The following is a 72,089-nucleotide window of genomic DNA, read 5'->3' as shown; positions in this document are numbered from 1 at the left end:
GACTAGTTAGAAGTGGATATACAATTTTCACGTAAAATCCAACCTTTGAATCTTTTGAATCCAATTAAAAATGATCTTAGAACTCGCAGTAAATTCATGAACTTATCGCTAAAGGAAATAAAGCTATACTAACCTTAAAGGAGGTTTTCTGCATAAGAGGAGTTTTATGCAGCAGAAAACCTCGCTCAGTTTTCTGCGTAGAATACTCGAGTTTTCTGCGCATACAACTCTGCGCATAAAACATGAGGTATTATGCGTACACAACCTTGATTGTGACATAACCAAAACGTCATGAACCAAGCTTAGTCATATGGTAAACAAACCGCTTTGGCACATTAGTGATTTTGTCATATACTTTTGGTTGTGTGAAAATGTCTGATTTTGTGCCAAATAATCGTCATTTGCGGAAAGTGTTGCTTTTCTTTTTTCATTCGAAGAAAACGGCGGCTGAAGCGCATCGAAAACTCCAAAAAGTTTACGGAGATGCTGCTCTAAGTGAAACAACGTGCCGTGATTGGTTCCGTCGCTTCAAAGACGGTGATTTCGATGTTGACGACCGTTCGCGTGAAGGAAGGCCAAAAACCTTCGAAGACGCTGAATTGGAGGCATTGCTCGATGAGGATCCGTGCCAAACGCAAAAAGAGCTTGCTTCAGCATTAGGAGTTACCCGCCAAGCCATTTCCAAGCGATTGCATGCGTTGGAAATGATTCAAAAACAAGGAACTTGGGTTCCTTATGATTTGAAGCCAAGAGACGTTGAGCGTCGTTTTTTCGCCTGTGAACAACTGCTCCAGCGGCAAAAAAGGAAGGGTTTTCTTCATCGCATCGTTACAGGTGATGAAAAATGGATTCATTACAACCCAAAGAGAACAAAATCATAGGGACTGCCCGGTCATGCTTCTACGTCGTCGGCTCGGCCGAATATTCACGCTGCGAAGGTTTTGCGTGTATTTGGTGGGACCAGGGCGGTGTTATTTATTATGAGCTGTTGAAACCGAACGAAACCATCACTGGGGAACGGTATCGAACTCAATTGATGCGATTGAGCCGAGCACTGCGCGAAAAGCGGCCACAATACGAGCAGAGGCACGAAAAAGTGATTCTACAGCATGACAACGCTCGGCCTCACGTTGCCAAACCCGTTAAAACCTACTTAGAAATGCTCAAATGGGAAGTCCTACCCCACCCGCCATATTCCCCAGATATTGCGCCGTCCGATTATTACTTGTTCCGTTCGATGGCACATGGTCTGGCTAATCAGCAGTTCCGCTCATATGAAGACATCTCAAAATGGCTTGATTTGTGGATAGCCTGAAAAGACGAACACTTCTACCGTGACGGTATTCGAGCTCTGCCAGAAAGATGGGAAAAAGTTATCGCTAGCGATGGGCAATATTTTGAATGATTCATTTGTAACCATTTTTTCACAATAAAGTTGCATTTTCATCAAAAAAACAGCGAGAACTTAGTTGCGCACCTAATATATTTATATTAATATTAAGATTATATTATATTAGTAAATTATAAAAAATGCCTATGGAGTTGTTTTAATAAATAAATTTGTTTCAGCTATGTTAAACTGTCAAGCGTCTCATGTGACGTGCCTGAGACAGCGCCTCGCGACTGTCAGTTTCTAGGTCCGCCGTGCGGGCTGGAGCGGTAAGGGGAAGTAAGGAGGCGTAGCTCTCAGAAATCGGCCCGATCGTGCAAGTAATTCCGGGCACTGTTCTAGAGCAATGTTTCATGAGTAAATTAAAAAAAATTTTTTGAAATTGGTTGAAAATTGCACTGTCAGTAGATTTTTGTCCAAAAAATGAGTCTTTTTGCTCATTGTGCGGCGGTGCGGGGGAGCTCTTTCTCCGTTCATATGTACTGTGTTCCAAAGTAACATCTTGCAAGTTTTAGGTGTTAAACAGTGTATACAGTATTGAAAAACTACGTTTTATTAATTAAACTTCTTTTGTTAATTACTTTTTAACAAATAACGAGCGACAGCTAAATCCTTTTGCATGTTACTCAAGAAACCATCTTTGATAACATATGTCAAGGTCAAGGTCATTGGCGGAGAATTCGCCAAAGTAAATATTTACCACATTAACTTACAGGTTTATTTGCCAGAAAATAAAAGAGAAACGGTTAAATAGGACTGCTGAGTATATGTGTATCTACATTTTTAATAATTCTATATTATATTCCTGTCTTTTATAGCGATAAGTGCATATTGATAGGTAAAAAAGATGCCACATCAAAATCGTTGTAATATCATTAAATGTATCCTTATGAAAAATACACCGAAATCTTTGATATTGATCGTCAACTTGGATGTCAATTGGAGATTTATCGTCAATTTTGGTGTTATTACCGATGTTACAATCAAGTAGTTAGGTATGATGTATATTTTGTGTATTATTTTCGGTGTTACCGTCAAGCAATTGAATGTCGGCTAAGTGCAACTACCAACCTGGGTATGATTTGTAGTATTACTCTCATATATGATAGTTTAATGCGAACTTCATTTTGACTGAATGTAACTGTTAAGCTTGGTATGATTTGTGATGTTATTCTCAAATATTGGTTTGGCAACTAATTGCGGATTTTTTTAAGAACATAAAAGATTTTTTTCATGAAACGAAATAACTTTATGCAGTAATGTATTATCCATTTTCATCACTAACCTTTTGCCATCTTTCAGGCAGCATCATAATTCCACGTTCATAAAACTTTTGGTTTTTATCGACAAAAAACTGAACCAATTGTGATTTGACATCATCATCATTATTGAAATTTTTACCATTCAAGAAGTTTTGCAAAGAACAAAATAAATAATAATTTAATGGTGCAAAATCAGTATTATATGATGGATGTAGCAATACATTCCAACCGAGCTCCAATAATTTTTTTTTGGCCGAGTGACCAAAGATACGTGTGGCCTTGCATTGTCATGGTGGAACATTATACCTTTTCGATTTGCCAATTCTGGTCCCTTTTCTTGAATTGCATTGTTCAGTTTAGTTAGTTGTTGAATGTATACATCTGAATTGATCGTTTGGTTGCGTAGTAAAATTTCAAAGTAGACAATTCCTTTGTAATCCCATCGAACTGATAACATAACTTTCTTTTGATGAATATCAGATTTGAATGTTGTTTGCGTTGGTTCATTTTGCTTGCTCCACGGTCTTCTTCAATTGACATTGTTGTAAACAATCCATTTTTCATTGCCAGTTATCAATCGTTTCAGAAATAAATCGTTTTCGTTACGTTTCATAAGTAAATTACAGATGGCAATGCGTTATATTAAGTGAATTTCTTTAAGTTCACGAGGAATCCATAAATCGAGTTTTTTTACGTAGTCAAGTTGTTTTAAATGTTCTTCGATACATGTATATAATACATCGAACTTCTCTGCAATCTCACGTATTATGCTATGACGATCCGCATCGATTATTGTTTTGATTTGGTCGTTATCAACTTTACCTGGACGACCAGAGCGTTGTTCATCTTTGAATGAAAAATCATCAGAACGAAATTTCGCAAACCAATTTGACACTGCCGTTCTTTTAAGGTTTCATCACCATACACAGCATATAAATTTTTATGAGCTTGTGATGCATTTTTTCCTTTGCAGAACTAAAAATGCAAAATATAACGAAAATACTCGTTTTGCTTTTCCATTTTTCAACTGACGCCAAACAAAAACTACACAATCGATCGATACAATTTTTTTACTGAATGCCAATTGAAGTACCAATTATCAAACAACAATATGAGTTTGACATTTCGAATACGTAAATATATCTAAAAATTCAACTAATGCCATCTATCAGTGAAATCCGTAATTACTTAGTTGCCAACCCAATATTATAATGTTACTGGATTAAACTAGTTATACTGATTATTTTTTTTAGGTTTTATATTCGACGTACATATTATGCGTTTTATCATTTATATAGTAAACTGCGTCATCAAGAATTCAATCAATTTTACGCGAGGACTATGTTTTGCCTTGCGAACATAATGTTACGCAATACACGTGTCACAAATTGGTTTGTTTATCACAACGTCTTTCCAGGAACTATAAGTAGTTCTGTTCCTCCAGACTTGTTAATATTATAGAGCATAATTTTATTAAAGCAACTCGGTTTTTGAATAATTATCTGCAGTATAAAAAACCGATTTATTAATATGTCTGTTTACGTAATTGCTGCTATTACTATAATCGTTCCGTAATTACATACGGTGTGAAAAGATGATAATGATACGTTGCCGAGATAGATAACATCTCACAAGCTACACGCACACACAGTTTATATTTAGATTGTAACTGATTCATTTATGCGTTACAAACATGCAACGTAATCGCCTTATGATCTTTAATCTTTATTTTTTCTTGGTCTAACTGCAATATATCAATATCTAACTAACTTATTACCCAGCCAAACTCGAAATGAAGAAAAAAAAATATTCGCAAGTAAACGTAAATAGTCAGCAAACTCGAAATGAAGAAAAATAAATATCCGCAAGTAAACGTAAATAGTCAGCAAATTCTTAAATTTCTTCCAGCTTCAGAAATATGCTATAGTAAAGTAATTGTTTGTACTATGTTGTTAGTTGTATTAAATTAATAATTGGTTGTATTAAACTTATCATGCAATAACCGTTATATAAAGTGTCCGGTAATTAGCTGCCAAGCCGAAATGTGAAGGTAGATTGGTTTAAGACAAACATAAAAGTCCCATACTGTTTTGCTATTTTTTGCAATAATTATCGAGTTATCAATTACAGAAATCTGACGAATGAGCACGCGCTCATTCAGATGGATCATTAATCAGATGGATAATTGGAGAAGCGTCGCAGTCTCTCGGGTTACAATAACCAAAATTTTTCATAGAAGAAAATCATACATATAACATTATTTGAGATCAAAGTTATACAGGGTCCGCTAATAGTTTCCAATCCAAAGTGTGAAGGTAGATTGGGTCAAGACAAACATTAAAGTCCCACCGTCTTGCGAGATTCGCAATAATTATCGAGTTAAATGGTGTGTGAATTAATTCGGTCCATCTGGTGGTCAATTGCTGTACTATGTAATTTTCTAACCTCTAATGTCTGCAAAAGGCTTTATTTTTTAGTTTTGATATCTGACAATAATATTCAGTTTATAAACGTTTGGATTTGAAACAATAACATCGTGTTTATCTGATTCGAAAATGTCGAAATTCGAGCCAAAAAAGCATCATCTTCGGGAAGTTCTAATTTTCTGTTTTCATTTAAAGAAAACAGCCGCTGAAGTTCATCGAATGCTCGTAGAAGCTTACGGTGAAAGTGCTCCTACCGATTAATCATGCAGAGAATGGTTTCGACGTTTCAAAATTGATCATTTCAGTGTGGATGACAAACCTCGTCCAGGTCAGCCGAAGAAGTTCGAGGACGAGGAATTGCAGGCGCTAATCGATGAAAATCCGCGTCAATCGCAACATGAGTTCGCGCAATTGTTGAATGTTGATCGATCAACAATTTCTGTGCGTTTGGTAGACATGGGAAAGATATACAGGCTGCGTACGGTATTTGAGGACACTCATATATGTGAATGTAATTTCTGGAGAACAATTTTGTTTATTTTTTTTCTTGTTAGATCATCAATGGAGGACTATAAAATAACGCAAGAAATGAAGAGACATGCAGTTATCGTCGCTATATGCGCGAAACACACCGATTTAGAAATCTCCAATTTTCTCAATTGCGCCCGATCATTCGTACATAAGGTTCGTCGTGAATTGGAAGCAGGCGATGTAGAAACTGTTGCAAAACGCAAAAAAACATGAGGAACGTTCGGACACTACTAGAAATACACAATTTGTCCAACAAGTGCAAGAGATCGTTGACGAAAGCCCTTCAAAATCCATGAGGGCCATTGCGAGGGACCTGAATGTCTCTGAGAGCCTAATTCGTCGAGTTGTCCACGAAGACCTCCACTATACGTCCTACGTTATGCGCAGAGGACAGTTTATGTCAGCATAAACTCGGGAACAGAGATTTATCCGAGAAAAACGTCTTTTGAACAAGCTTAAGCACTCTGAAGTTTCTAACATGTTGTGGTTTTTTTCTGACGAAAAAGATGTCGACCAAGACCAAAAAATCAATCGGAGAAATGACAAGTAGTTATGCTTACATCCTACAGAGGTTCCCTGTGTTATGCACACGAAGTTTCCAGCAACTGTCATGGTTTTAGGAGTTGTGAGCAACGAAGGACATGTTATGTTGATTCGGGCATGCAATCGTTTCCGACTCCGAATTGAGTCCGTTATTGCCGCTAATGGGGATTTTATTGAGTAATTGTATAGCCTAGGAGTCAATTAACGTTATGTACAAATTTCGTGGAATTATAATAAACTTTGCAAAAAATATGAACAAATTAGTTTTAATGTCAATTTGTCCTCAAATACCGTACGCACTCTGTACAAAGAAGGAAGATGGATGCCATGTGAATTGAAAGAAAGTGACATCGAGAGGCGAAAAGCCATGTCTGAAATTTTGTTTGCCAGGCAAAAAAAAGGTTTTTTGTATCGTATTGTGGAGACGAAAAGTGAATATATTTCGATAATCCTAAACGAAGGAAATCCATTAGCGACCCTGGAAAACCATCCACATCGATACCAAAGCGGAATATTCACGGCAAGAAAGTAATGTTCTATATATGGTGGGACCAGAAGGGTGTAGTGTATCATGAATAGAGTTTCCAATCCCGGGATCCCGGCCAAATTTTGATCTCGAAAATATTCGGGATTCAATGGCGCAAATCCCGGGATTTCGGGATTTTAAAATTTAATTTAATGCTTAATGTCTATATAATACTTACGTTTTACAAAAATTTTACTTTAATAATTATGATTTATTATTGATATTTTTGTTTATTTATTATTGATATTATTGATTATATATTATTAATATTGTACTTATATTTTAAACTTAATTTCATGTATTACTTTTATTTGTTTTAAATATTATATATTATTTTAAATATTAAGGGACTTTCCTTAGCAGTCAAGGCGTTTATATAAATGGCAGCACGCTAGATGCGGGCTGCAACGCTTGTCCCAACAGTCAATCAAAAGAGTTAGTGATTACTTCTCGCTGACGCGCTATTTGTCAGTGTACAAAAAATTTTAGGTTAGGACAAGCGCATTCTTGTCTTACGCATGCACGTACATTAAATAACTGAATTATATATTATAAAACTAAGTTTAATATGCACATGGAGCAGCAAAAAAAAAGATGAATGTCATACGTCTGTATTATTTTTTGAAGGCCGTACATGAAAAAACAGCAAAATGCAAACAATGTAACTCGGTGTTGAAGACCCTCGGAGGCAGTACAAAAGGTTTGCACACCCACTTAATGTCTGAACATAATAAAAAGGTTATTCAGGATAACATCGCAAACTTGCCTGGGTCAAGTAATACAAATGATAGTGAAAATGAAGCATCACCAGTGAAACGAAAAATCTCTAATTATTTCCTGCCTTCTAAAAAATTGTCATTAGACGTAGTTTTAGCTCGAATGACTGCTTTAGATGGATTGTCATTTAACTTGTTTATTCATTCATATGATTTAAGACAACTTTTGATATCAAAAGGCTATAATGATTTATCTACTTCTGCCACTACTATACATAATAGAGTTGTCAATTATTCATTGCAAATACGAGAACAATTAACTAAAGAAATATGTCAATACAAAGCAGTCGGAAAACGTTTTTCTTTAACTTTTGACGAATAGACCTCCACATCTAATAAACGATATATGAATATTAATGTACACTGCAAAGAGAAATTTTGGAGTTTAGGTCTTATTCGTATTTATGGATCTATGTCTGCTGAAAGATGCAAAGATATTTTGCAACAACGTTTGCAAGAACATAACATCTCACTTACAAAAGATATAGTTGCTGTGGTTACAGACGGCCCTAATATAATGCTGAAAGTTGGAAGAATAATAGAAGCTGAACATCATCTATGTCTAGCATACGGCATACACTTAGCTGTTTGCGATGTTCTTTATAATAAAAATAAAGACGCTGTGATATCTCAAACTCCTACGGATGAAATAGCTATCTCTCAAATACAAGACGATTATTGTAATAGCGATAGCGATAGCGATAGCGATATTGATATCGACGAAGACTTCGCACGTTCGCAGATGGAGTTAGATTTCGAACCTACACAGTCTGTCCCAGATACGATGAGACTGGTTCCATCAAAGTTCTTAGCGCAGCGATATCTATGAGTGAATGATGGTAGGTGAATGTTCTACCCGTCATCTACTTAACCTCAAAATTTGAGCGAATTCGGTTGATATTTCACTGTGGTTTGACATTTTATATAAAGTCACTTTGTGTACGTCGGTCGAAAAACCAACTTTTAAATTGGGTAAAAGTGGTGCAGAAACGTACGAAACGCTAAAAAATGTGTACGGGGATGAATGCATGTCCCGTGCACAGGTTTTCCGTTGGTTTGGCCGATTCCGTGATGGTCGTGAGAACCTTGCAGACGATGACCGAGCACCGCCGCCAAAAACCACTCGCAATGAAAAAAACATCGAGAAAGTCAAAGAAATTTTTCGAAGCGACCGCTATCTGTCTGCCCAGATATTATCTGGGAGTTCTACAACGATTGTGGGCCAGAATTCGACGAGTTCGACCGGAATATCGAGAGCCAGGCAGTTGGTTTTTGTTGCACGATAATGCACCATCGCACAAAGCCATCATGGTACGTGAATTCTTGACTAAAAAAGGCATCATTGTTATTGATCATCCACCGTATTCACCTGATTTGGCTCCATGCGACTATTGGCTATTTCCCAAACTGAAATTGGCGATGAAAGGAAATCGTTTCGATACCATTCCGGTCATCCAAAAGACTTCGACCGCCATACTAAATGCCATTCTAGCCGATGAGTATAAAAAATGTTTCGAAAAATTTGTTGAACGTTTCCAGCGCTGTATTGACTCAGAAGGAGACTATTTTGAATAAACAAGAATAAAAAATCAAAATAATAAACGCTTTGTATTTTTTTAGACCAATCTCATTGGATCTGGGACAGACTGTGTATATATAAAAATATTGAAATATTAAGTCAGAGTAAGAATTATATCAATGAACTAGTGAAGAAAATACATAAAACTGTTGTCTTATTCAAAAGATCTATAACAAAAAACGATTCTATTTTACAAAAATATGTGAAATCCGAAAAAGGAAAAGAGTTAACTTTTAGATTGTAAAACTAGTTGGAATTCTCTTTTAACAATGCTTGAACGTTTCCTTTCTTTGAAAACGTGCATTAATTTATGCACGTTTTCAAAGAAATGCAAAGCTTTAATTGATTTGAAATCTCCTATTATCTTTCAACAAAATGATTTTAACACAATTTCTGATATAGTGGATGTACTTGCTCGAATGAAATTGGCTGTAGAGGCGTTATGTCGTTGAGATGCAAATTTGTGTACGGCAGACATAGTTCTTAAACTTCTCATATCTGAGATATTTAAAAAGCAGTCATCTTTAGCTCAAGATATGATTCAAAGTCTGAAGAATAGAATTAACGAGAGGCGTAAAGAAGAATTATCCGGAGTGTTACAATATCTACACAACCGTGCATACGATGACAAAAATCCATTTCAATTATTTTCTTTACCTAATGAAACAGTCATTTGAAAACAATTAAAAAAATTATACAAAGATTGAGCCAGGAAAATTATTGTGAAAATGTAGATATGAAAGTGAATAGAGATATGAAGTGAACGAAAGTGAATTTGAAACAGCGAGAGAAGAGATGTTAACTTTAGAAGAAAACTTTCAGCGAGAAATTAGGAAAACTATGCAAGCAATAGAAGTAGGACCTCAAAAACCGGGTGATTTGATGTCAATTTTAAAAAAAGAGATGTTTCTTTTTGAGTCAGTTGAGAAAAGAGGACACCACCTTGAATTAGTGTATCAATATTTAATGTCAATACCTCCAACAAGTGTGGAACGAGCGTTTTCAGCAGCTGGGTATATTGCAATCAAAATCAGAAGTCGACTTGGAGATATCACATTGGATGCATTATTATTTCTGAGATCGTTTTTTCAAAATGAGAAGAAAGAATGAAACTTATCTTTATATTTATTTCTTCTTTTCATTTTTATTTTGGATTCTTTTTATTTTAGTATTTTTAATAAACGTTTTTGTTTCAGATATTTTTTAATAAAGTTTGTTTTATTATTTTTAAAATCGCTTTTCCAAATATAAAAAAGAAGAAATAATTATTTTTATTTTTATTACTAAAACTTTAATTTTTAATTATAACTTAATTAAAACTTATAATTAAAACTTATAATTAAAACTTATAATTTAATTATAAGTTTTCGTGCAATCAATAATGTAAATTGTTTTCATTTTTATTGAAATTTTATTTTTTATTTATCATCATGTTCATAAAAAGTTCATCAAAAGTCTTTGAATATTGTATAAATAAAATAATTCTATTATTTGTAAATACTTTTTGTTTTGTAATGGCCGAACTCCGCGGTTCGGTCGCTGCTTCGCGTTTCGCGCGGATATTGCTCGTCGGAGTCCGGGCTCGAGGAGGAGTAAAGTAGCGAGACACTTGACAATGGCAATCGAAATAACTTAGCTTTATTGTATGCTTACTGAGATACAAGAGTTCGGCCCCGAAGGCGGTGTCGCGGTTTGCGTCTATAAGGCGCGTCGGTACGGTACGGTGCGGTGCGGTAAGCGGTACAAGCGCTCGTACGGACGGATAGGCCGTGCGGAAGGCGGGGCCTATTGCGCGACGCGTGTAGACGGTAACGACGGTAACGGCGCGGTGATCGGTCTCGCTTCGCGACGCTGGGCGTCTCGGACAATTATCGCCCAATACTCGTCTCGCAATTGCTCGTGTATAGATGGTCGCCGGACCGGAGATTTCGATTCTCGGTCGAACGCACGCACGCGAGTCGCGAGATACGCAAAATGATTTCGTCCGTCGGGACCGAGGACTCTCGACAGAGAAGGCGTACGCACTTTCCCTTTTCCCTACGTTCGCGGAGGAAAGCGACCAAGTGCTGCGGACACTCAGCGGAGACGGCGGACGCACCGTCCCGGGTTCTTGGTCGCTAGACCGCCTAAAGGCTGAATACGCTCAGCGGAGTTCGCCGACGGACGAACCCCTGACTCAAGGCGGCGGGTAAAGGCGAGAGACTGTCGAGTACGCTCGACTGAGCACGCGCATGCACGAGTCCAGGAAGACGGGAGACGGCCAAGTATCGAGGATGCTCGATCGAGACTGCGGACGCACAATCCCGTGTTCTTAGTCGCCGGTCGGGTAGTCGGAAAGCGGAAGGCAGAGCGAAACGGTCCGGATCTTCTAGCTGTCGGCATAGAGCGTCTAACTAGAACGGTGGTACGGATCGGCTTGGTGTCTAGAAGCTCGATCGCCGCCGTTTTATAGTTGATCGCGCTACGATTGATACGGCGGCGATCGAGCGGCGCGCCTATCGGCGCGAGGCACGGTGACGGCGCGTGATCGCGGCCGCGCGCGCTAGCGGCGGCGCGATCGTTTCGGTAACTTAGGGTGGCGCAAAGCGCCGTTCTTCGGCCCGACAGGTGGTCGGTCGGGCCGGTAGTAACGAGGTGCATCTGCGCCTCGTTACAGTTTCTTTCTTTATACATATATAACCCCGGGACTAATCCCGGGATCCCGGGATGAAATTTAAAAAATCCCGAAATCCCGGGATCCTTAATTGTATCCGGGATTGGAAACTCTAATCATGAACTATTAAAACAGTGCCAAACCATCACTGCCGAACTTTACCAACAACAGTTAATCCGTTTAAACAACGTATTGAAGAATAAGCGGCCGGAATATCCAAAGAGACACGACAAAACGATCTTCCAGCACGATAACGCTCGGCCACATGTTGGAAAGATTGTGAAGGCCACCTTGGAAGCACTTGGAACGTTTTACCTCACCTGCCTTATTCACCAGACATTGCTCCATCCGATTATCACTTGTTCAGATCGATGGCACACGGGCTTTCGGACCAGTACTTCAATTATGAAGAAATAGAGAAATGGCTCAATGAATGGATCGCTTCGAAGGACGAGTTTTTCCGTCACAGGATGCAACAACTGCCAGACAGATGGGAAAAATAATAGCAAGCGATGGCAAATATTTTGATTAGTGTACTTTTTCATGTTTTCTCATACTAAAGTCTTTTTTTGGAAGAAAAATCGAACCGAATTAATTCACACACCTAATATTAATGACAGAAATTGAGGAGTGGGAGCGCGCTGACATAGATGATTGGAGAAACATTGCAGCTGCTTAGGTCACAGCACGGGCCAGTCGACCCAGCAATTGTGGGCGGCGTGCGGCAAGACGTAGGGACGGCGAGATAAAACAACGAATAGCGGCGCATTGTTCTTCTCCTCGTCGCGTACCAGCAACAGTTGCTGGATCAACTGGGCCGTGCTGTGGCTTAAGCAGCTGCAACGCTCCTCCAATCATCTATGTCGGCGCGCTCCCACTCCTGAAATTTCTGTCATTAATAACTCGATAATTATTGCGAATCTCTCAAAACGGTGGGACTCTTATGTTTGTCTTAACCCAATCTACCTTGACACTTCAGGTTGGCAACTATTACCGGACCTTGTATAACCTTAGTCTCAAATGATGTTATATGTATGGTTTTCTTCTATGAAAAATTTTGGTTATGTCTACATAAAAATAAAAACTGTCGCGTGATTTTAATAACTTTGGGATGTATTATTATCATCAACACAATCTTTTGGGACATGTTTGATATAAGTCTGTTGGGACATACATAATCGTTCATGTAATGTATAATAAAACCGTAAAATTGATAAGTAGTTTCCGTTTTTGCTTATTCAGAATTCCGATATGACTGCCTTCAGAAAGTATCTTACAATATTCATGTTCACAAATTTCCCAGAAATTCAAGTACATACGTGAGCTGTTTAGTAAGTTTTGACCCAAACAAAAGCATTCATATCAGATTAGCAACAAAGTCATGTCGTTTTTCACGGATAGATAGTTCTACTTGTCATTAAACGCAACTAACTTCACTCCAAACTTTATAACCTTTATATGAGTTGACAGCTAACATTTGAAGTTTTCTTTAAAAAAAAGAGGACATCATTTGGTAAAGAATTGTTTGTTTGGCATTGAGTTAAAAATGGAAAATTAAAACGAACATTTTCGCCCTATTTTACTTTTTTACTTCTAAAAAGGAAAAAATACTGTGCAAACCCGTCAAAAGTTATGAGTAGAATAACTAGGCCAGTTCTAACTCAATTTCCAAAATATTTTTGCAAAACCGCTTTTTTTAATTAAATAGTTCTCGTTAATAACCCCTCCCTACAATTTTTTTATTTCCATGGACTAGATGGTGCCGTGACGTCACGAGAGAAAAACTGTCGGGGTGTTGGCTAGACGCGAACCCGGGCTCGAGCGGTTACTACCCAATGCTTCAAAGCTCCTAGACCACCGTCGCCTATTACTATTAGACGTCTAGTGAAGGTTCTTAGAGTATATGATGTTCTTAGAGTGTATATGATGACGTCGCGCATACGTCAAAGAAAAGATAAGTCGAAACTAGGTCAGACTCAAACTCCTGGCCCTTCGTTTACTGCGCCATATCGAACGTCTCTCGAACGTCTCTCGAACATCTCTCCAACGTCTCTCGAACGTATTGGGTGAGTGCAAAAGTTCGTGCGGAGTTTGTGAGTAAAAGTCACACAGTGATTAGGCAAACAAAAATCTTTATTCAATCAATGATATATTCTCCATCGTTTTCTATAATCTTTTCCCAACGTTCTGGCAGCATACGGATGCCTCGATCATAAAAACTGCGCGGTTTAGATTCGAAGAACGAAGAGACGCCGTTTTTTAAGGCCTCCAAAGAGTCAAAAGTTTTTTCCATTTAAATAATTTTGCAATGACCGGAACAAGTGATAGTCAGATGGTGCGATATCAGGAGAATACGGTGGATGCGTTAAGACATCCTATTTCAGGCCCTTCAGTTTGCGCAGCGTCTTTTTCGAAACGTGTGGTCTGGCGTTGTCGTGATGAAAGACGACTCCCTTGCGATTTGACAAAATCGGACGTTTCTCTTTTATTTCTCGATTCAGATTGGTTAATTGGCGACAGTACTTGTCCGAATCAATCGTTTCGCCAGCGGGGAGAAGCTCGAAATAGATTATGCCCTTGCAATCCCACCAAACAGAGAGCATCACCTTCATCGGGTGCAAACTGGCCTTTGGCATTGCGTCACCATGCTCACCTGATTGTTTCCATGTCCGTTTGCGTTGAACATTGTTGTAGAGGACCCATTTCTCATCGCCCGTCACTAGTCGATCCAAAAACGACTCGTTATTGAGCCGCCCGAGTAAAGAAACGGCTGCAGAAATTCGCTTGATTTTGTTCTTCTCGGTCAGCAAATGGAGCACCCATATATCGAGCTTCAAATCGAATCCCATCTTTTTTAAACGCCGAAAAGCGGTTGATCGGTCAACGTTTAGTGCTGTAGCAACTTCTTCTGTTGAAATTCGCGGATTATTGAGCACTAAAGTACGCAAAACATCGTCATCAATGTCAGAAGGTCGACCAGAGCGTGGCTCGTCTTCAAGGTTAAATTCTTCGCGCCGAAATTTAGCAAACCATTTTTCCACAGTTCGTTTAGCTGGTGCTTCATCCTGATAAACATCCTGAATGTTTTTTACGGCTGCGGCAACGTTTATTCCCTTCCGAAACTCGTAAAGCATAACATGCCGTAAATGCACCTTATCGATACTCATTTTTAAAGTGATATTTCTCGAAGCAGTTTGTATGAAAACAAATGATTTTTTTTTTAATAACAGCTGAAGACGTCACCTTTCCAACGTTATATAATATGTAGATGGAAGTATTAATGACAACACTTTACGACGCTTATAACTCCATCTATTGAAACTCCGCACGAACTTTTGCACTCACCCAATATATTGAACGTTTCACGAACGTCTATTGAACGTCTTACGAACGTCTCACGAACGTATCTCGAACGTCTATTGAACGTCTTGAACGTTTATCGAACATCTATTGAACGTCTCATGAACGTCTATCGAACGTCTATCGAACATCTATCGAACGTGTATCGAACATCTATCGAACGTCTATCGAACGTCTATCGACCATCTATCGAATGTCTATCGAACGTCTCTCGAATGTTTGTGCTTATAGTTTCTCCAAACGGTAGATGATCGATATGGATTTAAATGATGACATTCCACTAACAGCAGTCAGTATTCGCTTGGCATTTTGCGAACATGTCGCTAACGCTTACGTTGACTGGCAACAGTAGCATCCTTACGGTGAGCTACTTTCCCGCTATAGATTTGAGCGACGGTGATTATGAGCTCGGTTTAACGGATTTCGAAACATACCATACGATACCAAATGTAAATTCATCGAATAATAAATTTTACTATGGTGCTAACGACGAAGAAATTACGATTCCTGAAGGATCGTACGAATTGCGCGCTATATACGAATATCTAAAACGTGCAATTTCACATTCTCAAAAAACAATGCGTTCCAAAAATAATCCATATATAGATGACGAGAATGAATATCCTATAATAATTCGTGCCAATAATAATACGATGAGGAGTGAAATAAAATGTTCATATAGAATAAATTTTAACAAACCAAACAACATTGGCTCGCTTTTAAGATTCTCATCGAGTCGTGTATTAGAACCGCACCGATGGTACGAATCGGACGCACCGATTAAGATTATCAACGTGAATATCATTCGTATAGAATGCAGCGTTGTCAGTAGTGCGTACAGTAACAGTATGCGTGTATATACGATACATGAATTCTCGCTTAAGGTGCCACTAAGATACAAGATATCGGAAACGCCGGCGCATGTTATTTACCTTCCAATCATCGCACGGAGCATTACAGATTTAACGGTGCGTGTCGTCGATCAAGAAGGACAATCGCTCGATTTTCGTGGAGAAGAGATTACTATTAGATTATATGTACGACGGCGACGATAATAAACGTAATCTATGAAATGCTTGTGGTGAATCAAGTGGAACAGGAGAAACAAGCGGGAAATATATTTTTTACGAGACGCACGATTAACAGTACAAAATCCCTCGTTCGAAAGAAACTCAGCGCATTTAACGTTGAATTTTTGAAATCTCTGGGATTCATCGTACGAAACGATTGAGAAAGATGATTGACATTTTGAACATTGGAAGTGAACCGGTCTTTGACGATCGCATCGTCAAGATTGAGACATACACGTACAATCCATACGCTAACACAACGTTTGGATATAGCGACGAGATATGAATACCCATACAGCAGCAGGATTTATACATATAGCCACGCGAGAGTTATCTCTATGTCGAGGGGAAGATGACGAAACAAGTTGCAGTCGATGGTGCGATTGTAACGTTGGGATATAATTGCATTGCATTCATGTTTGATAAGATCCGTTATGAACTGGATGGTGTGAAGATTGATCGTAACAGAAACGTGGGAATAACTTCAACGCTCAAAAACTATGTATCGATATCTTCAGACGAAAATGCTGTCATGAAAAATGCCGCGTGGGATAAGACTGACACTATTTCGTACTTCAACTTTTGCGTACCACTCAGCGTGTTGCTAGGATTCTGTGAAGACTACAAGCGTATAGTGATTAACGCGCGTCACGAATTGATTCTATTATGATCGCGCAGCGACAACAACAGTCTACTAGGATCCCCAGCGCTGGATCTTAAGATTGAGCTGTTCAAGATATTATGGCGAATGTCTCACGTAATCTTGAACGATATCAATAAACTTTCCATGCTGAAAACTTTGGAGAACGGGCGATACTTGAGTATGAGTTTCCGCTCGTGGGATCTGTATGAATTTCCTCTACTGCAAAGCATGACCAAACACCAGTGGACCGTTAAAACTGCTACTAATTTAGAAAAACCTCGATACGTTATCTTTGCGTTGCAGACTGGCCGGAAGAATGTCATGTCAGAAAATATAACTTGTTTCGATGACTACAAATTGATCAACGTGAAGCTTTATCTGAATTCAGAGTGTTATCCGTACGACGACATGAATTTGGACTTTACAAAAAATAAATACCCCGTACTTTACGATATGTATAGACGTTTTCGTAAATCGTATTATGGATGCAACAATGCTGAGGTATGATTAACAACTACCGACTTTCTCCGGCTAGGCTTTCTCCGGCACCTTTCGTGGTGATCGATTGTTCGCGTCAATATGAGTTCGTCAAAAGCACCACTGTGGATGTGCGGATAGAATTTGAGTGTAAGGAGAATATACCGGCGAATACTACCGCGTACTGTCTCATCCTGTGATCGTGTAGTTGAATACAGCCCGCTAACCGACATAGTGCGCAAACTCAACTAACATAAGAAAGTATGTACGATAAAAGAATAATACATGAGAAAGTATGATTCAAACTTTTGTAAAAGTTTTTCGAGAAAAAAAATTACCGAAATGTGCTATGCGGTAAAAGCGATACGTGAAAGCGTTGGTTTTGACGGTGAGTCACTTATTGATTGCGAGCTGCTGGCATGTGCTTCGAAAGGTATCATGTGCGAAGCTGTGGCATGTTTGGTATTCTGAGAAATAAATTACTTTGTTATATATTACGATACATTTTTTTTACTTTAGACCACATCCTTTCTTCCAACTTTCCCTTATTCCCTTTCTTAGGATTTTATATGTTAATTATGTTAATAAAAATACAGTTCTTTATTTACGATATGATGCTTACTAGACGTTCGTGAGACTTATATGTTAATTATGTTGATAAAAATACAGTTCTTTATTTGTGGTGTTGCTTATTAGACGTTCGAGACGTTGGAGAGATGTTCGATAGACGTTCGAGAGACGTTCGATATGGCGCAGTAAACGAAGGGCCTGGGATTTGAATCTGACCTAGTTTGAATCTGACTTATCTTTTCTTTAACGTATACGTGACGTCACGATGCATACTGTAAGAACCTTCACTAGACGTCTAATAGCAACAGGCGACGGTGGTCTAGGAGCTTTGGAGCATTGGATAGTAATCGCGAGGTCCCGGGTTCGAGTCTAGCTAGCCAGCATCCCGACAGTTTTTCTCTCGTGACGTCACGGCACCATCTAGTCCATGGAAGCAAAAAATTCTTGGGAGGGGGAGAGGTATTAACGAGAACTATTTAATTAAAAAAAAGCTGTTTTGCAAAAATATTTTGGAAATTGAATTAGAACCGGTTTAGCTATTCTACTGTTATGTGTTGTGTATGGTGAGGAATTTTTAACAGCACGACGGTGTCAACGTTGGTTTGCTCGTTTTCGTTCAGGATATTTTTCTGTGAATGATGCATTCTAAGATTCGATAATGTTACGAAAAGTATCTGCGAGTATTTCTGACTGATATATAGAGAGCAATGCATCCCGCAGCTTCTGGAGATTCAATGGTGATGGATCCAATCGCCTGATCGTCGATTGAGGTTGTTCCATAAATTCTTAATTAATTAGATTGAGATCCGGGAAATTAGGCAGCTAAGGGAGTTCCTCAAAATCTTCCTTGTGCTCTTCAAACTATTTTCGGTCAATTCTGGTGGTATGACATGGCGTATAGTTTTGTTGAAAGATACCATCATCATCATGGATGTAATCACAATATATGGATATACTTATTCGTTAAGAATAAATAGATACGTATTTAGTTCAGCGCCTTTCACAAATAGCAGCAAACCTAATTCGTAACACGAACATATTCCCCACACCATAACGCTATCTCCACCAGTTTATCTTCTGTCAACAATAGGCAACAATAGGCAACTTAATGCCTATTTTCTGATGTTTCATGTTTGATTCGTCATCTTCTGTCTACTCAATGAAGTAGAAATCGTGATTCATCCGAAAAGGCTACCTGTTGTCACTTAGCCAAGGTCCATTCACGGTATTGCTGTGCAAATTGTAGCCGTTTTTGTTGTAAACTGTCGTCGGTATAAGTGCTTGAACTAAGCGTCTGCTTCGAAATCCAATGCGTAATAGGATTCGCTGCACTGTCATAGTGGATACTTTTTTTAGGGTACTACGATTGATTTGCATGCTCAATTCATCAACAGTAGCGCGCCGGTTGTTTCTGCTTAACCATCAAAGCTGATGCTCACCTCTGACACGAATGACAAGTGGAGTTCTACAGTTAGCATATCGAATCGTTGTAACTGTTCCGTTCGTCCAATCTCGATATATTTTCACTATTGTAGCACGTAAACGCTTAAAATTAAAACACTTAAAATATCCGCTGTTTCGGAAATGTTAGCACCCTTAGTTCGATAGCCAATCATATATTTTTCGAGATATGACAACTCGCATACTTTGCCCAGGACAGAAACTATTATGTTTACGGATGTCACGAATACCAATCTTTCTACTAGTAATGTATGAGCTTCACACATACGCTACAGCATTCCCCAAATATGTATAACCTATCTGTTGACGTAAGTGTATATTAATATAATGCAATCGCTAAAAGAAGAAGTTGGGTTAGATTAGTTTAGTTTTAGAGTAAAGAAGAGGTACAGGGGGAAGAGTGTAGCCCTTGCCCCAATCATATACTACATATACTATCATATATTATCATATAGTACATATACCGTTTATTATATTTTAATATATATAATATAAATGATATACTGTATATAATAATACATATGATATAATGTATATAATAATACATAAGATATTAAAAGAGAACAAGTGACACTTTCATAAAATACTGCATATATTTCTATTAATTTTATGTTTTATTTACATACATTTTTACTTATGATTTATTTATATATAGTAGCCATTATTCCGAAGAAAGCGTTTAATCGTTCTTCAAAATCAATCAGTAATCAAATGTTAATTATACGATAAACTATTCTATATTGATTTATTTTTTCTAGAGTACCTATTTAAAATTCCAAGAGTTATTAACAACATAGAACAAGACAAATAGAAATATAGAAAGAAGGTAAACAGAAATGAACCTTGATTCAGCTAACACTATACAAGCATAATATTTATACACGGCATTACCAAATTATTATACTTCTTTTTTTAATAACTTTCTTATAAATAATGAGCGCTAAAACCTTCAGGATAATGACCTTGATAACATATCTCAATATCATTGAAATGGGGAGGTGGTTCCTATCTCTGCATAATTATTAAAAAGACTCAAATTCGTTGAGAAACCAGGGTCTTCCTTCTTCGCTGTTCTATCCACGAGCAGATCCAGAGCGGTCTGTCAGAAATCGAAGTCAGCTGCTTATAAAGTCTAAATGTTCTATAACTATTATTTGTGAATAAATGCGAAACGACGAATAATAACTGTAATTATCGAACAAGAGAGAAACGATGAAAAATACTCCATCACAATTACTCTATTTCAATTCCGTACTACTTCGTACCCATCTTGCTCTATCATCCAAGTTTTTCTTCTCAAAATATTAAAGAAACAGGTATTCCTTATCAACTCGTGCAAAATTCCGAAATATAGCTTCTACCAACTGAGGATTGTACCAACTACGCTTTTATTAGATAGGCTGAACTGTATGCAAAATATAATATACTATGTCAAATAACATGAATAAACAATATATGATTGAAACAATACATTTCAACATATTTTATATTAAAACGTCGCGTTATTCGCCACATTGAAGGGAAATTTCAGGTGTAATTGATTACACTTACATTACTTTGCGCTCCATGTTTTAATTTGATTGCTTTCATATTCATTTTATTATATTACACATTCATTTCAGCCGAGTTAAGAAAACAAAAACAACATATTATTACATAACTTTATTAATAAGAAAACCTCTAGTCCCTCGTTTCCCTGCATGCATGTTTTCGTGTTGTTGCGTCGTCAACCTCTCTTTTCAATTCTCAATTTTAAAGGCTTTCGGGATGTTAACGAAAGTTCTATTTTCAACTCTATTTCACTTATTTCCATCTTTCTGTCCACCTTTAATATGAATGTACGCAACAAAGTTGAAATGAGGACTTTTATAGACATCATACCATATTTTGAACCTGTAATTTTATCCATTAAAAGTATATTCCGCTATAGTAAGTTTCAAGTTATTTATCTACCTATACAGTTCCGTGGACCGTTACTAAAAGGTATGTAACAATAAGGATGAATATTCTTTATATTCTCCGGAAGAAATCTATCTGGATTAAACGTTAACGCATTTGGCCAATATTTTTCATTTCGATGCATATGTATTATTCCTATGAAAACATCAGCGCCTTCTGGCAAAATATATCCTCCTAAAACATATTTTTCTGTAAATAAATGTCATAATAATAAATTTTTAATACATAACTTAAGCAAATTCATGTTTTATTGTGTGGTATAATAAATATCTCCGAAAAATGTAACACACAAACACAAATAATTATATACACTCAACCGCAAAAAACCCGGTACACTAAAAATTTGGGAAAAAATTACAAAATTTCAAATGATCATAACTTGGTAAATAATGAAGATACAAATATGCGCAGAAATGCAAAATGAAGCTTGAAACGTCCTCTTTAAGAATATCTGAATGACAATTATGCTCGGTTATTCTGGTTCTGCTCAATAACTTGAGCAGCCAGAACGTAAGCCCGGCGTACTGACAAACTCGCGAAGTCCAGCGTACAAGAGATAGTGCCACTATCGGCGGTGGACCGTACGAAGGCCAAAAGCTGTACGAAGGTAATCTCTGATCGTCTCCGCACTCTTATATGCCCTGGACAGCTCGAACTCGCGTGCGAGCCGAGGGGCTCGCGCGCGCGATAACCCAGATCGCCGCGTCGCGGCGGCTCCGTGGACTAGGAGCGCCAGGGAATTTCGACGTTCAGGTGGCGTCCAGCGACTCGGCATCCCGCGCGCCGGGTCACCGCGAACTCAGGCGCGATCCTGAACAGCATATTCAAGCTGTGTACCATAATGGCCAATCGTACGGAGAAGGTAGAGAGCTAGGGACAGCTTCGCGAACTAAAGTGTATACCACAGTGATCATGCGTAACTGAAGGGTAAAAATGATAATTTGATAAAAAAAATTAATTAAATTATGTAAATATTGATAAAAAAAAGCCAATGACGATGACTACGCAATCAGGCGACCGCATCAGCATCTAACAGCATATTCAACTGTACATAATGCAATCTACGGAGAAGGAGAGCTAGGACAGCTTCGCGAACTAAAGTGTATAACAGTGATCATGGTAACTGAAGGTAAAGAATATAACTTTGATAAAAATTAAATTTCAATTCGCAAAATTATGTAAATTATTGTATAGAGAATAATGAACGCGGCTATTGAAATTATGAAAGAGCCAAACGAACCGCAGAGCCTCTTAGCCCCTTAAGCCTCGCTGAATCGACATTTGTTGCAAATTCGAAATTGAATATCTCGACGCCTAAATATCCTAGCAGCAAATTTCAAAAACGGTTTGAAAGCTTTGAAACCGTACTTTTCGAAAGATCTATCGAAATTGTGAGCAACGATATTTTTTCAAAATGGCGGATGATAAAAAGGAGAACATGAAAAGTTGCTAAAAAAAGGTTCGAGCGTGCGACGGCGCATGGAGCAAAGTAAGTGTTGCAGCTCAATGGGACGAAAAGTACCTAAAAGTATAGAATGTTTTCTTTAAAATACTTCGTTATAGAGCTTGATGCGGTACTTATTCACTGAATTATGCAAATTTAACAAGAAAACCGCATTTTTAGCAAAATTTGGAACAACTCAGTGAAAAATGATCACATCGAGCTCGGTAAAGTAGGATTTTAAAGATAACACTCTATACTTTCATGTGCATTTGGTCCCATTACGCTGCGATACCTGATGCACACCATGCACCATCGCAAACACGGACCTTTGATTATCAATTTTGCATCCTCTCACTTTATCATCCGCCATTTTGAAAAAAAATGGCCGAGCATAATTGTCATTCAGATATTCTTAAAGAGGACGTTTCAAGCTTCATTTTGCATTTCTGCACATATTTGTATCTTCATTATTTACCAAGTTATGATCATTTGAAATTTTGTAATTTTTTCCCAAATTTTTAGTGTACCGGGTTTTTTGCGTTTGAGTGTACAATGTAAGTAATAGTCACATATTATTTTACTACAACAGCACATATACATATAAGCAAACCTATTTGTAAATTCTCATTAAGGTGTCGTCCTATGATAGGTACTACGGGAAAAAGTCTCAATGTCTCCTTAATAACACATTCCAAATAATTCATATACTGCAAATCTTCGAACTTAGCAGGGGCGGTTTTCGGATTTTGCGTACCATAAATTTCCATCAACTCCTCGTATACCTTTTCCTTTGCAAAATTACTCATGCAATTCATATATAAATTGTATATAAATGTATATATATATAGAAAATCAAAATATAAATTACGCTAAATAATTTCTGTACCACACTCTATGTGCAAAAATGTTGTCTAAACTAAAAGTGTAAACTACGTGTAGACTACGTGTTAATTATATACCGAATAAGAAATTTTTTATCTATCAATAGATGGGCGATAATTTCTCGTCGATAGATCTGTAGTCGTATGTTCGCATTTTGTCGACAAAGTCTGTGGACAGACTTTGTTAACATATTAGCGTCAGAAAGCGCGCACAGCTTACTAACACTCTGACAACAAATTTTCCCTGTATAAAATATCGTATTTAAAAGTATTATTTCGCATTAAAAGTATTATTTCGTATTATTTCGCATTATCTCGCATCGAGATTTCGTCGTGAATTCTGCTTTGCGGAAATCTCGGATTTGGATCGCGGGCCAATACTTTTCAATACGACGGGCAATAGAACATGAAAATCTTGTATACCTTTGAATCCGAAAACAATTAGGAGAAGAAGTGAGTACTTTTCAATGCGAAAGTTCGCATTTGAAAATTATCGATTGAGATTGAATGCGAGGCATATTTGAAATGAATTGAATCCTTTTTAATGCGAAGCATTCACCACTGCCGTCTCGCATTTAACGCGGTGAAGTTTAATGGGAACTAATATTTTTCGATCCCTTTCTTCGGATCAGAAAGCAAAATTCAGACGTATTCAAAATATCAATACTTTTTAATACGTTTCAATTTGACATTTTATACAGGGTTGGCAACAGAAATGTAGAAATATACAGTCTATCGTTCCGTAGATTATTTAATTAAATTGAGTAGTAACTTTTAAATAATTATTTAAACTGGCTTATTTAACTGGCTTACTAGGTGCGCAACTAAGTTTCCGGGTTTCACACATGGATAGCGCTAACGACACATGTAGTCGACATACATGTCTGAAGTTGTTTTTTTTTATAGCTTGGACATCTGTTAACAATAACCAGTAGTAATACCAACATATATCGCAACGCAAAAATATTTTTTCTAACAACGAAGATGTCGAGTTTCGTACCAAATAAACAGCATTTGCGGGAAGCTTTGCTTTTCTACTTTAACTTGAAAAAAGTGCAGCTGAAGCACGTCGTTTGCTTGAAGAGGCCTACGGCGAACATGCACCATCGAAAACTACCTGTGAAGATTGGTTTAAACACTTCAGTGGCGATTTCGACACTGAGGACAAGGAGTGCTCCGGAAGACCAAAAACAATTGAGGACGCCGATCTGCAAGCGTTATCGGATGAAGATGATACGCAAACACAAGATCAACTTGCGGAGGCATTAAACATGACTCGCCAAGGTATTTCCAAACGTTTACATGTCATGGGAAAAATTCAAAAGGAAGGAAAATGGGTGACGCATGAGTTGACTGAGAGACAGATGGAAAATCGAAGAGCCACTTCCGAAATTTTGCCTTTGCGGCATGAAAGAAAGAGTTTCCTGCATCGAATTGTTACTGGCGATGAGAAGTGGATATATTTCGAGAATCCCAAACGCAAAAAATCGTGGCTTTCACCTGGCGAAGCATTAACATCGACGGCACGGCCAAATCGCTTCGGAAAGAAGACAATGCTCTGCGTTTGATGGGACCAGAAAGGAATCGTGTACTATGAGCTGCTGAAACCGGGTGAAACTGTCAATGGGCATCGCTACCGACAACTGATCAATTTGAACCATATATTGCTCGAAAAACGGCCAGAATGAGACACGAGACACGAACGAGTGATATTGCAGCACAACAACGCTCCGTGCCATCGCACTTCCATCGTCCAGGACACCATCAAACCGCTGAAATGGGATCTGCTACCGCACCCGCCGTATTCGCCAGACCTGGCCCCTTCCGATTATCACTTGTTCCGGTCGATGGCGCATGGCTTGGTTGGGCAACACTTGGCCAATTTCGAAGAAGTGTAAAATTGGTTGGATGAACGGTTTAGGTCCAAAGACGCGTCGTTTTATCGTCGCGGTATTCATGTATTGCCAGAGAGATGGCAAAAATGTGTAGCTAGCGAGGGTCAATACTTTGAATAAACCATTTTTTTGTATTTCTCTTGAAATTTTCCATTTTTCATTGATCAAAGAAACCCGGAAACTTAGTTGCGTACCTAGTATATTAACGCTTGTATTATATTATATTTGTACTCGTCTTTATACTTCATTTTAGTCATTTCTGTATTTTATAGGAAATGAATAGTATAGTGCGATAAAAAATATTCTTTATTATTTAGAATATGGGTTGAAAATAGAGTTGTGCACAGAACTGTATTTTCGGAACAGAACTTTCACTCCTGGCTAATTTATTTTGGCTTATTTATTATCCTTTGCTTAGCGGACTCAATGATAATAAACAGCAGATATTTCTGAAGCGTTTGGGTAAGTAATCTTATACCTGCTCAAAGGAATAACTATAAAAATAGTTAAATAGTTGAGATTACCGCTTTTATTACTGCAAGCATCTTCAATGAAGGCTACTATGCAGTTTTGAAAATTATGGAAACCCTGATATAAAATTTAATATTAAAATTAGACCGACATGCAAAACGTTCGTTGATAGCATCGACGCTGGCCGCACGAAACGACAAGAACGTCGCAGCCTAAGCAGTACTAAAGATGCTCGATTAACTCGAAAACAGCAATTAATCGAACAAAACGAGATGTATGAAAAAGCTGAAGGCTTGTTATATAGCCCTAGAATAGCAGATTAATAAAAAATTGAAATCGAATTTCAAAAACTCAATTTTTTCTAACATTTTTCCATATCGAAAACTATTATTGCGTTTTTCTCGACATCACGTTTTCGGAATTGGCGGTCGTCATTATTCTAAAACTATTCAACCAATCAACTTGCTTTTGTACATACAAACAGCTAACATATATCATTTATCGGTGAACTTACCCAATCCAAAAAAAAATTTGTTTAAATAATATTTTTTAAATAAAAACGAACAAATTTTTAGGATAAAAATTTTTAGGATAAAATTTTTTTCTTTCTTAGTCTGTCATTTTGTTAATTTTCGACTTTTTAAAAATATTTTAGCTTCATCGACAAACTGTGAGTATTATTTTTGAAAACCTCTTTAACTTTTTTGTTTTAGATAATGCTGCGAAGAGATATTACTACCGCCGATGTACATCTAAATTTTGGATATTTTAGACATCCGCCCTTATATTTCGAAAATATTGCAACTTCTGTACCTAAAAAAATTTGATTGTATACTTCAAATCTTATGTCTCCTTTCAAACTAAGCAACTTTTGTTCAAAACATTTTTTTCTTAAATACATTTCTAAAGAGATATTTTAGTGGAATTTTAAAAATGGGACACCCTGTATAAGCACTATAACATGAGCAAGATAAGCAGCACAAATCGTTTTAGCTACTTTAAGACCGTTTTTGCTTAAATGAAATGCGAAGTGCGCTGCATATCGAATATGTCATTTAGAAAGGTTACTTTCGAAAAATATGTCATTTCATATATCATTTCGAAAAGTTAAATGTCAATACTTTAAAACCGCAAAAAAGCGGGAGAATATTTAAATTTCAAATTTTGTCCTGAGCTATGTAAATTTTATTAGAAAGAATTAACTACTACTGAATATTATATGCATGCTTCACTATATATTTAACGTAATTTATTTGCTGCTTCTTAGAACGCTATATAACTTTATGTAACTATAAAATTATATAGGCTGTCCCAAAACAATTTTTATAGAGTTCCATAGAGTCTCCACAGAATGGAGACATAAGGCTCGTCTACAATAGCTGTAAGAGTAAGGCTGTAAGGCTGTAACGTAAGCTGTCAGCGAATAAAAATATTTCATTTCGTGTCTTGCAACCTTACAGCCTTACTCTTACAGCTAATGTAGACGAGCCTAAAGACCAAATCAAGACGTGTTGCTTCGCCCTTAGCTGCTAGCCGATAGTTATTGACGTTAAAAGACAGCCTTATTTCTTAAGGATTTTGGAGGAACTTTAAGAAAGCGATGAATTATTTTTATCAATAAAACTCTTCTTTGCTCTAATATTTAATCTATAACTTTATCTTATTATATCTATTCTAATTCTATTTAATTATCTATTAATCTATACATATTTTATTAATCATAATCGACAAAATTCCTTTTGAGGGTTGAAAATCCTAACAACATATCTTTTATTGCAATAAAATTTACTAAGTAAATCATATTATAATAGCAATAATGTGACAAAAACTAGTTCCTTTTTACAACTTTAACTGCAGATTTTTTAAAATTGCGACATGATGGAGCAATTTGAGTATCAAATTCTTCTTCAGCCAAGAAACTACAGAAAATGATTAATCTCGTTCCGGCGTCTTTTTTGCCAAACAATGTTACAATTATAATTATAAATATTTTACATAATTTTATACCTTCACTTATTTTTTCATTATAATTGTTTAAAAAAAATTAGATTAAAAAAAATCAATATATATATATATATATCATGAAGAAACATATATTGTAATTGTAATAGTGCATAAATGCATTCACTATGTGAATTATTGTATATTTGAAATAATTAAATTGTTAATTCTTCGCAAAGATTTTCAGTTTTCGTAAAACTAACAATCTTAATGCAAATAATTTAATTACAATGCACCTGAGGCAGAAATGCTTTAGTCAGAAATGAGAAGCATTATTGTATTTCTACGTGCAATCTTATTTTTTAAATAATAAAGAAAAATTTTTATCTATTTACATCATATAATTCATTTCTGAGAAAACATACATGACCGGAACAGAATCTAAAAAAAACGAGTACAGATATAGAACAATATAAAGGATGAATGTCTCAAGTTTCAGTTGCTATTTAAAAGCTACTACTTTATACAGGGTCTCATAACTCAATACGAAAAATTCGTAAAGGGAATAAATTAAGGCAAACATGAAATTCTCATACTATTTTGCAATATTCGCAATAGGTATCGAGTTATTAATGGCAGAAATCTGAGTGCGCAACCGAAATGATATGGGAGTTGAATGTCATAGCCGCTCGAGTTATAGTGCGGCTTACAAAGAAAGGTAGGGAACCCGGCAATTAAAAAAATTATGGAACTTTATATGGAAGTAAAGTAGTTCATCTGTAATGCAAAACTATTTTTTGTTTGTGCGGAATTCCAATCTTAGGGGCTGAAAGCACTTTTCGCAAAAAAAGCCATTTTCACTTTTAACGTATATCTTTTAAAATACGAGGCATATACAAAAATTATTTACATAAAAGTTGTAGTGTATTTCATAATCTTTGCAACTGTGTATTCAAATTTTGCAAAATTGGAGGAAGACAGAAGGGGTTCCAAAAATTTTTCAATTTTGCAAAATCTGAATATACAGTTGCAAAGAGTATGAAATATAATACAACTTTCATATAAATCATTTTTGCATATGCCTCATATTTTAAAAGATATATACTAAAAATGAAAATGATTTTTCTTTTTGAAGGGTAACTTCAGCCCCTCAGCTTGGAATTCCTCACAAAAAATAGTTTTGCATTACAGATTAACTATTTTACTTCTACACAAAATTTCATAATTTTTTGAATTCCCGAGTTCTCTATGTTTCCTTGTTAGTTGATCCGGCAACTGCTGACGCATAACGAGAAAGAACAATGCGCCGCTGTTCGCTTCTTCGCTGTTCCTGTTTCGCCGCATCGCATAAAAGCTCGCGTCGATATAGCTGCTAAATATTTACGATTGCAAGTACAATATTATTTTATAAGGTAGAAAAAATAGTTCATACTGAAATAGTGATAAGTTTTTCCAAACAGAATTTTTCCAAAACGAATTGCCGATGTTCCTGGAGGAACTACATGAACGCACGAAAAGCGTTGATATTTCAGCAAGATGGAACTCCTGCATATTCTTTCCGTCAAATACGGAGAATTTTGGACACGCGCGCGTTTCCCAGACAGGTGAACGGGTCGATGTGGCCCGATCACTTGACCAACTCGATCGTTAGATTTAAACATGCTCGACTATTTTTTTTGAGGCTACATTAAAGCTTCAGTCGGGCATAGGCGTGATGGTATTAAAAATGAGGTACGCGAAGCTATTTTAGCAGCCTTTAATACCATGACGTTTAACATGGTGCACTATGCGACGCAGCAGATTAGACTCGAAGAGCTGAACTCTGCTTGCAAACAGGAGGCCACTTCGAAAACTTTTTAAATTAAATATTGAAAGTAGATTAGGTCCCAGAGGAAACCACTTAAAAAAGAAAACGCGCCACACTATCTACATCAAGGTAATGTGGAAATGATAGCGTTTTCATAATCGTTAATACTACATATATTAACAGAAGAACAACAGGTTGCGTGAAAAGTTCGCGGAGCGAAACTGAAATAAAGAATACCTAATTCTAAAAATGATTTTATTCTTCAATATAGTCTCCATTAACTTCACTTGGCCCAATGACTCTCCAATAATTTTATTCCATCGCGGAAGTATGTTTCTGGAAGGTCTGCGAAATATGCTTCTACGGCTGCTATAGCTTCTTCATTCGACAAAAAATGCTTTCCACGGAGAAATTGTTGCAGGTTTCGGAACAGATAGAAGTCGCTGGGTGTCAAATCTGGCGAATACGGTAGATGATCAAGCAATTTGTACTTCAATTAATTGAATTTAGACATTAACAAAATACTTTTGTGAGCAGGTGCGTTGTCTTAGTGAAAAATGATTTGTTTGTGCTGTAAACCAGATCTTTTCTCACGAATTTTTGCGTCCAGTTAATCCAAAAGGTTACAATAATATTCAGAGTTAATTGTTTTACTTTTTTCCAGATAGTCAATTAACAAAATCCCTTTAGCATCCCAAAAAACTGATGCCAAAACCTTTTTTGCCGATTTTTCATGCTTTGTTTGCTTTGCAGCTGAACATCCAGCTTCAGTCCACTGTTCCTGTTTCAATTTAGGATCATGGTGGTAGATCCAAGTCTCATCCATAGTTATAAAACGACGCACAAAATCGGTTTTATTCTTCTTAAAACGATCCAAATAACACTGAGAAATTTGCTTTCGAGCGAGTTTTTGTTGAATTGTTAACGTATGCGGCACCACTTTTCCAAACACCTTTTTCATTTGTAATTCTTTGTGCAAAATATGCCGTACCCGTTCATCTGAAATGTCTATGGTATAAGCAATTTCACGCGTAGTCACACTTGGATCTTCAGAAACAATAACATGTATTTGCTCAATAATTTCTGGTGTTGATGCGCTTTTTGGACGTCCACTGCGTGGATCATCTTTAATACTTGTACGACCATGTTGAAACTCAAGTGCATTTACCATTTACAACCATTTACAAACTATTGTTTTTGAAGGAGTAGATTCCCCTAACACATTTATCATCTCGGAATGAATTTCCATTGCCTTTAAACCTTTTTTAACAAAGAATTCAATCACTGCACGCTGTTTCAAATTTTCCATTGCAAACAAATATACTGACACGTCAACTTCAATTGGCTTGTAAACACAAAAAGAATTGACAGATGGAAATGAAACCTAACCTAGGTTCATGTGAAGAGTGATTTTATATAACTGATTACAATTTATAATTCTACCGTTTACTTATAGATGCGGCTCCGCGAACTTTTCACGCAACCTGTATGTACTATCGTACATTCATGATTCATTCTTCATGTTTTCCTTTTGTATTCGTAAAAATTCGTAAATGAAGTATCTCATTAAAGAATCACGATGCGCGAAATATTTAACAAAATGTGCTACGATCTTTATAAGAATACGATGGAAAAATATCCATTCTTGCAGATTTCACGATATATTACGATGCGTCTTCTATCATTATTATCTTTAGGGTCCATTTGTACGTTAAGTACTTTGTACAAAGTACTTGACATACAAATGAGTCCTATACACAAGTACAAGTATAGAAGTATCGTTGGTACACAATTGACAAAGACAGCTTTCTTTTCGTATCTATATGATAAATGACTGAATTGTTTTTACTATTAATACAGCATTGAATGCGATACATTTTTAATGATTTATTTATAATAGATTTTAACAAAACGATAGCACGCTTTAAATCCGTATAAATATTCTGTCACATTCTTATGATTAAATATTCTCCTAACAGGAACGATACATTACAATGGAAAACAATTAGATTCTCTGCAGATTTTCGGCAATGGTGCAATTTCGTCCTAAGACATGCAAGTATATTTCTCTTCTGACGATCGTTGTTACACGGATAGAATGAGCGCTTGTGTGTGTCAAGGAAGATAAACGCTTGCATGCGCGGGCTTGAATCGCACCACTGCCTGTCAATTTCTATCGTTTCCTATATTTCCATTCCTTTTTATCACAAAAACTTATTACGGTTTTGATATGTATTTAGTGGTTACATCGACGTGAGCTTTTACGCGATGCAGCAAGATGTAGGAGCAGCGAGGAAACACACGAACAGCGACATACGAGGGCGGTCCGATAAGTACTTAGCCTCACCGCCCGATGGCGCCACTATCGCAAGAGAAATTTACTATCGTGTAGTACATTCTCGTAGACGGCTACTGTCGAAATTTCAGCCGAATCGGACTCGTAGTTTTGTTTTGACCGCGTATGGAAGCGGGCGTGTCCGCGGATTTTAGAAAAATGGAAAAAGAGCAATATCGGTCGGTGATTCGATTCTTGTTTTTGGAAGGGAAATCGCGCAGCGAAATCAAAGAGCGCTTGGATGCTGTGTACGGTGACTCTTCTCCTTCGATGGCGACCGTCAAAAATTGGTTTAACGAGTTTCAACGTGGTCGCACGTCGGTTTTTGATGAGCCACGCCCAGGTGCCCCGAAAACGGCTACCACGGAGAATAACATGACAAAAATCCACGATCTCGTATTGGCAGACCGCCGATTGAAGGTGCGCGAGATAGCTGAGATAGTAGGCATCTCAAAAGACCGCGTGGGTCATATCCTGCATGAAATTTTGGGCATGAGAAAGCTGTCGGCGCGATGGGTGCCGCGTTTGCTCACTCCGGACAACAAGCGCAACCATGAGACCACTTCAGAGCAGTGTTTGACGCTGTTTAAGCGCAATCCGAAGGAGTTTCTGCGTCGTTTCGTGACCGTCGACGAAACATGGATCCACTGGTACACACCAGAGACCAAGGAACAGTCGAAACAATGGACTTCACCCGGCGAACGTGCTCCGAAGAAGGCGAAGACTGTCCTATCGGCCGGAAAGGTGATGGCCACCGTTTTCTGGAATTCACAAGGTGTGATCTACATCAACTACTTGGAGAAGGGCAAAACGGTCACAAGGCTGTACTATGCCGAATTATTGGGCCGATTCGACGCCGAATTGCAGAAAAAACGGCCCCATTTGACGAAGAAAAAAGTGCTCTTCCACCATGACAACGCACCGGCTCACACCTCCGCCCTCGCCACGGTTAAATTGGTCGAATTGGGCTACGAACTGCTGCTCCATCCACCGTATTCTCCAGATTTGGCCCCGTGCGACTTCTTTTTGTTTCCAAACTTGAAAAAGTCACTCGCCGGGCAGAAATTTGAGTCGAATGAGGAGGTCATCGCCGCCACGGAGGCCTACTTTGCAGACTTCGAGAAAACGTATTTTTCAGACGGGTTAAAGAAGTTGGAGCATCGCTGAGTCAAATGTATCGAGCTAAAAGGAGACTATGTTGAGAAATAAATCTCCACTTTTCCAAAATTTTCGTTTTTCTTTTGTAGGCTAAGTACTTATCGGACCACCCTCGTATTGTCCTTTCTCTCGCCGCGCGTCAACAGTTGTTAGGTCGACTGGGTCGCGCTATGACTTGAGCGGCTCTAATGTTTTTCCCACACCATCTCAGCACGCGCTCATTCGTAAGATTTTTGTCAGTAATAACTCGATACCTATTGCGAATATTGCAAAACGGTATAGGGATTTTATGTTTGTCTTAATCCGTTTTATGTCTCCACGAATTTTTCGTATTGAGTTATGGAATTTAAATTATTAATATATAATACAAAAGTATTTTTTTCATTATTTGGAAACAGACAAGATTCTTATAGGTTTTTGAGCGCTGGTTTTAGGGCATTGAAAATGATGCTGCAAACCAAATTTCTCCAGCACATCAAGTTTTCAAAATAATTTAGTTGTAATGTGTAAAAATTGCTTTTTTGTGTTATTTAGTATCTTTATGTAAAGAAGGTTAACGCTATCTGGAAATTCTGACCATAAATCATGAATGTACTTGTTCATCCTTATAAAACCTTATAAAACATATTTTTTTTTATTTGAACATCTTATGTTTTAGCCATGTTTTGATGGATTTAAATATAGAATTTTACTGAGATAACAAATATTGTGCGCCTATGATGGTGAAGTCATATATACTTATAACCTGTAGTTTAGGGCTATCGATATACATAATTTATCTCAATGGATTCTATTATTTTGTATATGTAACAGCTAAATGTTTTAGCTGTTAGCCAGTCAAGTGTTGCTGCATCACGCCGAGCACCGCATCTAGGGGCACTTGAGACTGCGTTACGAGCAAACCGATGTTGTTCTAAGTTCAGCCACCGTGTGATCCAGCATCCTAACAAAAAATTGGTCAACTTCGCTGATAGACCGAACGTTAACGAGTTGATCGCTGAAAAAATGCGATCAGACAATCATATCACTCACTATAAAAGATCGCCAGAAAAGACTTTAAGTATTTAATATCAAGTTTTCTAGCCATAACCGGATTACTTGTATGACGATTAAGCTGAATAGCTGCCAAGATAACGAGCACATGCGCATCCTCTTCATTAAATTCATTATATGCACTTTGACGCTTTAAACACTTTTAGCAAGCTTTTTGTTCGAAGCCCCGGATTACGGAATGATTCGGATGTTATACTCTTTCAGGATAACGATTCCGATAAACTCGCGAAGCCTTATGTTAATTTACTTGACATTCTTTGAGAACAGTATCAAATTTTGTTGTTCAAGGGATTACATCTGCCGACAATATTTATGGCTGATTATCCTTCTTTGGAGATTATTGATATTCTTCTTGTTCTTCAAAAAGTTCTTCAAAAAATGATCTGAAGAAAGATAAATAGTGATAAAATCAATTTCGAAAAAATTGTGTATTTAATATTATAATATATATATATATATATATTTAATATTAATATATATTTAATATTATAATATAAATGGACTTCCATTTCCGGTAGATTAGAGGAGAGACACGTATGAGAGTGGTGTGCAAAGCGAAAGAAAAAAGTGTAGAAGGAGAGAATGAGTAGAGGCGAGAGTGGGCGGAGGAGTGCGGGGCGGTGAAGGGAGGGTGGAAGAGTGAGGGACAGGAAGGGCGTGGGAAGAAGAGAGCATAAGGAAGAAGAAAAGTGTAAGGGAAGGTTGGATGACAGAGCAGTCAGAGAAGCATAGAGGGACAATAGAGAGAGAGCTTGGATAGAAGTAAGGTCTGTTCTAAAGTAAGGCGAAAGTAATAGGACCTAGGCTGGTATTCATTGTCAGGTCTTATATTTAAGACCGTTTTAAATTCACTTTCAGATACTGTATAGCTAATAAAATACTTTGTACAGAGTTTGAAGATAAACTTAAGACGGTCTTAAATATAAGATCCGACTATGAATATCGGCCATAGAGAAACGGGATAAAGTGGTGAACGGGGGAGAGGGGAGAAGGGTAGGAAAGGCAGAATGGAAAAGAAGAGAGGAAAAAGGAAAACGGGAAAGCAGGAAGGATTGAGGGAATTTCTGGAAATGAGTGCATATAGGGGAAGGGCGGATAGTGTGGGGAGCGGAGTGAGTGTAAGCAGTGTAGGAAGCTGGGAGTGTAGGAGGGAAAAGTAGTGGACAAGAGGTCAAAAGAAAGAGAGGACGCTAGAAGCGATAAGGGGGAAGAACGAAGGGATTGGGGAGAAAAGGGAAAATAAGAAAATACAAAGAGTGGTGCGAGAGGGCAAGGAGGAGGAGAGGAGAAAAGAAGAGATAAGGAAGATGACAGGAGAGGAAGGGAAGGGGTTAATAGAAGGAGAATTAAAGGAAATGATGTGGGAAATGATAGAAGGATAGAGGAGTGTAAAAAAAGATATGGTGGAGATGAAGTTGGAGATGGAGAGGAGAGAGAAAAGGTGGGGGGAAGAGAGGAAGGGAATGTTAGAGAGAATTGAGAGATTAGAAGAGGAAAGCAAGACAAGAGGGGAGAGGAAGAAGGGAAGAAGGAGGGGGAGATAGCCTGGAAGAAGGGATGAGCAAGATAAAGAAAGGCAGGGCAGGAGAAGTAGGGATTAAAGGGAAGGAAGGTTTAGAGGAGAGATTGAGGAGAGTAGAGAAAGGATTAGAAAGGGAGGAAAGAGGAAAGAGGAGAAAGAATGTAGTATTTAAAGGAGTGAGGGAAGAAAAGGGAGACATTGGAAAGGGGGGTAAAGAGAATTTGTGCAGAAATAGGAGTGAGGCTGGAGATTGAAGAAATGAGAAGAATAAATACAAATAAGGAAGAGAAAGGGCAAATGTTAATTGTAAAGGTAAAGACAGAGGACAAGAGAAAAAGAGAATTTTAGAAAACAAATGAAAAATTAAAAAGAGTAAATTATGGATTGAGGAGGACCTAACTTTCAAGGAGAGAAGGATGGCGTGGAGGTTAAGGAGGATAATAGAGGAAGAGAGAGGGAAAGGAAAGACAGTGAGGATGGGAGATATAGGATTATAGATAGAGAACAAGTGGGTATTGGGATGAGGAGGAGGAAAATGTAAGAGAGAGGGAGTTTGAGGGGGGTAAGGAAAAAGGGAAAAGAGTAGAAGAGACAAAAAAGGGGGAAGAGGGAAAAGAGAAAAAGGGGAGGATAAGTGGGAAAGGGGAGAAGGGGGAGGTGTGCGGGGGAGAGGGGAGGGAAATGGGAGAGAAATGGATAGAGAAAAGAAGAAGCAAAGAAAAGCGAAGGATAATTAAGGTGGTGTTTTGGAATGTAGCAGGGTTAAGAAACAAAGACAGGGAGTTCTGGGAGGGACTAAAAGAATGGGATGTGATGTTTTTAAGTAAAACGTAGGTGGATAAAAAGAGGTGGTAAAGGGTGAGAGAAAGGTTACCTAAGGGATATGCATGGGAGATGCAGTGAGCGGGGAGGAAGAATAGAAAAGGAAGAATAATGGGAGGGATGTTAGTAGGAGTAAAGATAGATATGAAAGTGGAAAGGGAAGGGAGGAGGCTAGATAGAGAGAGGATTATGATGGTCAAGGTCAGATTGGAAGAGAAGTGATGGAGAGTAATAGGAGTGTATATGAATAAAGATTTAGAAGATAAGTTAGGGAACTTAAAAGAATGGACGGAAGAAAAGGAAGAGAGAGTAAGAATTTTGATAGGAAGAGATTTTAGCGCAAGAAGAGAGGGGAGATTTAGGAGAACAGGAAGAGAGGGGGAGATTTAGGAGAAGAGAATGAGAGAGGGGAAAGGGTAGGGGTTAGGAAATCGAAGGACGATAAAGTTAATGGAGAAGGCAAGAGATTGTGGGAATTCCTAGAAAGGCAGGAGTGGACGATACTAAATGGAAATTATAAGGGGGACGAGAAAGGAGAGTATATTTATATAGGTGCGTTATATAGGGGGAATCGGTAATTAACTATGTAATAGGAGATGAGGAGACGAAAGAGGGAATACAGAGAATGGAAGTAGAAGAAAAAATTGACTTGAACCATTAGCCGATAACGATATGGATAGAGGAGAAGGGGAAGGAAGAAGGAAGGAGATAGGGATTGGGAAGGAAAAAGGTGGGTAAGGGATAGTAGAACGAGGAGGGAAGAGGGGAGTTCAAGAGGGAGATTGGAGGGAGAGAAGGAAGAAAAAGATTGGTGGAAGAGGAATAGAAGGTTTTGAGCGAAAAAATAGGAGGGGTGTTGGGAAAGACGGAAAAAAGGTAAAAGGAGGGGGAAAAAGGATGGTGGGATGAAGAATGCAGACAGGGAAAGAAGAAGGTAAGAAGAAAGCTGAGAAGATGGAGAAAGGAAGGAAGAGATAAGGAAAAATAGAAAGGAGAAGAGAAGGTACAGAAAATTATGTGAAGAAAAGGAAAAGAGGGAAAGAGTGGAATGGATGAGGGAGATAGAGGGAGCAAGAACGGAAAGTTAAGTATAGAAGGTAGTAAATAGGAATAGGAAGAAGAAGATGAGGATAAACGAAGGAATTGAAATGAAGGAATGGGATAAATATTTTAGGAAGTTATTAGAGGGAGTGGAATGGAAGGTGGTCAGAGGGATGGGAAGAAATGAGGAAAGGGGAGAGGAGAGGGGAATAAAGAGAGAGGAGATGAAAAGGGTAATAAGGAAGTTAAAAGATGGGAAAGCGATGGGGGGGATGGAATTCCAAATGAAGTGTGGAAATATAGGGGGAAGTATAGGGAGGAAGAAGTGGAAGAGTGGATATGGGAGATTTGTGATAGGGTGGAAGGGTGAGGGATGGCTGGAGGATTGGAAAGAGGGAGTTATTGTGTCACTTTTAAAGAAGGAGGGGGGAGAGAGAGCGGAGGATTACAGAGGAGTGACGTTGACACAGACGGCATATAAGATATATGTTACAATTTTGGCAGAAAGGCTGAAGGAGTAGATAGAAGAAAAAGGGTTGTTACCTCCGAGTCAAACGGGTTTCAGAAAAGAGGTGGGTGCCATAGATAACATATATGTATTGAATTATTTAATGAACAGACAAATAGATAAGCAAGGGAAGATGGTGATATTATTTATGGATCTGAAAGCGGCGTTTAATTCGGTGGATAGAGGGGTGCTGATGGAAGAGATGAAGAGAAGGGGAATAAGCGTAGGAATAATTAGAAAATGTGAAGAGTTGCTAAGAGAGACAGTCAGTAGAGTCAGTAGAGTGAGAGCGGGGGAAAGGAGGGGGATAGGTTCTGGACGGTGAAGGGAGTCAGGCAGGGCTGTCCAATAAGTCCAAATTTATTTACCTTGTTTGTGGCGGATATGGATGAAGAGTTGGAGAGAGCAGGATGGGGGAAGTGAGGTTGAAGGATGGGAAGGTGTACTCATTGGCTTATGCAGATGATGTTGCGATGTTGGCAGAGGATGAGGAGGGATTAAAAGGAATGATGGTAAGGATGGGGAAATATTTGGATGGAAAAGGATTAGAAGTAAACGTGGATAAAACAAAGGTGATGAGATGTAGGAAGGGGGAAGGGAGATGGAGAAAGGTGAGTTGGAGGTGGAAGAGAAAGAAAATAGAAGAGGTAAGGGAGTTTAAGTATTTGGGATATACAATAAAGAATAATGGATCACAGGAGACACAGGTGAGGGAGAGGATAAAAAGAGGGGCAATACTGCTGGGACAGGTGTGGGGAACAGGAAAGAGGAGATTTGGAGGGGACTGGGGAAGAAGAATATGGTTGTTCGATAGGCTGATATGGTCGGTTCCCCTCGGTTGCCACGTCATCTGCTATGCAGATGACACCTTAGTGGTGGCTGGGGGAGAGGACTGGGGAGATGCCCGCTTCCGTGCGGAGGCTGCGCTGGCATCGGTGGTGGACACCATCAGGGCCCTGGGGCTGAAGGTGGCGCCCCAAAAAACGGAGGCCGTTTACTTTCACGACGGCAGCCGTGGGACGCCGCCGGAGTCCCAGGTCCTTGTGGACAGAGTCCGCGTCCGCATCTGGGCCTGGTGTTGGACGGCCGGTGGGACTTCGGGCCGCATTTCAGGTGGCTGGCCCCTCGGGTCCGCACTGCAGGCTTGGCTCTCGCCGGGCTGATGCGGACCCAGGGGGCCCTGGGCACGCTCGCCGCCTGTACGTGGGTATGGTGCTCTTGATCGCCCTCTATGGGGCGCCCATCTGGGCGCCCCAGCTGAAAGCCGCCGGCCGCAGCAAATGCTTGATGCGCCAGGCGCTTCGATCGGTGGTTGTGAAGGCAATCAGGGGGTACTGCACCGTATCGTATATGGCGGCGACGACCCTGGCCGGCTCCCCTCCCGTGGAGCTCCTTGCCGAGGAGTGCTGCACCCTTTATTGAAGGGTGCGGGAGCTCCGCGAGAGGGGGGATGAGGTAACGGCCAGAGGCCTGGCGGCCCTGAAGTCTTAGGTCAGAGCCCGGGTATTCGAGCAGTGGGACGCCCTACTGGCGAATCCGCGCGTACCCGGGCTTCGAACGGCCGAGGCCGTCCGTCCCTGTCTGCCGGTGATGGCAGACAGGAGGGAACGCGGACTCTCGTTCCATCTGGTGCAGGTGTTGACGGGACATGGATTTCAGAAGGAGCCCATCGCGCGATGCCACCACTGCCCGGCACTCGAGGACACGGCGCATCATACGCTGGCCACATGCGAAGCATGGGGCCAGCAGCGCCGTGTTCTCGCCCGGGCGGTGGGTTGCGCGGAGGAGGCTCTCTCGCTCCCGCGCATAGTCCAGGCCATGTGCGGGAGCGAGGAGGCATGGGAGGCGGCGGCCTCCTTCTCCAGGGACGTAATGACCCGGAAGGAGGCCGCCGAATGGGAGCGCCGTCCCGGAGCCTGTCGCAGGGAGCGACGGGAGAGGGGACGGCGCTCCCCGGGTATAGGGAGCGGGCCCGAGGTGGCGCCGGCCAAGGAGCCGCCCCCGATTCGTCGGGGGCCTCCTCGGCCGCCTCGGGCCCACCTCCGTCAGCGCGGGAAGAGACGGGGTTAATCCGAATCCTCCCGCGCCACGGACATGGTAGGAAAGGGGGGGGTGGTGGCCTGTTTGGGGACGGGCCCCACTCCTCCAGCCTACCTCAAATAGTGAGGGAGGTTTAGCAGGATAGGTGGGTGGGTGTCCCCCCTCTTCTTAATTGAACCGGAAGGCCAACCCGGCCGGGACTCCGGCCGGGGCACCGCGTCTCTCAACTCCCCTCGGGGAAAAGACGCGGTACTTGCGCGTGGGGCTCCATTAGAGCCCCGGGGCCGGGTGTCGGGGAGGGAGTGCCGACGCAGTTCCCTCGACTCCCCACATTCCGGCCCGAATGGTAGACACTCCGGTGGGGTTTTAGCCGGTAAGAGTCCGGCATAACCCCTGCCCTCCCCCAAGGGGCGGGGGTATCCATGAGGATTTCCCCACCGTGATAAAAAAAAAGGCTGATATGGTCGGTTATGAGTTATGGGGTAGAAATTTGAGGATGGAAAAAGAGAGAAGGAATGGAAAGGATTCATGAGAGATATTTAAGAAGGGTGTCAGGTGGAAAGGTGCATACCAGGGTATATGGTGAGAGAGGAGATGCAGAGAGAGAAAATAAGTGGAAAGGCAGGAATGAGGGCATGGGGATATGAAAGGAAATTGGAGGAGAGGAAGGGAGGGGAGCTAGCAAAGAGGTATTGGGAAGAAATGAGGGAAGGAGTGAAGAAGGGAAAGGCAAGGAAGGGATGGGAGGAAAAGATGAAGGCGTACATAAAGGCAAAAGGGTGGAGGATAGAGGAGGTAGAGGAATTAAGGGAAAGGGGAGAAATAAGAGGGGAACAAATAGTGGAGGGGGAGAGGAAGCAACATAGGGAAGAAAGATGGAATAAAATTCAGGAGTCAAGATATAATGGATGGTATAGTGGATAAACGGGGTAGGGGTGCCAGGATATTTAAAGAAAGGCTGGGGAGAAAGTAGGTGGCAAAGAGTTGCAAAATATAGATTGGGAAATGGAATGAAAGGAGGTAAATACTGGGAGGGGAAAGAAGAAAGGAAGTGTAGGATGTATGGGATAGAAAATGAAATATGGGAGCACGTGTGAGAATGTCCCGTTTAAAAAATTAAGGTGACCTTGTCCTGACGCCAGGCAAGGTCAAACTCATAATGTCAGTAGATCTTTTGAAATCCTACAATTTTTATTTGAAACATTTTTTTCTAGAATGCTTGGTTTTTGTTATATTTCACTGTCCTGGTACTTTTTATACACACTGTATAAATATATATTTATTGGAATCTATCACGATAAATTGCACTATGTATATGCATTATTAGCCCAAAATTACAATTATAAGTGTATATGATTTCATCATTATAGAAATATTTGCTATCTCTGCAAAATTCAGTATTTAAATTCTTCATAATATGGCTAAAAAGTATCAAAATAATCAATGACGTCAAGATAAGAAAAAGTGCATTTTATAGAAGATGAACAATATCAAAATAAAAATATATTTTATTAGAGATAAACAATACACTCCTGATTTTTTATCCGAATTTCCAGATAATATTTAAAAAACTCTTTAAGAAACTCTTTTCATGAAAAAAACTTTAAATATCGCGAGAAAGTAATTTTTTGCACAATAAAACTCAATTCTTTTGAAAACCTGACCTGCTGATCAAATTTGGTTTGTTGTGTTTTCAGCACCTAAAAATCTATAAGAAATACCTCATAGTTTGAAATTATGAAAAAAAATTATTTTCTGTAAACTAGTGGTATATACTATATATAATATTATCTGTATATAGTAAATGGATAATAAATATAGATACTTGATTACTCTAGAAGAAATTTTTGTCAAAGTGTAAGAAAAAAATTAGAAAACAGTAACGTAAAGAACAGAAGAGTTTTAGTTTGAAGACGTTTGTTGTGCTAATAAATAATAATAAGAGATTGCACATCTGTTAGGAAAAGTAATTGCAAGAAAAAGACTAAAGTCAATAAAAATATTACATGAGATAAAGAGGTTGAATATACATATAAAATTTCAATGCTGCGCGAACAACACTTCTTTAATCAACACTTCTTTAAGATTAAATAAAATGGATCAAATTAAAATAGAACAAAGTAAGAAAAATAATATGATTACGAAAAATAAAATAATCTCAGCAAAAATTAATTAAATCCTAATACGTACTTGAATTTCTGGGAAATTTGCCAACATGAATATCGTAAAATACATTGTGACAGTGGTCGTATCGGAAGCCTGTAAGTGAAAACTAGTTTTATCAGTCTTGTAGTTTCATTAATACATTACGTGAACAATTATATACATCTCAAGAGAGTTGAGCTATACAAACCGCTAGCATCATCGTATTGATTTCATCGAGAATTTCCTTGTGAGTGAATTTCTTGCCTTTGTCAAATGCTTCCATTAGTACATCAAGAAATATTCTTCGTGCTATTTTATTCGAACATAAAAGTATATAATGAATTTTTTTAAATTGATAACAAGATTTTAATATGCTATATATGTGTTGAATTCATTTATATTTCTCATAACAAAATTTTTCCATCAATCTGTGGTGATGAATGCAAATGTGCCACACTAAATATATTATTGTATAAATAAGAAGAAAGCGATAAGTGTATCTTTTGTACATGTATTAATTTAATATACAAAATATATAATTTCACCCAAGCAGTTTATTGCAATAACCGCAAAAATATAGCATCTAAAGCTATACAAATACGTTGACAACTTACAAAGCTTTGCATATTTGGTTTTAGCAGCATCTAGATTATTTTTCACATGTTCTTTTTGTTGTATTATCTGCATGACAATAAATTACGTAGCGATTAAAGAATATAATAACATCATGTATAGGCATAATACTTACTTCTTCCACAATAGAATTTATAAAATTTAAATGCTTCTGCACCTCACTATTCAAAGTTGTGAGTCTGAATATCATATCGGGATATAAAAATATATTCTGTATTCTACGTATAGCTATATCTTTCAATCTAAAAATAAACATGACGATAATCTTATTAAAGCAATCCAACCTCTGAATATAACATATAATTGCAAGAATTGAAAAATAAAAGAATTGGAAAACAGAATCGTACCTTGACATCGCTTTGACATACTGATTATTTTTATTTAATTGCGATTCCAATTTGATATCCAACAAAGAGTCTTCAAGATTTCGCATGAAAATGTTAAAGTTTTCACTTTTAATATAATGTATATTTAATATACATGGTATCCTGCAACTTACTACGAAAAATTCGTGGAGACATAGAGCAGATTAAGACAAACATAAAAATTCCATGCCGTTTTGCGATAATCGCGATAATAATTATCGAGTTATTATAATTATTATAGAAACCTGATAAGTGAACGAGCGCGTCGAGATGGTATTTTAGAGGAACCGCTTAAGCGCGGTTCAATCGACCAGCAACTGTTGCAGCAAGATAAGACACGAATAGCGGTTCGTTATCCTTTCCCTCACTGCCTGCCAGCAACAGTTGCTGGATCGCACAATAACCCGAATGATTGTATACTTCTCCAATCATCCATCTTGACGCACGCTTGTCGAATTCGTCAGATTTCTATAATTAATAACTCGATAATTATTGTGAACATCGCAAAATGGTGTGGAACTTTTTGTTTGTCTTAACGGTATAGAACAATTTGTCTTAATCCGCTTTATATGTCCATGAATTCCTTCTAGCGAGTTATAAAACACTTTTTATATATTCTTAAAGATTTACCAGACTAATATCGATTGGACCACATAATAACCTAACTGGTTGTATGATGAAATATTAAGTTTAGTAGTTAATTCATTTCAATGAAATTTACGTAGCTCAGGGCAAAATGTGAAACTGAAATATTCTCCCATTCTTTTGTGGCTTTAAGATGTTGATGTTTAACTTTTCGAAATGATATACAAGGTGTTTCAGACCCGGGTTACCCGATTTTTTCGTAAACACGACATTTTAGAGAAAAATGTTTCAGGCAAAAGTTGTAGGGCTTCAAAGAATCTATTTATTGACGTTACGAATTTGACCTTGGGATGTGTGTATGTGACCTTGAAAAGCCCAGTCAAGATCAACATAAAAATCTTAAATGGAAATCTCAATTTTTTATTACACCGTCTTTTCCCACCAATTAATTTGAACAACTTTTGTCGAAAATATTTTTTTATTTGCCTAATATTTTTTTAGATGTTTAAGAAAAACTTGACAACATTTTCAATATTTAACTTACAATATTTCGCTATTTGTCGGAAGAAAAAGTGGTACTAGACTTTTTTACTCTATTTAGTCTCAAGAATATATTGTTTCAATAGCGCCCTGTTACTTTTTTGTTAACTTATTAACTTTTGGAAATTTTAAAATCATCAAATTATAATATAAGCAGCCAAATGATTTGTGCTGCTTACAGTGAAAATGATGTGACCGACAATACTTGCCAAAACTAGTTTGAACGTTTTCGAAGTAGTGCTTTTGATCTTCATGACCAATCACGTCCTAATCAGCCAAAAAAAATTTAAAGACGAAAAGTTGCAAACTCTATTGAATGAAAATACGGCACAAATACAACAAGAACTTTCGGAAACTCTGAAAGTAAGTCAGAAAGCTATTTGCGATCATTTACATCGTATGGGAAAGATGTAGAAAAAAAGGAGATGGATTCCATATAAGCTAACCATTGATAACAAAAATCACCGATTGACTATATGCGTTGATCTTGCTTACCAGACAACAACAAAAATTGTAATTAGTGGCAAAAAATAGATTATATATGAAAATATAAAAATCATAGGTAGACCTTCGTCAACCAATAATGTCGACAACAAAACCCAAACGCTTCAGAAAAAAACTTCTGTGTATACAGAATGTCCCATAAATAACACACTAATTCCATAGGGGCGTAGAGCTAAGCGAGAGAAACAAAAAAGTCCTCTTCCATTTAGTGATATCTCGCATAATTTTTTAGTAATAACCGTGTAAATTTGGCATTTGTCACGCCCATTGCGGCCTATAGACGCTCCGCGGCGAGCTGTATGCATCGAAGCTGAGCGATAATGTGTCTCGCGCTGACTGTCGCGATGGTGTCCTGTCGCTTTGACGCTGCGCAACGATCAACGCGAACTACATTACCGCTCAGCCTCGACGCACATTCGCTCATATCTCGTCGCGAAACGTTTATAGGCCACAATGGACGTAACAAACATCAAACTTTATGCGATTATTATTAAAAAACTATGCGAGATGTCGCTAAATGCAAGAGAACTTTTTCGTTCCTCTCGCTTAGCTCCACGCCCTTATCGAGTTGGTATGTTACAATTATGGGACACCTTGTATAGTGGGACCAGAAGAGTGTGCTATACTACGAGCTCTTGGAACCAGGTGAAAATGTTGTATTAGGTGTACAAATGAATAATCCAAATTATTTTAAGCAGTTATGAAATCAATTTTAAATTGAATAGATTTTCCCGCTCTTTTGTGATTATGCAATGTTGACACATAGCTATTAAAAAGAACATATAGTTTGGCGAAAGGCTCAACATAACCTTCAAAAATATTCAGTTCAGTACGGTCGAAAATGGCAACAGATAAGGTGCATATCCGACACTGCATTCTTTACGAATTCCAACAAGGAAAAATGCTGCAAGAACGTGCGAATCGATTTGTTCCTTTCTCGGCGAAGGTGTTATCGTACGATGTGTGCGCATTTTGGTTTAAGCGGTTTAAAAGCGGTAATTTCAGTCTAATCGACAAACAATGCCCTGGAGGCCCTCCGAAGTGCGATAATGATGATTTGGAACAACTGAACGCTGAGAATTCGGCACAAACACAAAAAGAGCTTGCAGAACAGTTGGGAGTAACGCAGCAAACGATTTCCAAACGCCTACATGAGATGGGAAAGATCTAGAAAGAAGAAAAATGGGTTCCGCATGAACTCACTGAAATCGACAAAAATCAATGAGTGGCAGCGTGTCTTTCTCTTCTCAATAAGCAGGGTCGAAAGTCTTTCTTGTGGAAAATCGTTACGGGCGATGAGAAATGGATACTCTATGACAATCCGAAACGCAGAAAGTCATGGGTAAATCCCGGCGAATCATTAAAATCAGTCGTAAAACCCAATCGCTTCGGATAGAAAGTTCTTCTCTGTATTTGGTGGGATATCAAGGGCGTGTTTTATTATGAGTTGTTGGAACCGGATGAAACAGTTACTGCGGACTGCTACCAACGTCAATTAATCTGCTTGAGTCAAGAACTGGAACGAAAACGCCCGTATACTGGCAAAGGAGAATGAAATTGTTGCATGATAACGCCAGGCCACACATTGCTTCCAATACAAAAGACACCATAATGAGTCTTGGCTAACCATAATGAGTCTTGGCTGGGACGTCTTGCAGCACCCGGCGTATTCACCAGACATTGCTCCATCCGATTATCACTTGTTCCGGTCGATGCAACACGCCTTGTCCGATATGCACTTCCAATCAGTGGATGAGATCCGAAAATGGCTTGAGGACTTTATCGTGTCCAAAGACGTAATATTTTTCCGAGATGGAATTCATCAGCTGCCTGAAAGGTGGCTTAAAGTTATAGAAAGCAACGGCGAATACTTTGATTGAACAATTTAATTTACTTTCTTTTAAAATAAACTTTGAATGTAGCTGAAAAAATTGGATTATTCATTTGTATATCTAATAGATTATGTATAAAAATCCTAAACAATCATGCAAAAAATCATGAATAGATCCTAGTCGACAACACTGACAGCAAAACTCGAACGTTTTGGAAAAAGTTCTTTGTATACTATATAGTGAGACCAGAAGTGTGTGCTGTAGAACCGGGTAAAACCATTAAAGCAAAGATTTACCAATAGCAATTGATATGTTTGAGCGATGCAATTGAGAAAAAAGGTCATTTGCTGGACAAAACAGTCGCAAAGTTACCCTGGTACATGACAATGCTAAACCGCAAAGAGTAGAAGCTACAAAAGAAACTATCTTATATTTGGGCGTATTCTCCAGGCTTGGTACCATCAGATTTTCACTTGTTTCAATCGATACAACATGCACTGTCTGAAACACATTTTTCAACAGTTGAAGGTGTATGAAATTTCATCGATGACTTTATGGCCTTAAAGCCACCAAGTTTTTATCTTGATGGGATTCGGCAACTGCCTAATAAATAACATAAGATCATCGATAATAACGAAGAATATTTCATTAATTAATCTTGTTCTATTGAACTTTAAATAAAAATAAAGATTGAAAATTGTCAAAAATCGGAAAGAATTAACTACTAAACCTTATATGTTATTTACAATCTTACATGTGCGTTATGTATTTAATATAATAAAGAGTTTATGGCATGTACGTACAATTTTCTAACAAATCAATATCAAATAATAATTTTACTTTACCGTAAGCTATATCCAATGTATACGTCGCTAAATCGTGATTTAAATCAATTTCGTCGTTTGTCATATGTTCCAATTTCTCCATAAATATTGAAGTTTGTTTCACAAATATATCGCAGAATACTCGTAATATATTTGTATTGAAACTTGCCCCTAACATTTTTCGATGTCTGATCCATATGGATGCTGAGGAGAATCGAATGTTAGAAAAAAATAAAAAACGCGTGAGTAGATACTTTACGATATTAATATTACGATATAAATATTAAAAATTCTCTTAATAATTTTTACAAATGCTATTAAATTTCCTAGAGTATACAAAGTATTTGTAACTTATGTAACCATAGTCAATGAAGGCATAGAGCTGATTGAGTTAAAGAAAAAAGTCAAATACTATTGTACAAAAATCGTAAGAGCAGGCGAGTTACGCATGAAAAAAAAAACCAAATGAATTAGCTTGCATCGCGGTGGTAGTAAGTGGTGCGTTCGGCCACTAGAGATTGTAGTGCGATTGTAGTATCTTCTTTGGTAATAGCCGATCTTTTTTCTCTCGTCAAGCACCGACAACTATAGTATTCCTAGAAGTAGGCGCACACTAATTCATTCAAATTTTTCTATGCATAACTTGATTATTTTTACAATTTTTGTATTAATCTTCCCTTTTTCTTTCATGCATAAATTTTAATTTGAAATAATAAAAAAATTGCACTAAATAAAAACAGACAATAATCATACGATTTCCAATAAAAATCGTTTAGAGCGTAGAAATTACATATAACCAAGCAAGTATTAATGAAGGATATTAAAGTAGACAACTGTTACAATGTTTTCAATTAATTTTTGCTGAGCTATACTTGACATAAATATTGGGTTGACAAATAAATTTGTTCGGTTTTTACTTCGGTACAGGTTCAATCCGATTCACATTTGTTTTCTCGGCATTTTCGCGTAACTCACATGTGCATTTAAAAGTATATGTTTCACATAATTTTCCTGTGAATCTTGTTTTGGCTAATATTAATATTATGTGTGCGATGTAGTTGTGAAAATGGAAATAAATAACGTGTATTATCGTCATATTTTATTCTATTATTTCAAAAAAGGCAAATGAGCTACGAAGGCTTATAAAGGTCAACTTGGCCACTTGCATATCCATCTGCGATTTGTTGTGAGAACGCCAAAAAAGCGACCTCATTTTTTAAGTAGATGGTGCCGGGCAATGAAAAATAAATCGTCTATGATAATATAGCGCGTAAAAGATTATGGAAACACCGCAAACAACCTCAAAGCGGGGATTATATCGACCGAAAAAGATTATGCTCTTCGTTTGATGGGATTTCAAAGGTGTCATCTACTACAAACTGTTACCGCCATGAAAAATGATTGATTCAATCGTATACTGCTCGCAGTTGACAACATTGGAGCAAATAATTTGCACAAGATGTCCAGATTAGCAAATCGCAAGGATGTTGTCTTCCACTATGACAACTCAAAATTCTATCGGGTGTTTCAGACCACCCGAATTATCACATTTTTTTGTTAACGCGACATTTTAGAGCAAAATATTTCAAACAAAAGTTGTAGGGCTTCAAAGGATCTATTTACTGATGCTATGAATTTGACCTTAGGATAACTTTGAAAAGTCCAATCAAGGTCAACATAAAAATCTGACATGGAAACCGCGATTTTTTATTACACCGTCTTTTTCCACCAATTAATTTGAACAACTTTCATCTAAAATATTTTTTCACCTGCCTAATATTTTTCTAGATATTGAAGGAAAACTTAATAACTTTTTCAATATTTAACTTACGATATCTCGCTAACTAGTTGTCGGAAGAAGAAATGGTACTATTTTTTGCTCTATTTAGTCTCTTTTTTGCTCTGTTTAGTCTCAAGAATATATTTTTACAATAGTGCACTGACTTTTGTTAACTTGCTGATTTTTGGAAATTTCAAAATCATCAAATTAACCAAATTCGGGGCGCTATTGAAACAATATATTAGGTGCGCAACTAAGTTCTCGCTGCTTTTTTGATGAAAATGCAACTTTATTGTGAAAAAATGGTTACAAATGAATCATTCAAAATATTGCCCATCGCTAGCGACAACTTTTTCCCATCTTTCTGGCAGAGCTCGAATACCGTCACGGTAGAAGTGTTCGTCTTTTGAAGCTATCCACGAATCAAGCCATTTTGAGATGTCTTCATATGAGCGGAACTGCTGATTAGCCAGACCATGTGCCATCGAACGGAACAAGTAATAATCGGACGGCGCAATATCTGGGGAATATGGCGGGTGGGGTAGGACTTCCCATTTAAGCGTTTCTAAGTAGGTTTTAACGGGTTTGGCAACGTGAGGCCGAGCGTTGTCATGCTGTAGAATCACTTTTTCGTGCCTCTGCTCGTATTGTGGCCGCTTTTCGCGCAGTGCTCGGCTCAATCGCATCAATTGAGTTCGATACCGTTCCCCAGTAATGGTTTCGTTCGGTTTCAACAGCTCATAATAAATAACACCGCCCTGGTCCCACCAAATACACAGCAAAACCTTCGCAGCGTGAATATTCGGCTGAGCCGACGACGTAGAAGCATGACCGGGCAGTCCCCATGATTTTGTTCTCTTTGGGTTGCTGTAATGAATCCATTTTTCATCACCCGTAACGATGCGATGAAGAAAACCCTTCCTTTTTTGCCGCTGGAGCAGTTGTTCACAGGCGAAAAAACGACGCTCAACGTCTCTTGGCTTTAAATCATAAGGAACCCAAGTTCCTTGTTTTTGAATCATTCCCAACGCATGCAATCGCTTGGAAATGGCTTGGCGGGTAACTCCTAATGCTGAAGCAAGCTCTTTTTACGTTTGGCACGGATCCTCATCGAGCAATGCCTCCAATTCAGCGTCTTCGAAGGTTTTAGGCCTTCCTTCACGCGAACGGTCGTCAACATCGAAATCACCGTCTTTGAAGCGACGGAACCAATCACGGCACGTTGTTTCACTTAGAGCAGCATCTCCGTAAACTTTTTGGAGTTCTCGATGCGCTTCAGCCGCCGTTTTCTTCGAATGAAAGAAGAAAAGCAACACTTCCCGCAAATGACGATTATTTGGCACAAAATAAGACATTTTCACACAACCAAAAATATATGACGCAAAAACAAAATCACTAATGTGTCAAAGCGGTTTGTTTACCATATGTCTAAATCTTGGTTCATGACGTTTTGGTTATGTCACAATCGACCAGCACTTACTACTGGAGCCATCTCTTGAAAAACAGCGGGAACTTAGTTGCGCACCTAATATTTCTAAGACTAAATAGAGCAGAAAAGTCTAGTACCATTTTTTCTTTTGACAAATAGTTAGCGAGATATTGTGAGTTAAATATTGAAAAAGTTATCAAGTTTTCCTTAAATATCTCAAAAAATATTAGATAAATAAAAAAATAGTTCAGACAAAAGTTATTCAAATTAATTGCTAGAAAAAGATGATGTAATAAAAATTTGGGGTATCTATTTAAGATTTTTATGTTGATCTTGACTGGATTTTTCAAGGTTATCCCAAAGTCAAATTCATAAATAGTCAAAGTCGATAAATAGATCCTTTAAAGCCCTACAACTTTTGTCTAAAATATTTTTCTCTAAAATGTTGCATTAATGAAAAAATCGGGTGACCCGGGTGGTTTGAAACATACAGTATATGTCACTGGCCCAGAACAAATTGCTTAGTCTTGGTTGGAAAGTTTTGTTTCATCCTGCATATTCATTGGATCTGGTCCCTTCTGATTATCATTTATTCCGGTCGTTGCAGAACTTTATGAACGAGAAAACCTTTAAGGAAGAGGAGATTGTCAAAAGACACTTGGATTGTTTTTTTTCTAATATGTTCAGATGTTTTACGAACGCGGCATAATAAAGTTGGTGTAAGATAGCAAAAGGCCATCGATACACGAAATAAATATTAATCAATATATAATTGATTAATATTTATGTGTATCGAAGAAATTCTGTTTCATTCCACTCTAAAAAACCGAGCAATTTATTTGCCACCCCAATATAATATATATTCTTATACACTTAAACAATAAATTGTAATGTCATGAAGATATTTAATCAATGTCGCATAAAATGGCGTCTGTGTTTTCCACGTTGCGGAATTGTTTGTTATTAGGTTGAGTCATAAGTAACTTCTGATGCAGCTAAGTAAAATCTATTGTTCGTATCTAACCACTATGAGTCACCGGGACAAACGAGTTTTTATTTTCACTATATAGATAAGGGTTCAGTTAGTCTTCTGTCAACTGTTTTGTGTGGTGTACGTTACATTAAACTGTTTTTCTTAACCTCTGAAATGGAGAGTCAAAAAGTGCATATTCGTTATGTAATACTTTGGGAATTTAAACAAGGCAATAGTGCTAAGGCGACAGCTGAAAAAATATGCAGTGTATACGGTGAAGGACTAATAACTGATCGGGCAGTTAGAAATTGATTTGTAAAATTCCGTTTTGGAGATACGACCTTAAAAGACGAACCGAGGGCGGGACGTCCTTCCGACTTTGACGACAACTTTTAAAGGCAATATTGGAGCAAAATCCACGTCAATCAACAAGAGGTATAGCAGAAAGGTTGAATACATCACAACTGTTAACCGCCACCTGGAGAAATTAGGGAAAATCAGCAAGTTAGGAGTATGGGTACCTCACAATCTCAGTGAACGGAATAAAGAAGATCGCATGTCAATCGCCACAAGTCTGCTCTCACAGGTAAAAATCGAGCTTTTTTTAAACAGGATTATAATAGGTGATGAAAAATGGGTTACCTATGACAATATCATCCGCAAAAGACAGTGGCTTAATAAGGATCAACCACCCTTACCAGATCCAAAAGCAAACATCCATGGCAAAAAGATTTTATTGTGTGTATGGTGGGATTGTCGAGGCATAATTCATCACGAGATGTTGAAGTCAAATTTAACAATTATTGCGGATAGGTACGTTCAGCAGCTGCAAAGAGTGCAAGAGAAACTCCATGAAAAGCGTCCTGCACTCATCAATCGCAAAAACGTCATTCTCTTACACGACAATGCGCGATCACATACAGCAAGGGTGACTCAAGAAAAAATTCTTGAGCTTGGATGGTCTGTTTTACCACACCCACCTTACTCCACAGACCTTGTCCCGACAGACTACCACCTTTTCTGTTCCTTACAAAACTTTTTGAATGGATAAACCTTCCATTCTGAGGAGCAAGTCTGTCGAAAATTTCTTCCAGTCCAAACCAAACACATTTTATAAAGAAGGAATTGATCAACTGCCAGGAAGATGGGAGAAGGTCATACATAATAGTGGCGAATACATAATAAATTAATATAATTTTGTTATTTAATGAAAGCAAAATAAATGTCTGATAAAAAACGGAAGTTACTTATGACTCGACCTAATATTTGCAAAGACTTACCAGGAGCTGTAATCAATCCTGTTCCCAGGAGCGGCTTGATATGATCATAGATCATGCTTTTGTTTAAGCAACATGAGTTCTGAAGGATTGTCTGCAATATATATATAATAATAGTGATTAGTTAAAACGTCTATTATTGCCTTTTTCATATTAATAGATTATGCAATTGTAGTCTATCTCAAGGATATCTCAAAAGGTAAAATCAACTAACTAAAAGAGGTAAAAAAGAGCTTGAATGGAATATACAAGGTGTCCAGTAATTAGCTGCTAACTCGAAGTATGAAGGTAGATTGGGTTAAAACAAACATAAAAATCCTATACTGTTTTGCGAGATTCACAATAAATATTCAGTTATTAACCAGTTCACTAGTGAGTCGAACTAATATTTTGTGCCAAAACTGGTAAGAGCGAATAATATCATATTTTATATGTAAACTTATCTATAAAAAGTTTTTTGTGTTGCTGATTATGAATCCGGAGTCGGAATTTTAAAATTCAAAATTTGCCGGATCCAATATGGCGACTTCAAATGGCTAACTTTGATATGGATATACAGGGTGTAACAAAAATCTTGAAACGGTCGAACATTTCATAAACTACTGCATTTTAAAAATAAATGGTTCAAACAAAAGTTGTTTGGTTCGAAGGGGTACATAAGATGATGTCATTGAATTTACCTTGAACGAAAGTGCCAATATCATACGAAGCTCAACTTTATTTTTTTAAATGAAACCTCCTATTTTTCAATTACATATTCTTATAGCTCATCTCGAGAGCTTTCCAAAATACTGTAAACAAGTTACGTTTCATTGAGTACTTTCCATGTTATAGGGTCGAAAGTTACAATACCGCCGGTATAAGCATTGTCCAAGATGTACTGGGTGCAAATTGCACGGTCGAATTTATATCTCTTATATGTATACGCGTGTGTATGTGTGTACGTGTGCGTGCGTGCGTGCGTGCGTGCGTGCGTGCGTGCGTGCGTGCGTCCTGTCCGCCCGCCGCCCGCGCCGGTCCGCTGTTGTTGCCTGCCAATCCGGCCTAAACCGTGCGGAGTAGCATGCCTGCGATGCCCACAAGGCATGCTCATTGAGCGTTTATTCGCTCATTTATTTAGCAATTTTTCTCAAAACTTTACGTAGTCGATTTCTATTTTTTTCCGTCCGTTGTATTTATTTAGATGTTTTTTATGTTTTATATAATGTTTGTAAGTTTATAATTACCCACCTTGTATATGTCTCGTGTGTATGTCTCGAAAATAATTCATGAATATGAAAATAATAGAAGAAAATTCATGAAAATCTGGAAATTTTCACGATTATTCGTGCTTCTTAGTCACCATCTTGGATCTGCCATTTTGAAATTCTCTAATATGAATTAGTTGTCTGTAAATATCCTAAAATCAGTACCCTGCATACTAAATTGATGCTAAATAGGATTTTGCGCAGTTATTCTAAAAATACATTATTTTTTAAGTTTTTTTGTTCAAACCGCCATTTTGAGGCAGCCATCTTGAATTTACATTTTCACCAATGCATACCCTGAAAGTTCAACATTTTTTAAACAAGATGTGACACTTGTATCTGTATCAAAGTAACGTTTTTGATACGAAATTAAGCTTATAAAAAATAAAATTGTCGATTTTTCACGACTTTTTTCCAAAAATTCCGCCATATTGGATTTTATTGTGAATCCAAACGAATTCTGATGCCGGAATCTTGTAGAACGACCCCGAAAACATAAGGAAATGCTATTCCAATCTTATATAATATGTTTCTCTACATAAAATACAGTTGCAAAGTGAGGCTAATATTCTAAGACTTTTGGGCGTTAATGGATTAATGATGCGAGGTTGGGATGATCTTCAACGTTCTTATTCGCAAACTCGAACAATATTTAATCAAACGTTCCGAGATAATGGTCAGCCGTTAATTTCCAAATCTACAGTTATTCGACCTGTACAGCGATATGAAATTACTGGTGGAGCAAAAGATCGTCAGAGATCTGGATGGCCTAAATCAGTTACAAATGAGGAGAGTCAGATGGAGGTTGCACAAACATTTGTAGAAAACCCTCACCTTTCTATTCGCAACGCAGTTAAACAGCATGGAAACACTCGAGCGTCCGTTCATAGAATTTTGAAGTTAGTCAAATTTCATCCGTATAAAGTTCACTTGGTTCAGAAACTCAATGAAAATGATCCTGCTCGTCGAATAGAATTTTGTGTATTAATGATGGATTTGAATGAAAGGGACTAGGATTTTTCTTATAGTACTTTCTGATGAATGCACTTTCACATTAAAGAGCACAGTGAATAGACACAACTACAGATATTGGAGTGACACTAATCCATGCTGGATGCAAGAATCTCGTACTCAATATCCATAGAAAGTGAATGTCTGAGCAAGTACTTTAAATAGGGGACCTCGGCCCCCCCCACTTCAAATCCCCGGTCGGCTAGGCTGTGGCCGGCATCGTCTAAAGGGGGCCTTTGCCGGGGGATTGGGGGTGTCCTGGGGGGGGGGGCGGAGCCCGCAGGGTGAGGAAGACCCGTAAGGGTCTTCTAGTGTGAATGAGGATGTCAGGTGCCCTGGCCGATCCGAGCTCTTGCGGAGGGCGCCAGGTCTATCGTGCGACAGAATGTTCCCCGGCGGCGGGACATAGGAATGGCGTCCGAAGTGTCCTCGCTACTACGAAGCCGCACAGTTAAAATAGGGGTTCGTCCTGCGGCAGGGCAGCGTTAGCTGTGGTTCGGAGCTGGGGGCGGGTGCTCGGACTCGTGAGCCTGATGGTTCAGGCATCCGAAGCTAAGGGAAGGATGAACCCTGAATAATAAACCCGGATGAAGGGGTCCGTTAGTCTGGGAAACCAGACACCCAACGAGGGGAAGGAAAACTCAAAGTAAAAACCCGGGTGATCGAACCTATCAGTCTGGTGGTGCTAGACATCCGAACGAGGGGAAGGAAGAACCCAATACAAAATCCGGAAAGTCGGACTTGTTAGCCTAGTGAGGCTGCCGACTATGTGTGAAGTCTTCGGAATTGATCCCGTGTGGTTTAATTCCTCCACGCGAGAGTGACCCGAAAACAAAAAGCCCTGGGGAACGTGTCCCGGCCTCCGGGGTTCTCAGGTTTAGTACTGGGGGGTGCCTTTGGGTGTTTGCAGGCGCTGGCCCGGCCTGCTAAGCGGTGCGATAAAAAATCGGTCAGGTCGGTCGGGGCGGTGTCCCTTGGCGCCCATGACTTTAAAGCTCGTCCGGTGCTGGGACGGGGGTGCCTGCAGGGGGAAGGGGCAGGCGGGCTCCCTGGGGGGGAAGGATGGTGTGCCATCCAGCGAATATGCGTGTGAGTAATTCCCGGAGGAGGGCTGGCGACAGAGCTCCGTCCCTGGAGGAGTGGGGCCACGATGGCAGGGGCCGTCTTGGCCGCACTGCCGGAGGGGATGAGGAATCTAACAAGTAACACTACCCAACTGATACTCGCCGATTTGAATGAAACTTAACATACTTATTAAACACCGAAAAATATTAAATACGTGTTTTTTGTTTCGGCTAAATACGCTTTTTAGGGGTAGAAAGCACCCCTCAACCCCTGGAGGTGGAAACAGTTATGGCTAATTATTTCTGAAACGATACATTTTCTGAAAAAAGTGCTTAGGATCAAAGTTGTAGAGTTCAAAGTGATGCACTTGATGGTGACCTTAAAATTGACCTTGAGGTCGATTTTCAAGGTCAATTAAAACAATTAAATTTGGAAATAATTACTCTTTTCTTATAATTAATGTCTACAATTTCTCTGAATTTTGTATCGTCTTGCACAACTTCCGAAACATCTTCTGAATTGTCTTCAACTAAAACAGCATCTGGAATCACACTAGCATCAATATAGTTAAAAGTATCATAAGTCTCTTTAAATGTATCAAAATTGATAGCGTCTTTTATCAAATCTGCAAGTTGAGGAGCGATTGATCTTTCTCCATCTGTTATTCTAGATTCTATATTGTACACTGGGTCCTCGAAAGTGAAGCATAATAACTTTAACAAATTGATCCTCTAACAAATTTATAAGCTTTTCAACTGCAGATTGAACTCCAATCTGTAAATAAGTGCCTGAATCTACAGGTTTGCTGAATATGTGTCGAGGAGTATGGAGCAAAGTTCTGGGATCCTGAGGCACACAAATATTAGCTTCTGATTTTAATAATTGTAGCAAATCTCGTAAAGCTCAATGTAAAATGTTATGCGATATTGCCCATAATCGTAATTTATTGATAAAATTATTTTCATTGCCTTTTACTACATTTGTTTCAGATCTATTAAACCATTGCATTCTGTAATATCATCAAAATTATCCAAAGAATCTGAAGTATTAGAACAGTCTGTTTTACTATTATCACATTGCAATTCTATATTTTTCATGATTGTTGTATTGGGTTCTGAAATATTGTTATTAGTATTACATATTGATACATTATCAGAATCACTTGAATAATTTTGTGATAAATCTAAACATGTTGCGGTTCCTCTCTTTATTTTTTTTATTGGGTGTACAAATTAGTTCGGTCCGTTTTCAAAAGATGGCTCCGGCTGTTATGAATGGTTCATAGTGACTGCCGATTTTGGCGGTTTCAGAGAGGGTAGACATCTGCCAATAATATTCAGTTTATATCGCTTTAAGTTTCATACAAAAACCTTGCTTTTTACAGTGTTGAAAATGTCTAATTTTGTGTTAACCAAGCAGCATTTGCAGGAGGTTTTAATTTTCTGCTTTAATTGAAAGAAAAATGCAGCTGAAGCCCATCGAATGCTTGTTGAAGTTTATGGTGACACTGCTCCAACTGATAAATCATGTAGGGAATGGTTTCGACGTCTCAAGGATGGAGATTTCAGCGTCGAAGACAAGCCTCGCTCTGGACAGCCAAAAAAATTCAAGGACAAAGAAATAGAGGTATTACTCGAAGAAGATCAGAGTCAAACGCAAGAGGAGCTTGTAGAATCATTGGGAGTGACTCAACAAGCCGTTTCCGTACGATTGAGATATGGGAATTATTCAAAAACAAGGAAATTGGGTGCATTATGAACTGAAACCGAGAGACGTTGAAAGGCGTTCTTCATGATAATGCTCGGCCTTATGTCGCAAAAGTCGTAAAAAAATATTTGGAAGCGCTCAAATGGAATGTTTTACCGCACCCGCCGTATTCTCTGGACATTGCTCCTTCTGATTACTGGTTGTTTCGAAGGATGCAGCACGATTTGGCAGGTCACCGGTTCACTTCTTTCGCAGATATCGAAAATTGGCTCCAAACTTGGATCGCCTCAAAAGACGAGTCATTTTTTCGAGATTTAATTCGAAAATTGCCTGAGAAATGGGAGAAAGTAGCCAGCGATGGAAAATATTTTAATTGATCTGTTCATTCGTTTGTTTTAAAATAAACACATCTTTTAACATAAAAAACGGACCGAACAAATTTGTACTCCCAATATTATAAAAAACAGGATAATATCAGGTGTAGTAAAAAGAAATTCATTATTTTTGCATGAAATTGAAGGCTTTAATTACCATAGTTAGAATGATCCGATTTAGGTCAAATATGCACCGTTTTGTTCGATAACTTGTTGCCATTCTGAAGGTAATTTCATCATGCCTCTCTCATAGAAGCCCTCGTCCCTATTGGCAAAAAATTGAGATAGTCGATTTTCACAAGCCTCTCTTGAAGCGAATTGTTCACCAGCAAAATTGTTCGCCATGGACAGGAACAGATGGTAATCACTTGGTGCCAGGTCCGGACTATAAGGTGGATGCATGAGAACCTCCCAACCAAGCTCCCGGAGCTTTTGGCGAGTCACTATCGACGTGTGTGGCCTGGCGTTGTCCTGATGGAACACAATTTCTCTCCTATTGGCCAAAGCTGGCCGCTTCTGGGCGATTGCTTCCTTCAGACGGTCCAATTGTTGACAGTATAGTTCCGAGTTAAGGGTTTTGCCGTAGGGGAGCAGCTCATAGTAGATAATTCCCTGCCAATCCCACCAAATACACAGCAAAACCTTCCTGGCCGTCAATCCTGGCTTGGCCACCGTTTTCGCCGGCTCACCGCGATTCGACCACGACCGTTTTCGCTTGACGTTGTCGTAAGTGATCCACTTTTCATCACCAGTGACCAACCGCTTCAGAAATGGGTCGATTTTGTTGCGATTCAGCAGCGATTCGCAGATGGAAATTCGGTCCATGAGGTCTTTTTGCGTTAACTCGTGTGGCACCCATACATCGAGCTTCTTTTCGTATCCAGCCTTATTCAAATGGTTCCAAACGGTTTTTTGTGCAATCTTTAGCTCTTGGGCAATCGAAACAGTGCTTACATGACGGTCGGACTCGACAATGTCCATGATTTTATCGATATTTTCGACAATTGGCCTTCCAGTGCGTGGTGCATCTTTGACATCGAAATTACCGGAACGGAATCGACGAAACCAAAATTGCGCGTGATTGGCTATTACAGTATCAGGACCATAAACACTATTCATATTTTCAGCCGCCTGGCTTGCGTTTTCGCCTTTATCGAAGAAAAACTATAAAATATAGCGTATTTTCTCTTTGCTAGTGTCCATCTTTGACGCGCGCTCAAACAAAACTGAATCAACTAATCACAAAACTGTCACAAAAGTTTTTTTAGTACGAAATCTCATCTTTCTAACGCCATCTAGTGGAGTCCGATCGGACTTATACAACGCGAGATACAGATAACTAAAGCCATCTATTGGAAAAATAATGGATTTCTTTTTACTACACCTGATATAAAGAAATTCCTGATAATATTAGGTGTACAACTTTGCTTCCGCTGTTTTTTTTCGAAATTCGAGGCTTTATTGTAAAAAACTGGTTATACATTTATGATTCGAAGTTTTGTCCATCGCTGGCCACTACTTTCTCCCATCTTTCGGGCAGCGTATGAATCCCGCGTTGAAAAAACTGGTCATCTTTTGAAGCGATCCACGAATCGATCCAATTTCTTACTTCTTCATAAGACCGGAAGTGCTAGTCAACCAGGCCGTGTGCCATTGATCGAAACAAATGATAGTCAGAGGGAGCAACGTCTGGTGAATACGGCGGGTGAGGGTAGGACTTTCCATTTCAACGTTTCCACGTATGTCTTGACCACTTTCGCAACATGGGGTCGAGCGTTGTCATGCTGCAAAATCACTTTATCGTGTCTCTTGTTATATTGCGGCCGTTTGTCTTTCAATGCTCGGCTCAAACGCATTAATTGCATTCGATAACGATCACCTGTGATTGTTTCAGTCGGTTTCAACAGCTCATAATACACTACGCCGAGCTGGTCTCACCAAATACAGAGCATGACCTTGCAGCCGTGAATATTCGGTTTGGCCGTCGACGTGGAAGCATGACCGAGATATGCCCATGATTTTCTGCGCTTGGGGTTATCGTAATGAACCCATTTTTCATCCCCAGTCACAATGCGATGCAGAAATCCCTTCCGTCTTTGCCTTGCAAGCAACTGTTCACAAGCAAATAAACGCCGTTCAACATCTCTCGGTTTCAACTCGTACGGCACCCAATTTCCTTGCTTCTGAATCATTCCCATATCTTTGAGGCGTTTTGAAATTGCTTGTTAAGTCACTCCCAATGATCGTGCCAGTTCTTCTTGACTTTGACACGAGTCTTCATTAAGTAATGCCTCCAATTCTGCATCTTCGAAAACCTTCCCTCTTCCACCGCTATGCCGGTCTTCGACGTGAAAATCACCGTTCTTGAAGCGTTGAAACCACTCACGACACGTTCTTTCACTAATAGCGGCCTCACCATAAGTATTTGAGAGCATTCGATGAGCCTCAGCCGCAGATTTCTTCATATTGAAGCAGAAAATTAAAACCTTCCGTAAATGACGAGAATTTGGCTCGTAAACTGACATTTTCAATCGAGAATAACTTTATGATGCAGACACAAATCGACTAATGTTTCTTTGGGGTTATGTTGACAGATGCCCAAGTTTATTGCATCACGTCTATGATCTATTTATTTCGACCACTACTTACCGCTAAAGCCATCTATAGGAAAACGGCGGAAGCAAAGTTGTACACCTAATACTCCCTAATCCCTCTTTTAAAGGGGGTAACATCGCAATTTCAAATGGGACCCCCTATAAAATGTTAAATGGTTGGGTTCTACAGTAAAAAACAAGTTAATTTTGTCTAAAACATTTTTTTATTTGTCTAATATTTTTGAGATATTTGAGGAAAACCTGATAACTTTTCAATATTTAACTTACGATATCTAGCTAACTATTAGGTGTAGTAAAAAGAAATCCATTATTTTTCCAATAGATGGCTTTAGTTATCTGTATCTCGCGTTGTATAAGTCCGATCGGACTCCACTAGATGGCGTTAGAAAGATGAGATTTCGTACTAAAAAAAACTTTTGTGATAGTTTTGTGATTAGTTGACTCAGTTTTGTTTGAGCGCGCGTCAAAGATGGACACTAGCAAAGAGAAAATACGCTATATTTTACAGTTTTTCTTCGATAAAGGCGAAAACGCAAGCCAGGCGGCTGAAAATATGAATAGTGTTTATGGTCCTGATACTGTAACAGCCAATCACGCGCAATTTTGGTTTCGTCGATTCCGTTCCGGTAATTTCGATGTCAAAGATGCACCACGCACTGGAAGGCCAATTGTCGAAAATATCGATAAAATCATGGACATTGTCGAGTCCGACCGTCATGTAAGCACTGTTTCGATTGCCCAAGAGCTAAAGATTGCACAAAAAACCGTTTGGAACCATTTGAATAAGGCTGGATACGAAAAGAAGCTCGATGTATGGGTGCCACACGAGTTAACGCAAAAAGACTTCATGGACCGAATTTCCATCTGCGAATCGCTGCTGAATCGCAACAAAATCGACCCATTTCTGAAGCAGTTGGTCACTGGTGATGAAAAGTGGATCACTTACGACAACGTCAAGCGAAAACGGTCGTGGTCGAATCACGGTGAGCCGGCGGAAACGATGGCCAAGCCAGGATTGACGGCCAGGAAGGTTTTGCTGTGTGTTTGATGGGATTGGCAGGGAATTATCTACTATGAGCTGCTCCCCTACGGCAAAACTCTTAACTCGGAACTGTACTGTCAACAATTGGACCGTCTGAAGGAAGCAATCGCCCAGAAGCGGCCAGCTTTGGCCAATAGGAGAGGAATTGTGTTCCATCAGGACAACGCCAGGCTACACACATCGATAGTGACTCGCCAGAAGCTCCGGGAGGTTCTTATGCATCCACCTTATAGTCCGGACCTGGCACCAAGTGATTACCATGTGTTCCTGTCCATGGCGAACAATTTTGCTGGTGAAAAATTCGCTTCAAGAGAGGCTTGTGAAAATTGACTGTCTCAATTTTTTGCCAATAGGGACGAGGGCTTCTATGAGAGAGGTATAATGAAATTACCTTCAAAATGGCAACAAGTTATCGAACAAAATGGCGCATATTTGACCTAAATCGGATCATTCTAACTATAGTAATTAAAGCCTTCAATTTCATGCAAAAATAAAGGATTTCTTTTTACTACACCTAATATTTGTCGGAAGAAAAATGGTATTGGACTTTCTTACTTTATTTGGTATCAAGAATATATTGTTATAATAGCGCCCTGACTTTTGTTAACTTAATAACTTTTAGAAACTTCAAAATCATCAAACGGTCCAAGGCGCGGTTCAAACGTGACCAGGGCGCTTCTCAAAGAGGCTGGAGCGGCAGAGCTGGCCTTGGAGGTCGGCCGCGCACTCGGCGCGGTGAAGCCATTACCAGAAGTGTCACTGCTTTTTTTTGGACATATATGGATATTACCAGTGAACTGGTTAATTACAGAAATCTTATGAATGAACGCGCGCCGAGATGGATGATCGAAGAAGCGTCGCAGCCTCTTGAGCCCAGTCGACCCAGCAAATGTTGACGGCGTGCGGCGAGACGTAAGTGTGCCAAAATAAAACAACAAATAGCAGCGCGTTGTTCTTCCCCTCGCCGTGCACCGACAACAGTTGCAGGATCAATTGGACAGCGCTGTGACCCGAGAAACTACGACGCTTCTCCAATCATCCATCTCGGCGCGCGCTCATTCGTCAGATTTCTGCAATTAATAACTCGATAATTATCGCGAATCTCGCGAAACTTATGGGACTTTTATGTTTGTCTTAACCCAATCTACCTTCATACTTCGGATTGACAGCTAATTACCAATATACCTACACCTATATATTGTAAACTTTCTATGTATTCTCTATGATTTAATAAATGTGCTTTATATAAGTGTACAAAAAATGTTAATACCTCTTAATATTTCGGAAATTATGCATCTTTAAAAAAATATTCAATACAAAAGTTGTAAATTTCTAAATAACTAATATTAATATACTAATATACTAATACTACTAATTTTACTACGTAATGTATCACGTTTTTTTGTTTTACTAGGGAGAAGGAAGTGCAGTTACGTACAGATAGCCGTCTGTTTGGAAAATATAGGACTCCGGGAAAAAATTTCCCCGCCTACCTATAAAACTCTCCCCTCTTCACTTGTTGTGTTTGAGGAGATCCTTTCTCTCAGACATATATTCAGACTTAGAATTAAATCCTTAACTATATCTTTACTTTAATACTTTCGGAATTTTCTTCCAAATAGCAGCATAGATTCCACTCGGACCCGTGACGGGATTACCGCAGATTTTGATAATGGCCATCTTGACCTCTACTATTTAAGTACGAGGTTGTTTGATATGTTTGATAAGTTTTTGGAGTCTAACAATGAAGCATTTATATTTTTGGGCAAAATGGGTTTTATTTTTCAATATAGTCTCTTTTTAGCTCGATACATATTGTCTCTCTTTTCTGGTCCTCTCATTCTGTCAGCAAAATAGGTTGGGTCAAGCTTTGCAAAATACTCGTTTATGGTAAAAATTACTTTCTTATTTGTCACGAATTATTTTCCTCCTAAGAATTTCTTCATGTTCGAAAATAAAAAATAGTGGCCGAGGGCTAGATCAGGCAAATAAGGGAGATTGGGAACCAATTCGTAACGTAATTCATACAATTTGGCCATGACAATTGTAAATGTATAAGCTGGTGCGTTGTCCTGATAAGAAAAGCACCTTTTTCTTCTTTAAATGTAGCCATTTTTTGCGATTTCTTTCTTGTTCTAATAATAATGCATAATGATTCTATAATGATGTGTCAGTGATAATTTTTCTCTCCTGAAAATAATCGATGAACAATATGCCATGGCTATCCCAAAATATAGTCGCCATTACTTTTCCGCCAGAATAAAACATCTTCGGAGCAGGTTCGCTTAGCAAAGTCCATTGTTTTGATTGTTTCTTTCTTTCAGATGTGTAGTGATGAATCCATATTTCATCAATAATCACGAATCGATGAGAAAAAACCCTTTGCATCCCGCTTGAATCCCGATTCAAATATTTCTTTGAAATGTTGCGTCGAATGTGTTTTTGGTCTAATGTCAACAAACGCGGCATTTATACTATTGCTTTCTCATGTACAAATCTTCATATAATATTTTGAATACATTCAGAAGATATGCGGCACGCATTTGCTATTTCTTCAATCTCCGATCATCCGAGTATGACTTAATACGTTTTATTGACTACTTCCTCAGTTGTTGCAGTTTTTAGGCGATCCGGGCGCTTATCATCAAACACACTTATACGGTCACGCTTAAACTCGATAATCCAAACTTTCATCGTTGAAAACATGAGAGCAGAGTCAGTGTAAATAGAATTCAATACAGTTTTGATTTCCGTTGGGGTTTTCCCTTTTAGATTCAAATATTTAATCATGGAACAATATTCGATTTTTTTTCATTGAAAAATATACTGACATGCAAACAATATATGACTGTCAAAACGAAACTAAGTGTCGCATGTAGCTGAACATCTGAGAGCATTTGTTAAAAGGATGTGGCTTTCATATCTTACAACAGTTTCCGAACAGTATTGTCTTCAGTTTTTCATGTTCAGGTTTGAAACTTATTAAACAATCCATGTATTCTATTTCTCCTTCATGGACATGCCCCTTCCACTTCTCCAAAATCCTGAATCAGCTCAGTAGAAAATAATGTTTCTATGAAAGAACGTAGGTTATTTTCCCCGAAACTTTCGGCTAATCATTGCAGTATCCTTTTCAGTCGGCAAGTGATAACCTTCTACGGTAATCCCCAGAGATCCAACTCTATATCGACGTAATATGTCACCTAAAATCTTACAGCTATTGTATGAACCTTTTTTTTCGAAAATTTTTCCAAAGTATTAAGAGGTTTCAACATTTTCTACGCACCCATATAAAATGCTATATTTACTAAACCATAAAGAATACAAATAAAGGTTTATATATATTATAGAGAGAGTCACAGATCACCCGTACTAGCCGATTTTTTATAATAGTGTCATAACTTTTGTTAACTTGTCAACCTTTAAAAATTTCAAAGTTATAAAAATAACAAAAGTCAGGGCATTATTGTAACAATATATTTTTGACACTAAATAGAATAAAAAAGTCTAAGAAATCACTTTTTCTTTCGACAAATAGTTCACGAGATATTGTAAGTTAAATGTTGAAAAAGTTACTAAGTTTTTCTTAAATATCTCAAAAAATAATAGGCAAATGAAAAAATGTTTGAGACAAAAGTTGCTCAAATTAATTGGTAAAAAAAAATGGTACAATAAAAAGTTGGGATTTCTACTTAAGATAATTGATGGTCAGTGAATATCTCGAAAATGGCACCATCTATAAACAAAATGCTATCGTTGACTTATGTCCCCCTTCAAACCAAATAACTTTTGTCTTAAATATTTTTCTTTAAATTATTGTGTTTACAAAAAAGTTGGCTGGTACGGGTGATCTGTGACACCTTATATATTTTATTCAAACTCTTATTCCTCCTCTTAGTTGGTTGATTTTTAACACACCCTATATATTGAAGAGCAGTAATGATATATTTTCATTTTACAGTTAGTTTGTAACTGATACACTTATAAATAAATTAACAAATACATAATACGTATTCTCTTACCTTTGTCTGGTCTGGTTCAAATATATCAATAAATAACTTATTGCCTATCCAAAATCGAAATGGAGAAGGATAAGTATCCATAAGCAAACACAAAGATTGCAAGAAATCTGAAAATTTTTCATATTTCAGAAATGTGTTATAGTAAAACAGTTGTATGAATTTAATTTATTATATTAAATACATATTATATTATTAGATTAAAATTATCAAGAGAATAATAAACATCATGCAACTTTAGCATGAAATAAAAATTTTATAAGTATTGTTTCCTTTTATAGAACTTTTGTATAATTAAATAGAGAAGACAAAAACTATTATGTTTCTTTTTATACAGAGCGGCTCACGAGAAGTTGCTGAAACTAAATGATTGGTTATCCTTTCCATGACTTTAGAACATATCTTAAAGGGGTACACTACAGTAACGCTTTCAAAAAATCGATTTTTTTTACATTTTTTGAAAGATTGATACTTTAAAAGTATGCTCCTAAAAGCGTTTCATGAAATTTAAAGTATTTCTCGAGTTATATGAGTTTTAGTTAAAGCGAACGCACGTTAAAACGCGTACTTCGGCCGTAAGCGGCCGGTCGCCCGTTGACAACCCGAAACGATCATTAATACTCTTCTTAGGCCTTTTAGTTTAATATATTTTGGCTCCCCAGCAAACACTGATAAATAAAAGATAGATTACTGTGATATAACAAATGTAATATGTAATATAACGTGGATGTTGCAAACACATACTCGTTAGTTGTAAATTCCTACTCATAAAATTTACAATTATATAATATAATAGAAATATAACGTTTTATAACATAGATATATATAGAAATATGACATAGATATAACATAGATATATAACACAGATATATACAGAGTGTTAGAAAAGTCTGGGAACGGTCAAATATCTCGAAAACAAAACGTTTCTCAGAAAAATGTTTTGAACCAAAGTTGTAGGGTTTTAAAAGTTATTGAATGATCATATCCGTTTGACCTTGAGTGGAGTCAAGGCAAGGTCAAGGCCAACATGACTTTTTTAAATAAAACACCCCAATTTTTTATCACACAGTGTTAAAGATGACAACAAGGCGTTTCCAAAACACTACTTAATGACCTATTTTTGTTGAGAATTGTCTGAGTTATGAGCTTTAGAATTTACGGTGCCGCCAGCATTAATATTATCCAGGATGTACCGTGGAGGTTGTATAGTCGGACTTTACACCTCTGTGTGCATGCGTGCGTGCGTGCAACAGAGATAAGGACCCTACGGTTCGTCACTCCCGTAATGTTTAATGGCTCCAAACCCTCTTTGCTGTGTGTGTGCGTGTGTGTGTGTCTGCGCTCGCGTGCGCGTGCGTGTGTATGTAGACGGGTTTTACTGATCTAAGTATTCAAATTGTCTTCCGTCTGCTGCTTGACAATGACCTAATCGTAGATGAAATTCATTTAAAACGTTTCGTCTCATTTCTGATGATATAAGATTTACTTGGTGCAGTATGCATTTCCTAAGGTCTTCCAAGTTAGCAGGTATCGTTGCGTACACATTGTAATAAATTATTTGTAAACTGTCATTAGACTTACAAATTATTTGTAGGAGCTTATCTTTATTCTTCGATAAGGAAAGTAGCACAGACGTGATCTCCACATGTAGTATGCCCAAAAAAACATGTCGACGGGTTTTTGATTATCCGACCCTTCTTTATCGAAAAAAATTTATTAGATGCTAGACACTAGATGCAGATCGTATTCGTCATACAATTCGTCAGTAACAAATTACTTGTTCATATATCAAGTCAAAGTAATTTATTTTGCAAAGTAAGAAATTACCTTCAGTAGTCGCCAAAATGGTATTGACTGCAAGGGAAAGAATTAAAATATTGATGATGCGAGTATATGGTGCCCGCGTTACGAGTCCCAAAAGTACCCGACCTGACGTATAGATGGCGGTTGTTGTTTGAAAAGAATGACTATGAAAGGTAGAAAGTACTAACCTTATAAAGCTTAAGTTTGAAGTTTGACGACGCTACGTTGTTTAGTATTTGTTTGGCAGCCATCAATAGTGAACGCTCTCAATGAATTTGTAAACATGGAAAAAATTGGTCATCGTTATGTGATACAATACTTTCATTTTAAAGATCTCAGTCCAACCAATATCAAAGCGGAGCTGAATTCTACTCTGGGGGAGTCTGCTCTTTCGTTTACAACAGTAAAATATTGGGTGGCAGAGTTTAAACGAGGCCGTACGAGCTGCCAAGACGAACATCGCAGTGGTCGACCAAATGAGGTAACCACGCCAGAAATGATGAAGAAAATCCATAAAATGGTATTGGATGACCGTCGACTGAAAGTGCACAAGTTAGCAGATATGGTAGGCATTTCAAAAAGTGCTGTACATCGCATATTGACTGAAAATTTGACATGAGAAAGCTGTACGCAAGATGGGTGCCGCGATTACTCACAATGGAACAAAAACAGCGTCGTGAGGATGTTTCAATCGAGTGTTTGGCGAAGTTTCACAGCAATAAAGCCGAGTTTTTCCGTCGATTCATAACTATGGATGAAACATGGGTCCATTACTTCACATCTGAGACGAAGGAACAGTCAAAATAATGGACTGAAAGAGGAGAATCGGCTCCAAAGAGGGCGAAGATAGTTTCATTTGCAGGCAAGGTCATGGCGTCAGTTTTTAGGATGTGTGGGATAATTTTCATTGATTATCTTCAGAAAGGAAAAACAATCAACGACGAGTATTATGCGAACTTATTGCAGCGTTTGAGTGATGAAATCAAGAAAAAACGGCCACATTTGGCAAAAAAGAAAGTTTTGTTTCATCAAGACAAAGCACCAGTTCACACATCCGTTATCGCGGTAGGCAAAATCAATGAGTTAAAGTTCGAATTGCTTCCTCACGCACCCTATTCGCCAGATTTAGCCCCCTCGGATTATTTTCTGTTTCCAAACTTGAAAAAATGGCTCGGTGGTAAAAGATTTGTCAACAATGAAGAAGTGGAGTCTGCGGTTGATGGCTATTTTGAGGAGCTCGACGATTCCCACTATAAACAGGGTATCGAAGCTATTGAACATCGCTGGGAAAAGTGTATTGAGCTAAAAGGAGACTATGTAGAGAAATAAAGATATTTTTTCCCAAATTTTTTGTTTTCTTTGTTAGGCCGGGTACTTCTGGGACTACACTCGTAGGTCCTTCGAACAAGTAGCGACTTTGTTTAACGATACTTATGCAGATCGTGAACCAATTCCAAAGTCTACAGTTCAAAAGCTGTCAGACGGTTCGAAGAAACGGAATCTGTCAAGAACCGCCCGCGGAGTGGTAGATCAAAATCACCGACACATTTCGATAAAAATTTGGATATGATGCAATCATTTGTAGAAAATCCAAAGTCTTTGATAAGTACAACGGATGCGTTATACTTATAACGCATGCGTTAAAAAGTTTCAGAATAAGCCTGCAGGGCTCTGAGATGTCCTTCGTGATTGAAAACCTCGCTCAGTTATTGTGTGCCCGCCGCGTTCGCATGCCTGTCGCGGTCTCGGGCATTGGGTACGTTCGCGCCGGAGTCTCTTATTAAGCCGCTTGCATGGTCATTTCGCCTTTCGACGCGTCCGCCCCTAGCTTCCTGACGACCGCGTTAACCTTGAAAGCCTTGACTGATTACGCTCCGAGCACCTCGGAGACGTCTCCCGTCTCCCAGTGCTTTCCTGACTTGCATTGGGCCGATCCAGATCTGATAAGTCCGAGGCCGATCGATTTGATTATCGGCGCCGATCTTTATGGAGAATTGCTCCTCGAAGGTGTCCGCCGAGCCGCAACAGGGCGCCTTGTCGCTCAGAACACCGCCCTCGGCTGGGTTCTGTCCGGCCCATTGTCTTGCATAGACGCTGGACAACCGGTCCCCCCGTCAACAAAAGCAGAGGCTCATATTGCATTTATCCAGTCGCTTCATACCATCGGGTCAACTACCCTCGAGGATGAGCTTCGTCGGTTTTGGGAGACTGAGGAAATTCCATCTCGGTCGCACCTCAGCCCATCGGATGAGCGATGTGAGAGTCACTTTCGCGCCACGCACTCCCGCGATGCGGAGGGTCGATACGTGGTTCGCATACCGTTCAGGGAGGGCCTACCGATTGCCATTGGCCGATCGCGCGATCGCGCCGAGTGACTTCTCTGGAATCTACATCGCCGATTTGCCCTGCATCCGGAGCAGCGCGACGAATATATTCAGTTCATGCGCGATTACGAAGCTCAAGGGCATATGAGCGTCGTCCCGCGCGATATCGATTCCGACTCTCAGACTGTCTACATTCCGCATCATCTGGTCATTCGCGCAGCAAGCTCGACCACCCACCTGCACGTGGTCTTCAATGCGTCTAGTGTCACCACTAACGGTACCTCATTGAACGAACATCAGTTCACCGGACCCAAGCTGCAAGCGGATCTTGTGACGGTCATTCTGCAGTGGAGACAATTCCAATACGTTTACGCGGCCGATATTAAACAAATGTATCGTCAGATCAAAGTCGATTCGCGAGACAAAAATTATCAGAGGGTGTTATGGAGCGCTAACCCGGATGAGGCAATTCGGGATCAATTGTTTACTGTGACTTACGGGACGGCTTCGGTTCTCTATCTCGCGCTTCGCGTGTTACGACAGCTCGTCGAGGACGAGGGTTCGGACTTCCCTCTCGCCGTTCCAGTATTGCGGCGTGGGATTTACGTCGATGATATTTTGTTCGACGCGGACGATGCATTGCGCCTACAATCAACCCGCGATCAACTGATCCAGTCACGTTATTGTCACGTGGCGGTTTTCGTTTGCATAAGTGGGCCGGCAACTCGCGCGTGTTAATGGCCAGCCTTGACGCGGAGAATCAGAGCCTCGCTCATCCAAAGTTCCTGCAGCAAGACGAGCGAGTCAACATTCTGGGCGTGTCGTGGAATCCTCAGCTCGACTCCTTCGAATTTCGAGTCTCGCTCCCCGAACACGTGCCGACCACAAAACGCTCAATATTGTCCGCTATCGCTAGGTTATTTGATCCGATGGGATGGGTAACTCCGGTAACGTTCCGCGCGAATGTTTTCATGTAGGGTCTTTGGAAAATGAAGCTCGGATGGGACGATTCGATCCTGCCCGAAACGTTGATGTCGTGGCGGGCGATCTTCGATAAATTATTGTCCATTAACGGCTTGCGGATTCCGCGCTGGACCGGGCAGCGTTCTCATTTCTTCGATATCGAATTGCACGGCTTCGCCGATGCATCGTCTGTCGCGTATGCCGCTATTGTTTATATAAGAATGACCTCTCCTTCCGGAAATGTTAAGGTCACCCTCCTGGCGGGCAGATCAAAGATAGCTCTGTTATCTATCGTCAGCATTCCGCGCTTAGAGTTGTGCGCTGCCGTGTTATTCGCGCGCCTTATTAATTTTATCGACTTCAGTCTTGAAAGGTCGTGGGTAAAACGCGTCTGCTGAACTGATTCTACAGTCGTATTAGCCTGGCTTCGTCAGCATCTTTCCTGTTGGAAGACTTACGTGGCCAATCACATATCCGATGTGCAGTCTCGATTGCTGAATGCGGAATGGCGTCACGTCCCGATGCATGACAATCCCGCAGATTGCGCGTCGCGTGGGTTGTGCGGCGATTAATTTTTATCGCAATCATTATGGTGGAACGGCCCGTCGTAGCTCCTATTACCGGAGCCCCGGTGGCCACGTGTCCATTCCCTTTCTCCGACTGCGAAGGAGTCCGTCGCCCCTCCAAAAGTCGTCTCTCATTCGGCTCATCGCTTAGGATCTTGGGATCTGAGCGACAAAATTTCATCGTGGACGAAATTAATCCGCGTCACCGCATATATGGTGTGGTTCATTCGACACTGCCGAGACACGAAATCGAGACACGAGATTCCTCATGCTCCAACGTCTGTCATCAGTCATCAGTCCGATCAGTGCAAAAGAGTTTCAA

At 38.8% G+C, this 72,089-nt stretch overlaps 2 protein-coding genes across 2 annotated transcripts in view; both read right to left on the bottom strand.

The window, feature by feature from the left end:
- LOC112590341 (uncharacterized) overlaps window positions 1-253 on the bottom strand; it is a 1,323-nt gene extending 1,070 nt beyond the window's left edge. The window contains exon 1 of the mRNA XM_025306509.1: window positions 134-253. The gene's annotated coding sequence lies outside the window, so the exon portion shown is untranslated. The remainder of the gene's footprint in view (window positions 1-133) is intronic.
- Window positions 254-20,831: 20,578 nt separating this feature from the next.
- LOC105187578 (cytochrome P450 4C1) lies at window positions 20,832-67,613 on the bottom strand. Its single transcript, XM_025306508.1, has 12 exons — window positions 67,598-67,613; window positions 66,115-66,221; window positions 53,035-53,125; window positions 47,594-47,776; window positions 43,270-43,339; window positions 43,038-43,164; window positions 42,904-42,970; window positions 42,498-42,598; window positions 42,335-42,403; window positions 23,281-23,458; window positions 21,221-21,400; window positions 20,832-21,160 (listed from the first exon to the last, which is right to left on the bottom strand). The coding sequence occupies exons 1-12, from the start codon at window positions 67,611-67,613 to the stop codon at window positions 20,994-20,996; spliced, it is 1,356 nt and encodes a 451-aa protein (XP_025162293.1). The 3' UTR covers window positions 20,832-20,993.
- Window positions 67,614-72,089: the final 4,476 nt, after the last annotated feature.

This window comes from Harpegnathos saltator, unplaced genomic scaffold, assembly GCF_003227715.2.
Source record: "Harpegnathos saltator strain DR-91 unplaced genomic scaffold, Hsal_v8.6 scaffold784, whole genome shotgun sequence".
NCBI classification, from domain to species: Eukaryota; Metazoa; Arthropoda; class Insecta; order Hymenoptera; family Formicidae; genus Harpegnathos; species Harpegnathos saltator.
Note: the sequence above shows the minus strand (reverse complement) of the source record. Positions and strands in the feature narration are given on the sequence as shown.

Bases quoted from the DNA above. Each gene is read 5' to 3' on its own strand.
- LOC105187578 (XM_025306508.1), bottom strand. The intron at 53,126-66,114 runs GTAAGAGAATAC...TATATATTGCAG, and splicing joins TTGAACCAGACCAGACAAAG to ACAATCCTTCAGAACTCATG. The intron at 43,340-47,593 runs GTAAAGTAAAAT...GAAATCTTGAAG, and splicing joins TACATTGGATATAGCTTACG to ACTCTTTGTTGGATATCAAA.